General features: G+C 36.4%; 3 protein-coding genes and 1 non-coding gene across 8 annotated transcripts; 3 read left to right on the top strand and 1 right to left on the bottom strand.

Moving 5' to 3' along the window:
- Positions 1–16,886: 16,886 nt before the first annotated feature.
- LOC137827380 (U2 spliceosomal RNA) lies at positions 16,887–17,077 on the bottom strand. Its single transcript, XR_011083749.1, has one exon. It is a non-coding gene; the product is annotated as a U2 spliceosomal RNA (small nuclear RNA).
- A 980-nt stretch (positions 17,078–18,057) lies between these two features.
- LOC137823458 (uncharacterized) lies at positions 18,058–44,030 on the top strand. Of its 5 annotated transcripts, none has more exons than XM_068628602.1 (7): positions 18,058–18,240; positions 27,252–27,431; positions 27,722–27,802; positions 42,369–42,618; positions 42,710–42,806; positions 43,245–43,310; positions 43,589–44,030. In XM_068628602.1, the coding sequence occupies exons 2-7, from the start codon at positions 27,284–27,286 to the stop codon at positions 43,781–43,783; spliced, it is 837 nt and encodes a 278-aa protein (XP_068484703.1). In that variant the 5' UTR covers positions 18,058–18,240; positions 27,252–27,283; the 3' UTR covers positions 43,784–44,030. The 5 variants fall into 5 exon arrangements, with proteins under 5 accessions (XP_068484703.1, XP_068484702.1, XP_068484699.1 ...); XM_068628601.1 differs by having other exon boundaries at positions 27,252–27,440; XM_068628598.1 differs by lacking the exons at positions 42,369–42,618; positions 42,710–42,806; positions 43,245–43,310; positions 43,589–44,030 and adding an exon at positions 33,018–34,149.
- Positions 44,031–50,777: 6,747 nt separating this feature from the next.
- On the top strand, positions 50,778–60,598 carry LOC137823311 (protein ACTIVITY OF BC1 COMPLEX KINASE 3, chloroplastic-like). The gene is made up of 8 exons (XM_068628393.1): positions 50,778–51,401; positions 51,501–51,728; positions 52,603–52,938; positions 53,205–53,760; positions 54,071–54,257; positions 54,364–54,730; positions 59,784–59,930; positions 60,279–60,598. Exons 1-7 carry the CDS (start codon positions 51,099–51,101, stop codon positions 59,898–59,900), a joined length of 2,094 nt encoding a protein of 697 aa, XP_068484494.1. The 5' UTR covers positions 50,778–51,098; the 3' UTR covers positions 59,901–59,930; positions 60,279–60,598.
- A 1,051-nt stretch (positions 60,599–61,649) lies between these two features.
- Positions 61,650–62,475, top strand: LOC137824921 (uncharacterized). Its single transcript, XM_068630597.1, has 2 exons — positions 61,650–62,328; positions 62,384–62,475. Exons 1-2 carry the CDS (start codon positions 61,650–61,652, stop codon positions 62,473–62,475), a joined length of 771 nt encoding a protein of 256 aa, XP_068486698.1.
- The last annotated feature ends 9,614 nt before the right edge of the window (positions 62,476–72,089 follow it).

The following is a 72,089-nucleotide window of genomic DNA, read 5'->3' as shown; positions in this document are numbered from 1 at the left end:
CTGTCACCATTTTCACCATTGAATTGTGTTTTTCCTTTGCCTTGGTTAAGTTAATGTCCAGTGGGAATTTTCCTTAGGTTCTCACCTACAATTGTCTTAAAATCCAAATCTAAGTAAAGTGTCACCATACAAATGAACAATCCTTAAATCAACTCACATCACCAAGGGATCTCTAGCTAGGAAAATTTTGATATTTAAGAGTGTTTGTTAGAACCCGCATCTTTTTTCTCTGGGAGTGAACTAGGAAAAGTTTAACACTTGAGCCTTGTGAGAAGCTTCTCCCTTTAAAACCTTTTGTGAAAACTTTTCTCATTAAATTTTTGTGAAATTTTTTTACTCATAAAAAATTAGTGATCGTACACATCTTTCGAATGTGCATGGGATTCTTAGGGATAAAGAGGGAGAACATATGAGGGACGAAATTCAAAATAGAAAAAAAATATATAAATAAAAGAGCTAAACCTCATGTTTGGTTAGTAACATGCATCAATAAGCTAAATCTAAGAGTAAACATGAAGAATAAGGTAAATCTAAGAGTAAACATGAAGAGGAGTCAAGGAAAACACGTGTGCTCTCTTATTATCAAAGAAATACACTTTAACAAAGAAAGCATGAGTGTGGAAGAATATAGACAATAACCAACATACTTTTTGTGTTCTTCGTGCTTCTAGCTAACCAGCTCCACCAACTTAGATCCCATAAGAGCCTTTATTTCCCTCGATTTAAAATCTTGAATTCTCCCAAGGAAATCCCTTTTTTGATATTGTGAATCCTAACCTAAGCCTTTCACTGTTTTGCATTAGTAGTACAATGTGGTCCAAATAGGTTGTTCATATTCCATGCTTTCAAACCAAAAGTAGCATTGTTAAACCATGTCCATCTAAAGTGTTTATATTATTTTTTATATAAGGTGAACCAAATTAATGTATTGGATCACATTGAAATTCATGAACTAAAATTTGTTAGAAACTTTTATAGATTTTCTGCAAACAATAACAAACTTGGCATAGTTAAGTAGTTTAACAAATAGAGAGCAAGGTCAAATAATAAATAGACAGGTAAACTTTACGATAGTTCTTCTGGCATTCCAAAATTGTTCATAAGTTTTAGTTGTATTTTTTTCGTTTATAATATTATAGGGGTTGCAATGCAAACTATCTAGCTCGCCCTGTGTTTGACTCGCAAAATACAGGTTGGGTTGGTTTGCCCCACGCAATGATGCAGACTCATTTCACTGGCCTGCCCCGCATAAGAGGTAACCCGCGAACCAGCCCACATAAGAAAAATATTTTAAAAAAAATAAAATTTTATTAATTATAAAAAACCTATTCTGCTACTTCAAAATTAAAATTTTATCAATGTTTAAATTCATTCAATTAAAATAAAAATATAAAGGAATTCAAGTATGAGGGTTGTTATAAGGCTTGATTGAAAATAATTAAAGTTTTGTTTTGTATCTATTTCCCTCAAAATATATGTGAATGTATGAAAGTATCTTATCAAAGTTTTTTCATAAAATACTTAATGAAGATGACAGAGTTTTTAACGAGTATCTTATTGAAATCTCTTATTTATATTATTTTTTCTTAACAAATTTTAAATATAAGATTTTACTTAAAACTAAATCCACTAGCACTCTTAATATTAACTTCTTTATATGGTTAAAATAAAACATTCGTTTTTTAGTACATTAAATTTAATTTTTTAAAATAAAATAAAATAAAGATCACATTGCAATGATGTGTGAGTGTGGTATGATTTTATTTTTGCAAATAAATAAATAAATTATTTTTTATTTATGTGGACCAGTGGACCAATCCGCCCCATCTCGTTGTTGGTTTGTGCAAACTACGAGTTAAGCGAGACAGACCTAAACGGATCAACGGGCTAGATTAGTGAGCTCGTCCCACATTTTTTTGTAACGGACCGTAGACCAGCCCGCATGACCCGTCTCACATTGTCATCCCCATATTATTATAATCAGACTAGTGGTCTATAATTCAACCGCATGAACCAATATATTATAAAATAAATATTTATATTAAATATATAATAAAAATACTTTTTCTTGTCTAATACATTAAAGTTGTCTTTTCATATTGCATGCTCCTACAATTCCAAATGACTTGTGTTTGATACTTCCTTTCACAAAAATATTTTCTACTTGTAGTTTTTAAATTCAAATGACGTGAAAAATTAGCATTAGAATTTTTTTAATATAGATATTATCACCAGAGTTATAAGTTCAAAATTTAAATTTTATAAAATAATTTTATTAGATTATATTTGACATAAAGATTAAAATTTAAAATTTTAAATAAAATCTCATATCATAAAATTATAAAGTTGATTTTTAAGTTGTAAAAAGTTAAAGTCTAAGTAAGAAATTAATCAAATATGAGTTTTATGTTATTTAGAATCGAAACAAAAGATATAAATATTCTTTTAAAGTTATATTACACAATTAAATAACGTGAAGTAAAATAATATCTTATAGTATAATGTCTATGATAGTTGGAGCGTCTACGGGGGAGTGTCTACACCAGAGCGAGCGTGTACAACACAGATAACACTTGCAACTTAAACATGTACAAGTGAAAGTTTAGAGGGAGCGTCTACTATATGGAAGAGCGTCTATTATATTTTATTGTATCATGTTTTTAATTATAATTATTATTACTCATTTACGAATTGTGTGTTTAGTTTTATTATAAACTAAAATTTTTCCTATAGTGTTTATTGATAATTTGTTGAGTTACCAAAAATCATATATGCTCACTTTCTTTCAAAATTCCAATATTTGAATTGAAAAAATAGTAAATTCATTTTTAAATACTTTTACATCAATTACCTTTTTACAATATTTAATTGTTTTTTTTATAATGTTTTTTAATTATTATTACTACTCATTTACAAATTATTTGCTTGATTTTATTGGAAATGTGCAGTGTTAAATGATAATTTACCGAATTACCAAAATGTCAACTCTATTCACTCTGTTCCGATATTGAGATGTCGAATTTAAAAAACAATAAATTTGTTTTTAAATAATTTGCATAAATTACCATTTTACACTATTTAATTATTTTTAATTATTACTATTACTCATTTTTTAATTGTGTGTTTTGTTTTATTAGAAAGAGATAATCTTTCTTCCATGTTAGGTGATAATTGGTTGAGTTACCAAGATGTCATGTTTGTTCACTATCTTTCAATCGTGGAGAGATGTTCCAATATTTGATCTTAAAAAATAATAAATTTGTTTTCAAATATTTTCACATCAATTACTTTTTTATAGTTTTTTTATCGGCAATAAAAAATCAATAAATATGAACCAGTTTATGGGTGATCCAACCCTTATACATGAAACTCAACCTTTAACCTTCCCCTCTTATCTAAATTCGGGAAAAAAAACACCCAAGGCTTTCACTCATACACCTCAAAAGGCACATCATGAGATCATCCCAATGCAAACCAAAGGATCAAGACACCAATCAGAGAAGGAAAAATGCACAAAATGTGACTTGGATGTAACCCAAGACCAAGCCTTAAGTTGAACCAAAGCAAACACTTCCAATACATCTACTACCCCCCTTTAAAATTTACATTGTTTCTATGCTTCCAAATCTCGTTGACAACTGCAATCCAAATCGCTGCCCAAACCTCATTTACCGAAACAGACGCATTACACATCCTAAACTGGGAGAAATTTAGCAATGGAACGTTATGGAGCACATTCTGCACGCCTAGCCATACACAACATTGGTTCCACAATACCCAAGCAAATTTGCATTCAAAGAACAAATGGGTACTAGTCTCCTCCACCGCCCCACAAAGACTACACATAGAACTTTCAACTGTGATTCCACGTTTTTCCAAGTTAGCCTGGTGGAAGAGGCCCAAACACAAGCCCCCATGCAAGCCCACCAAAGGGTAGATTTGGGCCAACCCTAGAGTTATGACCAAGAGGATCCAAGAAGACGTTCTTTTACATGTTCAAATGCCATAAACTCTAGTGTAGAGTAGACTTTAATTTCTTGTCAAAATTAGCATAGGAACTTTATTTGTAATTTTGCTTAGAATTAATTTTGGCACCTAAAACACCAACCTAGGTAAACTTAGAGTTTCTAAAAAAACCTCTAAATTTACCAAGGCCGGTCTAGAAAGCCCATGGAGGGGGTGAGCATACAAACTAGACACACCCCTCCCCATGTGCTCATTTAGGCTCCACTTTTGGGAGGGAATTCATTTGAATTTCCCTCCACTTTCTTTTGAATTTCCAGCCCTCTAAACACTATAAATTGAGGTGCTTGGCTCTCATTTTGAAAGATTAAATTGAGTATTGTTATGCTGCCAAACTTGAGCCATACTTTACTCCCTTGCCTAAGATTTAGGTCTTAATCTTCAATCCTTTCACCTATGAAAGGGGGCTGGCCAAACCTCCCTCAATTTCCCTACTCTCATGCACCTCCAAGGCAGCCACACCTCCTAGGAGGGCCTTGATCCATCAACAAACCACTAAGCTTCCGCAAACCACCCAAAAACCACAAAAGAGAAGAGCTCAATGTCATCATAGCCTTAGTGGCTAACTTATTTACCAACACCCTCCAAGCGGTAACTTGTGCAGAAGGTACAACTTTACTCTTCCATAGCTTCTTAAACACCGTATCATTCTCCCCTTCACTGTCCCCCCTCAGACGGAGATACCCAGATTTAACCGTATACCCTGACTCCTCCCCTTCTTTCCACACCCATCTATCCTCATTTTCCAAGTCAGCACTCACACCCTAGACTTCCTAAGAAGTAGACACACTAAATGCTTTTCCCATTCAAAAAGATTCCTTATCCAAACGAAATTCCATCCCAAATTTTGTTGTTCCAAGCCCCAAATTCAACCACCGCAGAAGCTTTTGATAAACTCAAGGAAAACAACCTCGGGAAAACACTCTTCAGCGCCCCACGACCCGCCTAATTATCTTCCCAAAACAAAACTTCCTTCCTAATACCCACCTTCCATTTGATGGCTTCTTCGAAATTCTGGCCCCAACCTTCCAAACTCCAGACCTCCCTCAAATCTTTCCACCATAACAATTCCTTACTATCTTTACTTTCCTCTCTCAAGCTTCTCTAACCCCTGTACTTAGAATCAGTTACCTCCTTCCACAGACCACCTTTATTCGACCCCAGACGCCAAATCTATTTACCGAGTAACGCCAAGTTGAAAGTCCTTAAGTCAATGATTCCAAGACCACCATCCTCACGAGCTTTATACCTCTTTCCAAGAAACCCAAGCAACCTTTCTGCCATCAGAACCCCACCCCCATAAGAAATTCCTTTGAATTCTCACTATCTTGTTTGACACCACAATAGGCATTTTGAATAGAGATAGATAGAATAATGGAATAGAAGAAAGTACCAATTAACCAAGCAAATCCTCCCCGCCAAAGACAAGAATCTACCTTTCCACCTACTTAATCTTCTCTTCAATCTATCTACCACCCCATCCCAAAATGCCCTTCTCTTATGACACCCTCCTACCGACAAACCCAAGTATACAAAAGGAATTACCATCACTTCACAGTTAAGAATTGTCGCAAATCATTGGATCATTATCTGCAAATCGCCTCTCTTGCTCTTCATAAAGTTCACCTTAAGCCCGAAAGAGAGTTCAAAACAATTCAAGCCCACCTTTATATTGAAAACACTTTTAACATTTGCTTCATTAAAGAATCCTTTTATAGTATTTACGTTAAACTAATATTAAAAAAGTAGGGATCAAAATTTGTTGAGTTAAATGATAATTTGCTAAGTTACCAAAATGTCAAATATTTTCAATCTCTTTCAATTATCGTGGTTTGTTCCAATATTTGAATTTTAAAAACAAATATTTTGAAACATTTACATCAATTACCCTTTTTAGAGTATTTAATTATTTTATTGTATTGTGTTTTTTAATTATTATTATTATGATTATTATTATTACTACTCATTTATGGATTTGTGGTTGATTTTATTGGAATCCGAAAAAGTTTTATGGTAATGTTAAATAATAATTTGTTGAGTTACCAAAATTATGTCAAATTTGTTCACTCTCTTTTAATTGTTGAGATCCATTCCAATAACGTTAGACGATATTATAAATTTATGATAGTATTTAATTTTTAATAGGTAAATATTTTGTTCGTACTGTTTCAAACATAAGTCAATAGTAGTCTTCATGTTAAGGTTTGAATATTTTAAACTCATTACATTCCTAATGATATGAATCCTAAATATCAAATTTAATATAATGGTATAAAAAAACACATTAATTAATGAACAAACATTTCCCAAAAAAATAAATTATAATAATACATCTTACTTTGTTTAAAAAATTTATTATAATTATTATTATTATTACTTATATTATTTATTGTACCTGTATAGGCAAAGTAGGCATAGATAGTACCTAGAACCTGTTGTACATTCGTTGACGTGTCGGTTGTCTTCTCGTTCCTTCCTTCAAGTCTTCTCCTTTTATTGATGGTGCTTGGTCGGGCTTGACCTGAAAAAAGTACTCTAACGATCAAGTAAGTACTATGTGTAAAGAGTGTATATTTGTAAAACTGATTAAAGCATACCTTACACCTTCGTACAATGTTTACTTATAGTGTTTATTTATGGGCCCTTGTTGTGATGGGCCAAATCTATCAAATATCAGTTTTTAACTAATGTGTACATGATTCCTAATTTATAGGGAGATATATTAGTATATCTATATATTTTATATTTGGAGAGTATCTTCAATATCTTTCAGTTAATCAGTGTTTAGTTGATTTCTCGGAGATGCCATCCGCATTAAGTGGGACATGATCATGACTCATAAAGAATTTCCATAATTTTCGTTGTTGTCATTTATTAAGTGCCTTAAATATGTTTTGACACGGTTGGTCGATCACCGAGGCCGAGTGACTGGCTCGTTCAGTACCGACCGGTACACTTGCCCCTTAAGATTGAGGAACGTTAGTTTTTGAAGAGTCGAGATGTGACCGTTGGGTGTCCCAAGGTGAGATGTGACTTGGATGCATTCAATGTTGTGTTAGAGATGTGACTTGCCCATTTTGAAGTGTCGTTTCGTATGTATTGTTTGATCCAAGAGATCTAACAGTTATTGACCCATCCTGGTTCATATACCAAGCGTTGTGTGCCCTTAGATGTGAGGTGATCTAACGGTCCGAGAGACAATTGTCTTATTCTCTCTGTACATTGACACTCTATAAATAAAAAGGTTTGTGATACTTTCAAAGTTTGTTGCATCTTGTTTCTGCTTAAGTTGATTAAGTGTGGTTCGAGTGTTGAGTCTTTGTTCAACTTTTCTTCCGTTCGCTTTTGCCTTCATCAAGGTTAGTAATAGTTTCTCTTACTAGGTCTTCTAAAATTAATTTGTGCTCTGAGTCTTTTGAGCATAGTCACTCCGCATCTGGTAGTGTGAGAGACGTAAGTGGTTCAAACCACTAGGTCGACCTTGCGTTTGACGATCCAAATTACGAGTGGGTTGATCCATGCATCTTCGATGTCCCTACTTGTTTTAGGGGTTCTACGACTTTAGATGAATTTTTGTCTAAAGTTTCCATCTTGAAACTCGACGCCCCGTTGAACACGGTTGCAAGTAATAATTGTAGCCACTTCGATGAGGTTTGTCACGGTCGGGAAAACACTCATCAAGATTTTCTTCTTTGTATATATCACATTTTTCAATGACTTGCACGTTACCCTTCCCTTCAATGAGTTTATGATGAGGTCCTTTGGATCCTCAACGTTGCCCCTACCCAACTGCATCCTAATTCATGGGCGGCTCTTCAAGCCTTTAAGACTATTTGTGATGTTTTCAACTCCCGACCAACCACCCCTATGAGCTAGCTATCTTTAACAAGTCGTCAGGGCAGTATCTGTTTTACACCTTATACCTCGTCTTACAAACACTTCAAGGAGATGTTTCTTAAAGTTTGTATTGAGCCGGATGTTAAACCATACTTTTACGATTTGGAAGGGAGACCAAAGTTTCCTTTCCACTGGACTCGGGATCCCATGTGGTATGCTTCCTAGTCGAGGTCCTCCATGACTCCCCAGGATAAAGAAATTTTCTTCATTCTCGACCAACATCCTAACAGACTTTCTATTATGAAACTTGTATCCTTGTTTGAGTCGTCCAAGAGCTAGCGATCTGACTGGTATGTTACATTTTAATGTACATAAAATTTTGTTCAATATTTTGACAGATGCTTAATTCTTTTGTGTTTTGCAGAAATCATGTCTCGACTTAACCTTGAATCAATAAATTATTTGAAACAGTTGAAACACCAAGCGACCAAGCACCAAAAGGTGTCGTTAGAGGTGCTCGGGTCGGGAACATCGACCTCGTCGACGTGGTGCCACCCACGGTGGCCTTGCAACCTTCCACCTTGAAGAAAAGGGGTCGTCCGTCTAAAATGTCCCAACATCGAACAAATACTGGGTCGTCCTCTACTCCTTCGATATTGGGCGGACGTCTTCAGTTCGCCCAAGGTATTCAAGTGGGGATGACACGTGAAGAAAGCATCCTTACCACCATTTCGACTAATGATTTCATGGAGGGAATGACCGAGATGTTAAGCCGCTTATTGGTGGTGACCTAAACGTTGGGTGATGGGATGAAGAGGAACTCAACCGTTGTGGTGGCCAAGCTAAAGGCAGAACTGGGAGAGTCCTTTAGCTCTTTGAAATCCACCCTGGAAGCCATGGGAGCACTGGACGACAAATGTCGCCAGAAAAATGTTGAGGCTGATGAGGCTAAGGGAAGAGTGGCAATGCTAGAAATAGAGTTGCAATCTAAGAGAGTTGACCGAGGAAAGGGCGAGGAGGAGAAGAAAGCGCTAAATGTGAAGTTAGAGGAGACTGAAGCTTTCCTTCTACGCATCAACAAAAGTTTCTTCTTCCAAGGGGTATGCCTAGCCGCGTTCTACCATGGTATTCTGCTGGATGATAACTGGTATGATGTTGATAAAGAAGTAATTGATGGTAAGCTCATATCGCTCGGTGACGACGATGAGGATGAAGTTGAAGGCCAAGGTGAAAAAACCTTAGTGGTCAAGAAGACGAGGGCGAACGCTTTATTGATGAGTTGTTCCGTCCTTTGTAACTTTATAATTCGTTTTGTGAATTTTCTTGGGCTCGGGATGTGGGTGTTAAACAATTGTCACTTGCTTTTATGTAACTTTATTACTTTTCACTAGCCGACGACTTTAGATAACTTGCAATGTTGATCGAGCACTACTAATAATTTTTTAAATCTTTTGAAACCTCTAACTAGCAATGTTGGTAATGCTTGTCGAGTACAAACGAAATAGGTTGTTATAGAGTGTATGTTGAGTTAAATTTGACCGATGCCATAGTGGACAATGCAAAGATTCCATTTGAACAATGGTTCAAACTGTAATAAATTGGTTGAGATGAGTATTTCCCACTGTTTAAGTTTAAGTAAAGTTTCCTTAATATTTATATATAAGTGCGACGTAGGTTGTATAATAACCAATAGGATAAATTCCTTGCGTATGCTTTGCATTTTTGCGAGTACCTGTTTTAAAGGTCATTGGTCGTTAAGCGGTAAGGGTTGCTAGTAGTTAAGTAGCTGCCTGAACTGAATAGGTGAATAGTTTGGCAAGGGTCGTTAGTTGTTAAGCAACTGCCTTGACCGAGTAATTGTTAGTCCGTAAGGGTTGCTAGTTGTTAAGCGGCTGCCTTAACCAAGTCATTGATCGGTCACTAAGGGTCGCTAGTTGTTAAGTGGTTGCCTTGACTGAGTCATTGTCCTTCGGTAAGGTTTGCTAGTAGTTAAGCAGCTGCCTTAACCGAGTAGTTGTTTGGTCGGTAAGGGTCATTAGTTATTAAGCGGCTGGCTTAACTAAGTCGTTGGTCGGTCAGTAAGGGTCACTAGTTGTTAAGAGGCTGCCTTGACCGAGTCGTTGTCCTTTGGTAAGGGTTGTTAGTAGTTAAGCAACTGTCTTAACTGAGTAGTTGTTCGGTTCGTAACGGTCGCTAAACCTTCTTGGTTGAAAACCCTCCTTAGGGTTAAAACAACCGAGTGAGGAAAGAGTACATTATTTTATTTAGAATTTTCAACTGTAATAAAATTTGAGATGCGTGGCAATCTACGTTCTCGGTACAAATTTGCCTGATAAGAATTCTAAGTAATAAGATTTGTCGACCGCTGTGTCTTTAACATAGAAAGGTCCTTCCCAATTACTTAAGAATTTGCCTTTGTTTTTCCAGACGTCGTTCCGCATCCTCTAGACTAAGTCTCCTTTTTGAAAACTTCGTAGCATCACTTTTGAATTGTACCGCCTTATCGCCTGAATATTGCAATCTTATTCTTTTATTCTGCTTTTGTCTCTGAATTCATTGATCAGGTCGAGTCCAACCAATAAGCTTTCTTTATTGAGGTTTAAGTCGAATGTTTGTCGTCGTAGAGAGGGTTCTCTGACTTCAATTGGGATCATAGCCTCTATTTCGTACGTTAAGTTGTACGATGTTTCTTGAGTGGTGGACTGTGGTGTACACCTATAAGCCCATAAATCTTCAAGAAGCTCTTCAGTCCACTTGCTTTTAACTGGGCCGAGTTTCTTTTTTAATTCGTTGAGAATTATTTTGTTAGCGGCTTCAACCTGGTCGTTGGTTTGGGGTTGCTCCACTGAACTCGTGATGTGCTTAATGTTGAGTTTCTCATAGAACTCAGCAGGTCCTTGGTCGATGAACTGCCGACCATTATCTGTGATGATGATGTGCGGTATACCAAAGTGACAAACGATGTTTTTCCATATGAAATTTTGAACGTTCCGTGTTGTTATTGCTGCTAAAGGCTCGGTCTCTATCCATTTAGTGAAATAATCTATCCCAACCAGCAGAAACTTACACTTTCCTTTACCTGGGCTGAAAGGTCTGATGATGTTCATTCCCCATTTTGTAAATGGCCATGGAAAGAGAATATAATGTAAATTCTCAGGCTTTTGGTGTGATAAGGTGTCGTATTCTTTGCACTTTATACATTTTCGGACAAATTTTGTGCAATCACCTTGCACGGTCTGCCAATAGTAACCTTCTCTTAGTATCTTAACCACCATTGTTCTTGCCCCCGAGTGAGTTCCACATACCCCCTTGTGTATTTCTCGCATGACATAGTTTTCTTGTTCGTGAGAAATGCATTTTAAGAGTGGTCTAGTATACCCCTTTCGGTAGAGATCGTGACCGATGAGGACAAACTGGGCGGTTTGCTGTCTCACTGTCTTTTCTTGTTGTGCTCTGCAGTCATGATTGTCTAGAAACTATTTGATGGGTGTCATCCAGGGGGTTTGTATCTCAGTCGTCATACATTCGTTCGTACTAATGTTGGGATTCTTGAGGTTGATGTAGATGATCGACCGATGGAGCCCTTTCTTCTTGACGGTGGCTAACCGTGAAAGCATATCAGCTCTGGTGTTGTGCTCCCGACAGATATGTTCGATCTTCACATTATTGAATTTGGCGATCAAATTTCGGACAAAGTGATAATACCTTTGTAGTAGAGATTCTTTAACTTCAAATTCTCCTTTGAGTTGCTCGAAGACTAGTTGGGAGTCACTTATGCAAACAAGTTGTTTGGCCTCCATGTCCAGTGCTAGATTAAGGCCAACTATGATAGCCTCATATTTGACTTGATTGTTTGATGTTTTAAAATCAAACTTTAATGCTTGCTCAAGGAGGATGTCGCCCGGGCCTTCGAGCAGTACTCCTGCGCCACATAATCTACTGTTAGAGGACCCATCAACATGTAGGTTCCACTCGAGGTCCTCATCCCCAATCTGATGAGGGCTAAGTTCTGCTATAAAATTTGCCAAGGCTTGAAATTTAATTGCCCCCTGGACACTAAACCCTCTACGATGGACTTAGTTTTCTCTGCTAACTTTGGCACAAATCTGAAGAGGGTTGTTAGTCAATCGATTAACCTTTGAATTTCTTTCACATTTTCGTGGCTACGCATTTCAGTGATGGCCCTACATTTTTTTTGGATTTGCTTCTATGCCACGATGAATGAGCATAAAACCCAAAAGCTTTCCTCCTTCTACCCCAAACGCACATTTGTCGGGATTGAGGTGCATGCCATGGTCTCGAAGTGATACAATCCAAGCCAACAAGGATATGACCAAGGACTCAAATTACTATTCATACTATGAGAAGTCATCTCAACTTTCAAGTGAAGACTCTACCATGGATCTAGCATGCATCACCAGAATGAGAAATGAGTAAAGACCAAAACATCAAATGTTTTTCCTTTTGGTCTTCTTAAGAATGAAACAAGATGTAAATAAATTGGGCTCACTTCGGGAGTCCAAAATAAGGGGGTGTGCTTATCACTTTAGCTTGTTTTCAGTAGAATAAGGTACCTTTAGCATAATAAGGGGGTGTGTTTATCACTTTAGCTTGTTTTCAGTAGAATAAGGTGTCTTTAGCATAAGAAGGGGGTGTGTTTATCACTTTAGCTTGTTTTGACCTAGTTTCTATAAGAGTGGGCATATAGGGGCAACATTGACTTGGTCAAAACCTTAGCCGCACTTTATTTTGATATTTCCCATCCTATCCTTGCTTCTTGTTTTCCAAGGCACCATCACTAATAAATAGGATGCCTTCCTCCTTGTATTTTCACGTTGAATTCGAATATAAAAGTTGCGGCACAATTTGTGTGAGGTGTTTGTAAGGCTTGTGTGTTTTTAGCATTAGGTCTTATCTTGAGTGATTTGATAGCTCTCAAGTGGTAGCCCTCTACACTTATCTTGGAGGAAACCACCCTTCAAGTGGCGTGTCCACCCCTCTCATATCATCCATAAGCTTCCTTTTCCTTCATCTTTATTTTACATCTTCCATTCCGCCATTGATTTTTGTGTTATGTTCTTGTTTTTACATCTTTTCCATTCGGTCATAATCACTATGTTGTTCCCTTTATGCTCTTTTAATTTCCGCCTTCCATCATCATTCACCATATAATTACTAAAATCTCAATCATAAGTAAAATGTCACCTCTAAAATGGAACCGACTAAAGTCAACTCACATCACGAAGGGCTTGAAAAACTTCCTTGAGATCCTGAATATGCTGTAAATAGGACTCATATTTGACAACAATATCATTGACATAAACCTAGATATTTCGACCAAGCATCCCTTTGAAGATGCAATCCATCAGTCTTTGATAAGTGACGTCAACATTCTTGAGGTCGAGCGACATGACCTCATTATAGAAGTTGTCACAATCGGTCATGAACGTTGTTTTTTCCTTATCTTTTGGATCCATTTGGATTTGATTGTATCCGGAATATGCAACCAAAAAACTCAAAATATTGTGGCCGACCGCTCCATCCACTAGGTGGTCTATGCTCGACAAAGGATAAGAATCCTTCAGACAGGCTTTGTTGAGGTCAGTGTAGTCAGTGCACATTCTCCATTTGCCATTTGACTTCTTAACCATGACCACATTTGACCAATTTATCAGCCTCTTGTCGCACGACAACACGCTTTTCCTCACCCATTTTTCATTTTTTCTGGGCGGTCGGTTTGGCTTCTTTGTATACGAAGAGACGATGTGTGATGATGTCTGGACTTACTCCGGGCATATCTAAGGTTGTCCAATCAAATAAGTTAGCATTTTTCAATTAATGTTTGACTCACCAGTTTATTGTCGTCTGGCTTCAAGGAAGTCCCTATGTGTGTTGCATGTTCTTCGTCACGCATGGGTAAGGGGCGAAGGTCCTCGCCTGGTTCGATGCGAGCTTCGTCCAGCCGAGGGTCGAGGTCGACTAAGGCAACCATGTGCTTTCTTTTTGGGGATTTTCGCTCTCTAAACTGATTTGTGATTGACCCTCTAGATCTTGGCGAGCATCATCTTCTTCTGGTTGACCGTTTGCACGAAGATGCTTTCTAAAGTCAATTGGTTGGTTTAACTTTCAGGCTTGCGACATAGCATTCACAAGCTATTTTTTTATCAACATGGATGCTAACTATGTCACCTACTGCCGAGAGAAACTTCATTGCAAGGTATGGAGTGGACACAATTGCTTTTAGGTGGTTAATGGACGATCGACCGAGCAATATATTATAGGAAGTATTTTCATTTACCAGAAGGTACCTCATCTTTATAGTTTTGCAAAGATATCTACCTTCTCCAAACGTGGTATATAAGTCAATGAAACTCTAAGTGTCCTTTTGCTCTCTAGAAAGCCCAATAATTTGGTCGTTATAGGGCTGGATTTCTAATTCTAGAATCCTCATTTTTTGAAAGACTTCCAGTACAAAATGTCGATCGAGCTACCTTGATTCACCAAGACCTTGGTGATGGAAAATTTATCGATCTTTACGGTGATGACCATGGGATCGTCTTAGGCCGAATTGATAGCGGTAAAATTGTCATCTGTAAAATGAATTGAGGGGATTCTTGGTCAGTCTCTAGTAGTTACTGAGTGGACCAATTGGATAGCCCGAAGGAGCTTCTTACAAGTGGAACTTGAACATCCTCCCCCTACGAATCCTCCAACGATCATTTGGGACCTCTGCTTTCTAGAGAAGGACTTCGACGTGATCGTCCCTCCCTTCTGCTGCTACCTCCCAGCGGAATCCCGCTGACAATGGTATTTATGACCTCACGAACGTCACATCTTGGGCGATCATTCCGTCGAGGACATTCACTCTGAGGTTGACCCTATCATATAGGACTTTCGCTCCTTCTCTGTTATTTTGTAGGGCATTGGTCATCGTCAAAGTGACGTGATCCTTCTCGACCACGTTGAATGTTTTGCTCTTTCCACTCTTTGGAAGGGTACCTCTCCCTTTGTGGGGATTGATACAAGCTCCTGTCTCTTTGAACAAACTTGCACAAATGACTAGCTTGAATAAGATCCTCTATCTTGTTCTTCAGTGCCTTACAGCCTTCGGTCATTTGTCCGAAGTTGCGATGATACCAACTTTGTTTTGACATGTCGGCATTTCTCGAACTTTGTAACTTTTTCAGTGTCGGGAGTAGATTTGCATGCAAAGCTTCATCCATGATTTTACCCATCACGACATTTAATGGGATATAAGTATGGAACCGAGGGCCTCAGTTTTCTCTGAATCTATCATATCAACTATGTGTAGGTCGGGTACCTCAGTCTTTCTCCTTTCCCTTATCTCCTCCATTTTCAGCCCAAACATTTTTGTGAAAATCGCGTAACTCTTCAATCTGCATGAACTTGGTGGCTCGATTCTGCAGTTCGTCAAGATTCTTGGCTGGTTTCTTTATCAAACTATCAGTGAACTGGCTAGGTCGGAGAGTCGAGTTCAAGTGATGCATGGCTATCTCCGGCATGAGGTTTCTGATTCTTAGAGAGAGTTTGTTAAACCTCTCCATGAATGTACGTAAGGGTTCCCTAATCTCCTGCCCGGTGTTGTGGAGAGGTATGGATGACATATGGTGTGATCGTCTCGTTGCGTACTAGGTGTTGAACTTTACCAAACGAGTTTTAAAACTGTCCTGAGTTTGGTGGGAGTTGGGTAAACTAATTGTGTGCCCCCTCTTGGAGAGAAGTGGGAAAGACCTTACACCATACCGTCTTATTTGTGGTGTAGAGATTCATCTGGGTCTTGTAAACATTCATATGCTCGTTCGGATCTGTAGAACCATCTTAGAGTTTGATACCGAGTCCCTTCCAATTGGAGGGGAGTTGTGCCTCCATGATCTCATCAATAAAAGGATGTCCTTTTGGATCATTATCGTCATCAATCGCACGAGCCTGTTCGGTTTGTTGGGACGCCTGCTGAGTTTGCGTCCTAGCAGTCGCTGGTTTCTCTTGGTTGTGAGTGTGGTTGCCCGATCAAGATTGTTCTCCTTGATCGAATCCGTCGAGTTGTTGTTTCAAATCTTTGTTCTGCTCCTTGAGAAGGATCACTTCTTCTTCATTCCTCCGTTGATCTTCGATGCAGTTTTGGCACATCTCCTCCATTTGTGTTTTGAGTGTTTGAAACATGGCGATATGCTCTTTAGTGATCTGATCGTTGTTGATTGCATTGCTTGTTGACACCATTGTTGCTTGGCTGGTTTTGAATCCTATCTCGGCCTCACGGTGGGCGCCAATTGTATTTGTATATGCAAAGTGGACCTAGATAGTACTTAAAACTGGTTGTACAATTACTGACGTGTCGGTTGCCTCCTCGTTCCTTCCTTTAAGTCTCCTTCTTTTATTGTTGGTGCTTGGTCGGGGTTGACCTGAAAAAGGTACTCTGACGATCAAGTAAGTACTATGTCTAAAGAATGTATATTTGTAAAACTGATTAAAGCGTACCTTACACCTCTGTACAAAGTTTATTTATAGTGTTTAGTCATGAGCCCTTATTGTCATGGGCTGAATCTATCAAATATCAGTTGTTAACTGATGTGTAGCATGGTCTCTGATTTATAATGAGATGTATTGGTATATCTGTATATTTGTGTTTAACTGATTTCTCGGAGATGTCACCGCATTAAGTGAGACATGATCACGACTCATAAATTTTTTTCATAACTGTCATTGTTGCTATTTATTAAGTGCCTTAAATGTGTTTTGACACGGTCAATCAGTCACCGAGACCGAGTGACTGACTCGTTCGATACCAATCAGTACATTTATTATTATTCTAAAATTATATAATAATAAATCTATATATATATATGTTATGCATGTTATTTATTATTATTTTAAATCCTTATATTTTGATCAAACCAAATTCTATAATAAATATAGTATATTTTAAAAATAAATTTCGTGCGTTTCAAGGGGTAAAAAAAAAATGCTCCTATTCCTACAATTCCAAATGACTTTTTTTTTCTTTCTTAATGGGATGCACCAGGCTCTTGCAGTAGTCTAAGACAAGAGCGATGCCTAAGAGTCCCAATAGCAAGCTAATGTAATGAACACTTTCCCTCAAAAGATAAATTTAATATTGTGTGAATTAATGATTCATATATCGGATATTAAACTGAGATACTACACTTGATATACTACACTTAAAGGCCCAAAAAAATATGATTAAATTCCAAATGACTTTATATATATATATATATATATATATATTACGCATGTTATTTATTATTATTTTAAATAAAAAAGTGCTCCTATTCCTACAATTCTAAGTTTTCAAATGACTTGTGTTTGATATTTCCTTTCACATAATTAGCATTATTTACAGGAGAAGATGGAGAGATAATATACCTGTAAACCGTCAATATTCTTTTCCTTCGATGTAGAGAAAAATTACGTGAACATGTGTTATCTCTAAATTTATCCTCATTTATTCTACTATTATAGTATCTCTTATTTTTCATTATTGTAAGATCTTTTAATGTTAAAATATAGTATTTATTTATTTATATAAGATGTGATTTATCAATTTTACAATATATGTTTAATGTTTTAAGAAATTACTTGAAGTTCTGTTTTTATTTAATTTGTTATTGTGTTTATATTAATATATTTTTATATATAATTATTATGTTTATGAGTTATAATTTATTTAATTATAATTTTTTATGAAATTATTTTCCATTGTTAATTATGTTATATTTTATTGTTTTAATATTTTTTATTTTTCATTATTACAGGGTTTTTAATATTAAATTTTTTTTATAAGATCTGATTTATTTTTGAATTTTATAATAGATGTTTACACTATTTTTATTTAATTTATTCAATACATATTTATTTAATTATAATTTTTAAATTATACCTATTTACATTTAATATATATTTATTTTTTTAATTATATTTTTTAAATTTATAAATATGTTTTAACAAAAAAAATTTATATTTTATTATTATTAATTTTAATAGATAAAAATAAATTTATAAAATTACATTTTACCCTTTAAAAAAAATTTAAAATTCTTCTCATCATTCACCATCTTTCATAAACTTTACTAATATATGTAGTATCTCAATCCAAATAGTATCACTTTTTTACACTTTACTCTGTAATTCAAAGTTCACTTCCTTAAAAAACAAAACCCTTCCCTGATCCAAAGACAACCTTAAAGTTAAAAGCAAAACATAGTCCAAAGCTCACAGAGACTTTGAGAAAGATAACAACACTGGAACCCTTCTCGGTCTCTTATTTGTTTCCCCTCTCTTTTCCATCATAAACCTGATGACAGTGGCGCACGTGATCGGTTCACCACAACGCTAAATTTTGAGGTAACCCTTTTCTCCCTTCCAATGCTTCTTCATGTTTTAAATTTTGTTGGATATAAATTAAATGAATATAACATAGCCCTGCTCCAAACTGCAGAACCAACATAGGCATATTCTTCATAACTCAGATAATTATCTTAATCAACAATTGATCTAACTGATGCTTTGTAGCTGAAAATTCACAGTAATGCAATTTTCGCACGCTCTGCAGTTTTCGTTCGCCGTTCAATAAGCTGTGTTTGTTTTAGATTAAACAATTATTAGGAACCAATTTCCCATTTGTTATTATCATTTCTTCAATATCTCGTTTCTGTTTGTTTATAGACAAAATTAGCATTGTTATGCTTACTTTTGATTAAAATTTGCTTAGTTTATGTATCGGGCAATGGGCTTTCATCGTGATACTTGTTTCTACTTTAATTTGGCTTCACTATGGCCAAAAATTACATAAGCTGCAAGCTCCAATATTTAAAGCACAGGACAGATCCTCGAACTAGTCAGTGACCTTGGTAGCTCTTTTTAACAGTGCTCCATAGCGACATCAGTTAAAACTTGATTTTTGTAATGTTAGTTTTCTTCCTTTTTTCTTTGTCTACTTGTACATTTATAGATGACAGCACACATGTATATATTTTATTTTTGGTGAATTCTGAAATAATGTGATAAACATTTGCTTCAGTTTTCTTTTTCAATGCATTGAATATTTTAGGTGTCCTTTTGCTTTTGTGATTGAGATTTTTCCTTTGTTTGATTTCTTGTGTAGTTTGAGCTTGATAACATATCTAGCATGATTCTGCTTTTTCTGATGATGAAACTCGTGTTTATTTTGGTTAATTCGGTGATTTCTTGAAACTAATTTTAGGTTTCTAATTTCTTTCAATATGAGGTGACATAAAGCAATTTTGATTATTGACAGATTTTGAAAGTGGATCATGAAAAGGGGGATATCTTAGAGGATATTTCCTTCTAATATGTTAAATTATATTCCATGTGTTTTCTTTCTTGGTCTTCTGATCTTGTGATTCATGATAATCTTTTGCATTAGCACACTAATATGTTCTCCTCATCTGATTTTCAACTTTTGTATGTTAGTTTGTTGGGAAAATGTGAAAAATCTGCGAAGGGAATATTTCTTAAGTCTTACAGTTAGTCTTTTTTCCTGTAAGTGCAATCACTTGTGAGCTAAGACGGACTTTAGCTACTCTGTTCACTTTTTTCCAATGCGTAAAGTTTAGTGCTTGAGAGATAGATGATTTCAGTCACTTGTGATAATGTAAAATTATGAGCTGATGCATTTGTTTTTGTTGTCAATAGAGAATTGTTAGGATAAAAATATCATAATATCTCCATAGTAATTAGAATAAAATATCCTTAGAATCTTCACATTCATTCCAATAGAATTTATTTCGTTAAGAAAATGTGATCGTTACAAATACAGGAGTTGAAATTGCAATTAGCATGATTGAAATTAATAATATATTTCTTTATTCCCTCATTATTGAAGTTGTTATCAGGGCTCCTGATCTCGGGGCTCTGTTTCTATGATCACACCACTAATAATCGCATCACCTACAAAAACACCATGTGTCACCACCACACCCTATCAACAACGTTAGCATATGTAGTCCATGCGCCTTGTTTTGGTGACACAAACCCGTCGCCGCCACCGTAGACAAGGTTGTAGAGATCCCCTGAGTTCATCCAAAGGGTGGTGACATTGTGTTTGTACCCGACTTGAGTATATATAATTTTTCTGCTCTCTTAACAAAAAAGTCCTTCTTTTTGTTTGTAGTTTATTGTTTTTTCTTCAATGGCTAAGGTGAAAATTTACTCCTATGGGTTCTAGTGATCTTCCAAATGTGGTAGGTCCTTACTGGTTAGATGGTGAAAATTATTTGTAGAGGAGTCAGTACATTTGGAGGATTCTTAAAGGACGATGAAGATCATACCACATAATGAAGATGTACTGATCCTGACCTGGATGTGACATTCCATGATTTATGAGATAAGTCGGATTTATACGTTTTATCCTATACTAAAGAAATTTGGAATGACTTAAATAACATTCTCTTTCAAAAAAGATTTTGTTGCCTATTAGAACATTGAAAGCAGGGTGTTTAATACCAATCATAGTTTTTTTATCAAAATATCACGAAATTTTGAATGGGTCGTGGATCAAACTAGATTAGTACCAAAATTTGAAGATGTGTGAAAGAAATGCTGCCACACATGATGAAACCATTGAAAGAGGAAGAATCTGTATTTCTTACAAGGTTTGAACCATGAATATGAGCTAATCAAGGTACAAATCTTAGAAACAGAAAAATTGCCACATCAAATATAGAATCATGGGCACATCAAATATAGATTCATTATAGAAGATTTGGGCACCCCACATTCAGCCATATTAAATCATTGTTCCCTTGTTTGTTTACCAAAAAGTTTGGTGAGTCTTTCAATTGTGATATTTTTCCATTGTCAAAAAACCATTGTGCATGTTATCCAAGTAGCAATAGAAAGAGTAATTTCCCTTTTGATTTAATTCACTTCGATGTTTGGGAATTTGTTTTAGAATCTATCTTTGGTGCAAAATGGTTTGTTACTTTTCTTGACGATTATACTCAGTGTCACTTGGTCATATGTTATAGAAAGTAAATCAAATGCATTTCAAATCTTAATTTTGTTGTCTTATCAGAAATCAATTTTGAAAAAACATCAAAAGAATTAGGTCCATTAATAGTAATGAATATATGAATCATGAATTCTCTAAATTATTGTCCCTTAATAATATTGTCTATGAACTAACACTCCACAACAAAATGATGTTGCAAAAAAGAAGAACCGTCATCTCCTAGAAGTAGCTAAAGCTCTTCTTTTCCATATGTTTGTTCCGAAAACATATTGGAGAGAAGTTGTGTTAATTACCATACATCTCATTCATAGGTTACTTGTGTCATAAATGACATTAGTTCTATTGAGCCGCCTTTGTCTTTTGTTCCTCTTTCTTTCTCAGTGTTAAATCTACATTAGTTCTAATATCTATATATCCTAATCATGGTTTGCTATTAATGAAAATATTACTCTGACTTTGTTAATCTTAGCAACAAAAGCAAAACTCTCCAAGTAATCCACTCCAAAGGTTTGAGTGAATCCTTTGGCCACCAACCTTTTTCTTATACCTTTTAATGGTCTCCTAACAGCTTAATGTTTTATTGTATATAAACCCTATTGATTTTTTTTTTTCAATTAGTAAGGTGACAAGTTCTTAGGTCCTTTTTTCTTCAACGCCTCCATCTCCAAATTCATGGTTTGTTTCCATTTCATATCAGATAAGGCTCCAGATACATAAGACAATATGATTGTAGTGTTTAGGTTTGTGATAAATTTTTTTATGGGTAGGAGAAATTTTTTTAAAGATTGAATTTTTTTAAAGGGTAAAGTGGTTGTGGGGTTCATGTTCTAGTTCCTTTTCTTAGAGCAATAGTCTCAAATTTAGAAACAATAATATACTTCTTCTATATTTCAATAATGAGGTCATTGGACCTATAAATACATGAGCCTACTAGTTACTCTAGGAAATATAGTGAGCTAATTCTAAGGAAATAAATCCCTGTAATTGTGGGATTGTTTTTTAAATGCATAATCCTAGTATTAATAGCAAGATACACCCGTAATAAAAAAAAATTATAGCAAGAATAAAATAAGAAACTTCCTAAAATGCATAATGAGCAGTATGGTTTTGACAAATAGGAACGTCTAGGCTAAGGTCCACATGTGTATCGAATTATTAGAAACATGGTAGTCAAAATTGAGATCTTACTCAAGATCGAAAAAAGAAATGAGTCCTACATCGAGAGATCGTAGCACAGATTGTAAGATCCTACAAATTTTATGAAAATTTATATTCATATACAAAATCATTAAATCTCACTCAAAATTCATAATTGAACTTCATAATATATAAAAGAGTACATAATTAGGTGTAAACACCACATCCTAGTTACATTGGAGTAACTCCTTCCTAGTTATAAACAATAACAAAATAATAATTTATCTAAACTATTAAGATTAAAGAAAATAAATACAGGATTGATATCCCTTGTGTAAAATACACATAAGGGTGTTTATTTATAGATGGAAATAATAACATAATAACAAAATAATATAAACTATGAGCTAAGCCCATTACATTCAACATAAACCAATACATGAATGTCAAATTTTTGGAGTTTAGGATACCCATCGCCATACAACTCCCACCAATCTGCTGGAGCCTTTAAATTAATTTATCTAGTAGCCAAGGGACAACCAAAATATTTTGCTCGTTTTTTGAAACCATCAATTTGAACATCAATGAGAGTTTGTTCATCCTTATCCTCCACCATCCTAGTTATACATTCCATTACACCTCATTTCACTTCCAAATCTACTTTAAATCCAAGACAATAATGCATTTGAGGGTTAAGAAAATAGCCTGCAGCATTGAGAGTTTGTTCATCCTTATCCTCCACCATCCTAGTTATACATTCCATTACACCTCATTTCACTTCCAAATCTACTTTAAATCCAAGACAATAATGCATTTGAGGGTTAAGAAAATAGCCTGCAGCATGCAAAGGCCCATAGAATTACTTGTCCCACCTTTCATCAATGATGTTTGACAAAGGTAAATAACTAAACAAAATATATTACACCTTTCTTAAACATGTTGTTGACGGTAGCTTCCAACAACTGAGATACAATGCTTCCAAGCTATATCACTCATACTTCTTGGAGGGTTTTTAGGAGCCACGGGTATAAAGGAGTTTGAAGTTGGATTTGAAGTCATTTTAATGATTGGGAGTGCAGATTGGGTGTGAGCAGTGATAAAGCAGAGGGAGAAATGGATTGGACTGCACTTTGGGCAGTACAGTTTGGTTTACAAACAAAGTGTTGTGGTGCGGTGCAGTAGAAAAAAGCAGAGGGACAAACTGCAATTGGACTGCACATTGGTTGTATTATAGTGCAACTTGGTTTATTATAAACTGAAGAACAGAGTGGTGCGGTGCAATGGAAAAAGACAAAGGGAGAAAGATTTATTGGAATTAGAGTGAGTGGAGTTTTGAAGTGAAATTAAATAGTTGAAGAAAAAGAGGAATTTTTTGTGTTTTAGAAAGAGTAGAGGGGTAGTCATTCGTGGGAGCATGGCGTGGGGTTTCTTGATATTTCTAAGCAATGGCAGTCCACTTATGGAAGAGAGGGAGTCACATCTTCTGCCTCCCAAACTTTATGGAAGATAGAGCACCGTTGTTATGCAGTTGAACTTCGAAAGTAAAATAATTAGGCTTTCGGGATACAACTCGGGTCATGCATCCTAACCTAAGAGCTGCCACAAGGAAGTGCCACATGCATGGTGCGATGAGGAGCATCATGAAGTCCATGAGAGGAGCTACCACCACAAGGTACGGCGAGGATGTGAGAGGCACCACCATGAGTAACATCGACTTCATGAGAAGCGTCACCGGCGAGAAGCGTCGCAACAAGGTATGTCGAGTCTATGAAAAGCACTGCTGCTGTGAGGAACGTCAGGGGCGAAGTGTCAAGCTTGAGAGAGGTGTTAATGCGAGTGGGACTGCATCGCGAGACTTGTCGCTCCCATGCGAGTTGCGATTTACAGCGTAGATCTGACACGATCCACTGATATTGCAACTTCCAGGTGATGCAAGATCGAAGAGGGAGAAGAAGATCGTAGACTCGTACGATCTTATGGTTTGAATTGCATATTTGACTACCATGATTAGAAACAACCACATACATACTTTATTTCCCGAAGATCAAGTTTTCTCCTTTCAAACCCAATTCTTTTGATATTAATTCCAAATTGATTTTTAATTTTTGAGACAAATTAAAAAAATGGAGCTAACATCAAATTTTTGTTTCAACAAGAAAACTTGTCACCTAGGTACAATCTTCTATGAGGGTTACAAGCCATTTAGCACCAAAGATATTAGGAACATTAGAAGGACCTCATACATTAGTATGACAAGCTCTTTTTAATGCTAATTGAGAAAGGTACAAAATTTGTGTTTCACAATGAAGGGAAAAGAGCTTTCATAACTAGAAAGGAAGGGTATCCCAAGCCACAATGAAAATTTTGAGCTTTCCTTTTGCTCGTCATGGCAAACTCAGACATGAGGGAGTGACTCTTGGTTGGAATTTTTTGATTCCCCATACAATAAAGGTCATTGCATTCCCTAGCATGTCCAATCGTCCTCTCCATGTTCTTGTCTTGGAATATACAAGAGTTGTTATGAAAAACAGCATTATGAGAGATTCTCTGAGTTTTTGTATACAAAATTAAATTGGTTGACCGTTTAGGGATATGAAGGACATTTTTTAGTATTATGGATGGACTTATTCAAATCTCTCCTTGTTCTGCTACAATTACAAGGGTTCCATTTGATGTGGAAATTTTCTTATTGCTAGAACATGGCAAATATGTGAAAAAGTATTGGGGGAGGGGTGTCATATGGTCAGTGGTTGTAGAGTCTAGTATCCAATAATGGGTAAAAGGCATATCTGAAACATTAAACCCAAGAGAACATGAAAACCCACTAGAGTATGTTATGAAGTACGTAGCTGTGGGTTTTTCCAATTTACTAAGAAGGGAGCTTACCCTTTCTTTATCCTCATAACTTAGCTAGACAAATTCTTTACCTTGTCCATTAGCAACGTATACTTGCCCTCCTTTTCTTGGAGGATCTCCCTTTTGCCCCCATTCTTGCTCTCCTTTCTGCCTCCATTCTTAGCTAGGGGTTTTCCATGTAATTTCCAGCACTTCTCCCTTATGTGGCGTGGTGTGTTAGAGTAGGTACATCAGACCCCTTCATCCTTTTTTTCCATGTTGGGAAATTCACCTTACCTCTGATTAGCAAGCATGGTTGTTCCTCCTTCAACCACCATTCCTGAACTCTTGATATTTGGAGTCTCCAACATCAACTCTCTTGCTTTCTTCACTTTGAACAATGGCTACCACTTAATTAAGTCTTGGGACTTTCTCCTTTCCCACAATTTGGATTCGGATCTAGTCATATTTAGAATTTAGACCAACCAAGAAATCATACTATCTTGCTCGGTATACTCCTTAATAATTACTAAGTCTTCTGGCCATTTAACTCTTATAGGCTTGATTGGTATATTTTGTAATTTATATTGTTTGGCTGCCAAGGCCTTAGAATAGGTTTGTTCTATAGCTTCCTAGATCCCCTTTGCAGAAGTAAGGAACATGCAGGTATCATTGATTATTGTGACCATTGAATTCCGTGGCCATGCCATGATCATTGAGTTTTTTTTCATCCCATGATTGAAATTTGTCACCCTTCATAAAGAGCATTATCAATCAAGTGACCGACTTTCCCTTTTCCTTTTAAGATGGTTTTAATGCATTGAGACGGTTAGATATTATGAGATATTATTAGATATTGTCAAATATTTCTATGTAACGGGCTTAGCCCATATTTTCTGTATGTTTTTTTATCTATATATAAACATAACCCTATGTGTTCAATATACACAAAGGATTTATCCTATTTCTCTTTTCCTTTATTTTAATAGAGACCATTTGAGATCATTCTTTCCATTACGCATGATTAACATTCTACAATTCTCCAACATTCTGGGACTTGTTGTCTCCAATTTCTAGAGTAGGTTTCACAATTTCAACCATCACAAGTAGATCAAGGCACAAGGGTGTATAGGAGAATTGTGTAGAAATAAGGACTGCAATGATAATCTAAGTCGTGCAGCAGTGAAGGCTGCACATTAGATTTAGGTTGTCATGCAGCAGTAACGGTCGTGCCTTAGGGTTAGGTCGCATGGTCAGAGGCTTCTAAAGATTAGGAGCTTTGATACTATCTCAACTTTTGGAATAATCTGTGATATTTTAATTTAGGAGATACATCAGATTGATATATTTATAGGAACCTGCTGACAATTAAGGAAATAGTGAAAACTTGGGGACAAATCCCTGTTGTGATTATGGGATTGTTTCTACATATACAATCCTAGTATTCATAGCAAGATACTGAAACAATTCAGAATAAAATACAGCAAGCTAATTAATAAAACTTCCTAAAATGTATCAGCAACAATCATAGATTTGACAATTACATTAAATAGGGAGATATGATACAATTTCATGGGAAATTTCTTACCAAATTTTTCCCAATATTAGATATTGATTTTGTCTCTTATTATTGTATTTCTTCTTCATTATACACAAGAATACCCATTTATGTACACAATATGTTGAATTCAATATATTCTTTCCCATATTCTCTCTTCTCAACATGGTGACATCCTCCATGATCTGTTTTACTTGAAAAAGAAAGAATTATTTAAAACTAATCCTTTCAAAATTTTATTTTATTTTTATTTCGGGAGGGCATAGGTTACTAATTCTCAACTTTACTAACAGTTCTGTAATCTCTTTCTAGTGCTTAATCAAACTTTGATTTGTCTCGTTCTATTTTTTTTTTTTAATTTTTGTTTTGAATGTGTCAATGGTTGGATTTATGGATTGCATGGCATTTGTACAAAAAACTGCTTGTAGCCTGTATATTTTGTATGTACAGCTTTTAGAATCTTATGTGATACTGTTGTTTTATGACCTTATGGAAATGGGTTATGGTGAAACTTGCTTAGTGTTTTGTTCCATTACAAACAGCGTGTCTTGCTTAATGGTTATCACTTGAGCATTACCAGTAGAAAGCAATGAAATCCCATTCCAAGTCCTGAATGGAAATCCGTAAAAAAATTATTTTCCAATCTCATTTAGCATCTAACTACAGTAGATTTATCATTGCAAATTTCAAAGAGTAAGTACAAATTAAATGGGAGAGAAGTCTATTTTTGCTTCTTATAAATGAACTATATAATTGCATAAACACAAGGGATTGGTTTTTGAGGGTTTTGATCATTCTTTGATTATTTTATTTGTTTTATGAGGTACCATAAATGTTGAGTTTCATGTGCAGATCTTCGTATGTTATAAAGTGTTGACTGAAAAATGGAGGCACTGAAATCATGTTATGGGGATGGATCTTCTGATTCGGATTCTGAATCTGTACCTTCAGCTCCAACCTCTGCTCCCTCAGCAGTATTCACACCCTTGCCACCACCTCCTATCTCTCTCCTTGAACCGTCAACATTTATTGGTATTCCAGGTTTTAAACTTGTTTTTATTTACTCATTACTACAAGGAGAAAAGAGAATGAAGCTTTTATCTTGTTTGATAGGTTTAGGTGATCCATTAGGAAATAATAAGAATCGCAAATTTTACCACCTCAAAATCTTAGTTGATGTTACAATTCTTTTCTGAATTCAAAAACTCATTTCTTACATTGGAAGTTTCATTGTAACTAATTTCATTTCTTATTATGTGCTGGTATGCTATGTTCTTGTCGACAACTATTTATTCATGGTTTTTATTGTAAATGGCCTTTAGATCTGCAGATAGGTCAGTCAACAAGAGTTAGGAGCTTCCCTCATGTCGATGGTAACTATGCCTTGCACGTTTACATACCAAGTAAGTTAATTATGATTTTTAAAAGAACTTGTCTTTGTAAACATACCATTATATGTTTTGATGTGATGGTTTTGCTGTTGCAGTGGTTTTTATTGAATTTACTATGTACTTATTTGTCTAGCACATTAGAATGCCTCACATTTAGATTTACCTTGGACTTAGGCCTATTACTTACTTTCTAAGAGTAAAATCTAACTCAAACCATGGACAAATTAGGTCTCTGGGATCCTCATCTTTTTAAACATCTTTCTAAGAGGATATCTACTGAACTTCCTTGGTTGACAAGGGTTTTCATGATTGAGGAATTGTCAACATCCACGGTGATGACCATAGGGTCATTCTGAGTGGGGTCAATGGCCTTGAAGTCTTCATCCATGAAGAGGATCGGAGTCATCCTTGATCGAGGAGTAACCGAGACCGAGTTCACAAACTGCACGACCCGAAGATATTTTTTTCCGGGCCAAGCCACCCCTCTTCCCTTTTCAAATACTCTTCCTTGCGATTCGTGTTGCGGTTGTGACTTTGCACAAATCTTCGTAAGTGTTCGGCTTGGATAAACTCTTCTATCTTATCTTTCAGTGCTTGGCATTCTTCTGTAGTATGTTCGAAGTTTCGATGGTACCAACACTTCCTGGAAATATCTGCACCTTAGGACTCTGCACTTCCGAGAATGGGTATCAAGTCGACATTCAAGGCTTCGTCCAAAATTTCCCCCCTGTCGTTCAGTATGCTTTAAGTATGGAAACAAGGTCCCCAACTCTCCCTATACTTGTCATTTTGGCTGAAAGCGAGTTGGCTACTCTTCTATTTTTTTTTCCCTTGTCCACTCCAATCTCGGCCCGTACTTGATATCAATACTCCCGAAGTTCCTTCAACTGCATTAACATAACCGCTTTTTTCCGTAGCTTGTCCAAGTTAGTTGTTGGCTTCTTGCATAGGCTATCCACGAATGACCCTGGCTTCAAAGTTGTAACCATGTGATGCACAACTATCTCCGGACTCAGATTTTGGATGTTCAGAGATACTTTATTGTACCTTTTCATGAAGACTCACAGTGATTTGCCCTTTTCTTGCCTGTCGTATGTTTCCGAGCGCTATGGAGGTCAGATGATGCGGTCGACTGCTTGCGAACTGTGTCCTGAATTTGGAAATCAGTGTCTCAAAGCAGTCCACAGACTCGTATCTTCTCATTTTTCTGGTGTATCTCGACCATTTTTCTTTGTAGCGAAAGAAGCAAGGTCATCTGCTCAGATTTTGTCATCCTCTTGCATGCCATGTTCCTCATTGATACCATTTGCTTCTGTGATCTTCTGTACTCTCTCGGCCACACGGTGGGTGTCAATTGTTTTTGTATGAGGGGCTGAGACATCAATGGTTACTGTTGCATAATTAGGAATAATTATTTTATAATTAGTACAAATTTTGTTTTCTATTTATTAGGACAAATTTGATATCTTTTGGTGATTTCATTTGATTTGTATAGCTTTAATTACCTATTATTTCTTGCTTTAATTACCTTTTTTTTTCGTAATTAGGTTGTAAACCGTCTATAAAGTTAGACTGTATCACATTTGTAACCACATTTTCAGAAATATATTCAATCTTCTTTCAATTTGGTATCAAAGCCATTTAGAGCTTATCCTAATAAAAGTTAATTGGGTTTATCAGACCACCCATAATATATAGTCCCACACACGAGTTGGCAGTCTCGACGTGAGGGATTTGTATTGGAGATCTCGCATCGACTAGAGATAAGGACATTTCATAGTATATAAGTGTGTGCAAACCTTACCTTATAAGTCGGTTTTATAAGTTTGAGTTAGGCTTAAAGTATCAGAGCTCTTGATTTTGGGAGACTTTGTTTCTTCATTTCTTTTGGGCAACCTTCATTGTTGCACCGTTTTTTCTGAGCAGCTTTCATTGTTGCAACCTTTTTTTCGTTGATTGTCACCTTATACCGTTGATTGTCAACCACTGTTATTGACCGCTGCATGACCGTCGCGTTGACTGCCACGTTGACCGTCACCACTAGAAAAAAATTTCAGTTAATTTTGTGAACAGATTTTGCCAATCTGCAAAGCTCAGTCGGTTTTGAGCACTCATGGACTCCCTTAGTATATCTAGCTATTGTTCCTTAACCATGAGTGGTAAGAGTTCTAGTTTCTTATCTGGATTATAGACTTTGGTGCTACTGACCATATGACACCTCATTCCTCTTATTTTTCATCCTACACTGCTTTATTTGGTAACCAACATATTATTGTTGTTAATGGTTCTTGTTCTTGTACAGAAAGGGTGATGGCAAATTCATGAAGCTCTTCTTAGAATCATGTGAAAGATGGTGCGGAAGCCATGGATGTGTATGTGCAAGATCCTCCTAGGAGCTATGGTGATCTTGAAGGTGCATGATATGTATGGGATTAGGGAGGTTCGGCCAGCCCTATGGTAAGTGAGGAAGATGAAGATTAGAGCCTAGAAACTAGGTAGAAGCAAAGCATGACACAATGTTGGCAGCATAACTTTACTCACAATAATCTTGGAAAATACAAGAGATGGCCTTCCTTTTTATAGGCTATAGGGCCGTGAAAGCTAAGCTAATTCCAAATGAAATGAGAGCCAAATGAAATGCAAAATGACAAGGCACATGGCACATGTGCTCATGACCGGCCAAGTAAACAAGTTTCTAGAATGTTCACTCATTTATGCTTTCTAGCACTACTCTAATTACTAAGCACCCCTAATGGGCCTCCATGTAACATGTACAAGGCTTTCTTCATCCAATTGGGCGTGAATGTGCTTAGCCATTGACCTTGTAATAGGGCCTAGACGGTCTAGGTCTCCTCCTAGACGCTCCATGTGTAGCCTTCCCTCATCACGTCCTAGACGCTCCTTTCTTGAGTCTAGACGCTCATCACGGTCTAGCCTTGGGTCTTGGCTTCCATGATGAGGTGTGCTTGGCCCTCCTCCATCAAAGGGACTGAGAAAACTATTACCTCCTTCCTCGGTCAGTCAACTTTCTTTCTCCCTTCCTTTCCTCACTAAGCAATTGCCTCTCCTTGACTGGCCTCCACTCCTTCGTTCACTCTCGGTCTGGATGGTACTTACAAAAGGTATTCTGATGCTCAAGTAAGATCTCGGTATTCGGTGCTTGGTGTAATTAATGCGCGATGATAGCATACCCTTTTCTCGAAATTTGTGACTATTTATATGATTATTATCGGCCCATTGTTATTGGATCGGATTAAAGTTTGGATCATAATTAAAAATACATTATGTAATGCTTAATCACTGATTAGACCTTCTAATCCTTGGCTGAGGCTAATGGTTTTGATCATGTTGGTTGGCACAAACTGGGTACTGAATCCTCTAGTATCCGTTTGACTCCGACCGCTATACTTGCTCTCCAGGCTTGAGAGGTGTCAACCCGAAGAGTCTACATGTTGTTAGAATTAGTGGCCTAAACAAGGGGGGTGAATTGTTTTCACGAGATTTTTGCAAAGTTTGAAGGTAGAGTGAAAAGTTCTGAAAAATCAACCAATTGATTTTTTGAAAAGGCCAAAACGGTGTGTTTCATTAAGATTAGGTTAGATTTTAGGGTTTTTTTTTACCTGATTCCATATTGTCATCTCATCTTCCTCACCGTGCCGCTCGTCGCACCGCGTCCTCTCCACCACGTCGCTCGTCGCACCACGCCTTCATCGTCGCGTAGCTTGTCGCTCACGAAGCACTGCAGAGGAATGCGCGGCTGCTGTGGGGTTTTTATGACTCATGGGACTTATTAGGGTTGGGAAATAGGACAAATTAGGTTTAGGGTTACGAATTATAAAATTAGGTTGAGGCTTTTTAAATTGGGTTGGATTTTTTCCCTTATTGGGTTTAAGGTTATTTTTAGGTTTAGGGTTTGGGAATTTTTGGACAGATTGGGGATTTTTGGGCAGATTGGGGATTTTAGTTATTTTGTTGGAGTATGAACTTGTTTATTTCAATATTATGGAATTGGTATCATGAATTATTATTTTTTTGTTAAATTTTTTATTTGAAGTAGACTCTTACAAGTCTACGAGTCGGGTTTACCGGACTCCCACGAGTCTAAGTAGACTCTCGAGTCTGATAACCTTGATAATAATAATGGAATTGTGCCGAGAACATACTACCTATCTTTGGTTGGTCACATTTACTTGGATATTTTGATCTTTTAGCCTCGGGAGGGATTGTCGTTTAAGGCAAAGCTTCCTTAGCCAAGCTGGGTCTTTAGGCATCGGGATGGATTACCGGTTAAGGTAAGCGTCCTTGGCCGAGCCAAATCTTTAGGTCTTGGGAGGGATTACCGGTTACAGTAGCGTCCTTAGTCGAGCCAAATCTTTAGGTCTCTAGAGGGATTACCGGTTAGGGTAAGCGTCTTTGGTCGAGCTGAATATTTAGGTCTCAGGAGGGATTATTGGTTAGGGTAAGCGTCCTTAGTCGAGCCGAGTCTCTAGGTTTTTAATATTGTGTGGTTCAACGTTAACTTGTACTTAACTGAAAAAGAATAATATCAATCAAAATGCCTCGTTAAAACCTTCTCAACCGAAAATTCTCCTTATGGATAAAACAGCCGATTGAGGAAATAGTGCATAAATTTATTAACAATAATCAAATTTGAGATGCGTGGCATTCCATGTCCTCGGTACAATTTTTCCTGACTGCAATTCTAAATAGTATGCCCCCGGGTCGCTACATCTTGAATTTGTAAGGGGCCTTCCCAGTTGGACGAGAATTTGCCTTCGGTCTTCCTTGCTTCGGTCACCCCGCCCAAAAGGCCTATTGGCATTCGTTGGTCGGTCGGTCGGGGAGCGTGTTGTTTGATTCTTTTGTCGTCTCATAAGAGATTTAAAGAGAGGTTTGTGAAGGTCGTCGTTTAGCCAGAGGCGACGACCCTCTTTTTTTATGAGGGCGGTCGATCGAGGTTTCCCCTCTATTGGACTCACAAGCCTTGTTATTTCAAGATGTGGCCGAGACTGACAGAGGGTACCGATGAGGTGGAGGTCCTCTCTCCCTCTTTGATGCCATCCCGATGAAGCTTCCATGTCGGAGGCTGATCGGTGCCTATACTGAGACGGCGCAATGGGCGGTCGTTAGGGGTATGGGTTTTTATTTTAGCTTTGTCGGTCAGTCATTCTTGTGATTCGGTCAGTCTTACAGTGCTTCTAACTTGTTTGTTTTTGTTGTTTTGCAGAAAGCATGGTGCAAGAACGATCGGCCGCTGTCAGCGCTCTCGAAATTGAGGTGTTGCCGCTGACAAGGATTGACAAGGGCTCGGCCGGTCCTTCCCAAAAGTCCAAGAAACGCCCGAGGGACGATGGGAACACCGCCACTACCACTCGTTCTCCCAGGTCCTTGCCAACACCTCCACCTCACCGAGAGGTTGTCGAGGTGGCACTGCCCTCGTCCAGGCACGTAGAGCGTGCGGCCGGGCCATCCGAGGCCGGTGCTGGAGCCTCGCCCTCGCCCTTTGACTTTCTGGGGGGTGGCCTCCAATTTACGCAAAGAGTTCACGTAGCCCTCCCAAATGAGACTCGGGAGTCCATCCGAGGCGTCTCCCCCTCGGACCTGCTGAGGAGCGGCTTGGAGCTGATGTGCCGCTCCATTGTCCTTTTCCAGAATGGAATTCAAGGGCGAGATCGTCAGGCCGATGACGTCTCTCAACTTGAGCATCAGCTGGCCGAGGCCACTGAAGATTTGAAGCAGTCTTTGGCTGCTAATAATGAGCTGTTGGCCAGGATTGCTCGGGAGGCGGCCAAGAGGGAGTTGGCGCAGAAGGACGCTGCCGAGGCGAGGCAGCGTTTGGCGGCGAGGGAGGCCGAGACATTGAGGGCGGCAATAGAGATTGCCGAGTTGAAGAAGATGGTTGAGGAGACAGATGAGAAGCTCTCGTCCTCCGCCACTGAGTTGGCCGCCCTCCAAGCTGCAAAGGATCAGGTCGAAGCTGAGCTTGACCAAAACTACGAGGAGTCGGAGGAATTGCTGAAGCAATGCTTCGACCGAGCCGTGCGCCAAGCCCATGTGCTTTATGGGGGGCCGCCGGCCACTGGTGAGTTCAACATTGATTGTGAAGTTCACCAGGGTCGGTTGGTCCCAAGTGCCGAGATGGGTGCTTTGGCGGCAGAAGAGGTTGGGCCGATCGAGGTTGAGGAGGGCGAGTGCATTGAAGTTCAAGATTAGGTTTGCCTTTGGCCGGGCTGTGGCCTTTTCTTGTTTTTTTGTTTCCTTCGAGGTCGGGGTGTGACTTCCTCCCTTTGCAGCTTTTGATATATCGCCCAACTTCTTTTTAATCGGTCTATTTGATTTTATAGAAACAATTTGCACAAGTTAAAAGTGTCGGTCTTTATTTGTTTGGGCGGTCGGCCATTATTGCGATTGCTTTAATTGAACAAGTTAATGGGCGGTCGGCCATTAATTGTGATTGTTTAATCAAACAAGTCAAATGGGTGGTCGACCACTAATTGTGAATGCTTAATCGAACAATTTAAATGGGCGGTCGACCATTAATTGTGAATGCTTAATCAAACAATTTAAATGGTCGGCCATTAATTGTGATTGTTTAATCGAACAAGTTAAATGGGCAGTCGACCATTAATTGTGAATGTTTAATCGAACAAGTTCAATGGGCGGTCGGCCATTAATTGTGAATGTGTTAATCGAACAAGTTAAATGGGCGGTCGGTCATTAACGTGTGAGTTTGTTTATGCCAAGTTACAACGTTAACTTGGGTGTGTATCAATCGGTCTCGACAAAGGTGTGCCGGTTGAGGCTTCATCCAGACCAAGCCGAGAGAGAGGTGTTAGCAGGGTATGCCGGTTAAGGCTTCATCTAGACCAAACCTGGTTGATCGATCTCGGTAGGGTATGCCGGTTAGGACTTCATCCAGACCGGGCCGAGAGAGGTGTTGGCAGGGTATGCCGGTTAAGGCTTCATCCAGACCAAACCTGGTTGATCGGTCTCAGCAGGGTATGCTAGTTAGGGCTTTATCCAGATCGAGCTGAAAGAGGTGTTGGCAGGGTATGCCAGTTAGGGCTTCATCCAGACTAAGTCGAGGGGTTGCAGGGGAACAGTGCTAGTACTTTGATGAAAACGCCTCGTCAAAACTTCCCTGGTAGGGTAAGGAAATAGTGCATGAATTTATTAAATTCAGCTGTAATAAAACTTGAGGTGCATGACATTCCACGTCCTCGGTACAATTTTGCCCGAAAGCCACTTTAAGTGATAAGCTCCCCCCTTTGCGACTTCTCGGACTCGGAAAGGTCCCTCCCAGTTGGACGAGAACTTCCCTTCGTTTTTTCTCGCATCGCTGCCCATTCTCCAAACAAGGTCTCCCTTCTGGAAGCTCCTCGGTCGAACTTTTGTGTTGTATTGTATCGCCTTGACGCCCGGATCTTGCAGGCGGCTTTTCGAATCCTGCTCTTGTCACGAAATTCACTTACCAAATCGAGGTTAACCGCTAGGCTTTCCTCGTTTAGAGTGAGGTCGACCATCTGCCTTCGTATGGTGGGCTCGGCCACTTCGACCGGGATCATGGCCTTGACCCCATATGTCAGGCTGTAGGGTGTCTCTTGCGTGGTAGTCTGAGGGTGCATCTGTACGCCCAGAGTACTTCTATCAGCTACTCGGTCCATCGGCTTTTTGCCTTGCCCAGACGCTTTCTCAGGTCATTGAGTATGACCTTGTTGGCGGCCTCGGCCTGCCCGTTGGTTTGCGGGTGTTCTACCGAGGCCATAACAGACTTGATGCCAGGTCATCATAAAAGGACTCCAGACCTCGGTCAATAAACTGTCGGCCATTATCAGTTATTATTGTGTGCGGGACACCGAATCGGCAAACAATGCTCCTCCATACGGTGAGCATGAAGCCCAGAAACTTCCCTCCCTCAACCCCGAATGTACACTTCTCGGGGTTGAGCTTCATATTAACCCCTCTGAGGGCTTTGAACACCTCATCGAGGTCCTTCAGATCCTGTTCGAAATAGTTGGACTTCACGACTATGTCGTCCACATATACCTCTACCGCTCGGCCGATTAGGCCTTTAAAGATTTTGTCCATGAGGCGCTGGTAGGTCGCCCTCGCGTTCTTGAGCTCGAACGACATGACCTCGTAGTAGTAGTTGGCTTTGGCCCTCATGAAGGTCGTCTTCTCCTTATCCCTTGGGTGCATGCTTATCTAGTTATAGCCAAAGTAAGCGTCCAGGAAGCTCAGAATTTTATGGTCGGTCGCCCCATTCACCAGGCGGTCAATGTTTAGGAGGGAATAGGTATCCTTCGAACATGTGCTGTTGAGATTTTTGTAGTCGACGCACATCTTCCAGTTGCTGTTCGGCTTGGTGACCATGACGACATTGGCTAGCCAAGTCGTGTATCGGGCCTCCGGTATGAATCCGGCCGACAGAAGCTTCTCGGCCTCTGCCTTTGTTGCTAGGCGTTTTCATCGCCCAAATCCCTCTTCTTCTAGGAGATCGATCGAGCTTCTTTAAATATCGACAGTCGGTGGGTGTGACGTTCGAGCTCACCCCTGGCATGTCGGCCGGTGTCCATGCGAACATGTCCATATTCTTCTTTCGCGTGGCGTGCATGATCTCAGCCTCGACAGCTGCCATGGTCGTCCCTACAGCGGTGTTGTGCTCTGCGTCCAGTCTATCCTCGGTCGCCTGGGGGTCAAGGTCTACCAACACGACGGTTGGCTCGACTAACATCAGTCGGGCCTCCCTGGGTGAGTGGTCCTTTCGGGAGGACTTTCTCTTGGGAGAGATGTCGTTCCTTAAGGGCTCCACTTGGAGGCTTTCGGCATAGCACTCTCGTGCTTCATTCTGGTCCACGTGGACCGTAAGAATATCTCCCGTCTTCGAAAGGAACTTCATTGCCAGGTGAGGGGTCGATACGATGGCCATCAACTGATTGATGGACAGTCGATTGAGGAGGATGTTGTAGGAGGTATTGGCATCGATGACCAGATACCGGATCCTTATAGTCCTGGTATTCTTTCCCTGGCCGAAGGTGGTATAGAGCTCAATGTAGCCTTTGGTACCCACCCTCTCACCCGAGAACCCTACTACATGGTCGTCGTAGGGCATCATCTCAGTCTCGGCTATCCTCATGGCCTTGAACGTTTTCCAGTAGAAGATGTCTACTGAACTTCCTTGGTCCACGAGGGTCTTCCAGATGGTGAATCGGTCTATATCGGCCGATATTACCATCGAGTCGTCCTGTTGGCGATAATCCACGCCCTTAAAGTCCTCGTCCGTGAAGGTGATGGGTGGCATCCTTGATCGAAATGCCACCGTGTTCACCTGGTGCACCGCCCGCAGGTGTTTCTTCCGGGCGCTGTTGGTGCTCCCTCCCCCGGCGAAGCCGCCGGCTATGGTGTTGATAACCTCTCGGTTACCTCTTCTGTCGGCCTCCCTACGAGGGGGATCGTCCCTCCTAGGATGTCGGTCGTCTCTGTGATCTCGGTCATTTCGACCGCGTTGGGGTGACCTCGTCCGCCTAAGTGGTTCTGCCCGGCAGGGTGGGTCTCGGCCGTTCTTGACGAATCGGCAGAGGTGCCCAGCTTGGATAAGTTCCTCGATCTTATCCTTCAAAGCCTGACACTCCTCGGTCGAGTGCTCGCTGTTTTGGTGGTACTGACACTGCTTCCTTCGGTCGGCATTATTTGGGCTGGCCACTTTCCTTGGAGGACGGATCAACTCGGCGTTGAGAGCCTCGTCCAGAATCCTTCCCCTCTCGGCTGTCAGGGGTGTGTATCTCGAGAATCGGATTGGTCGCTCCCGGTTGTCTCTACGTCAGTCGTTCCTTTGACTCGGCCGGCCCTGGCAGTCTTTCTCCTCTTTGTTCTTCTCTCCGTTGGCCTCGGCACGGGCCTGGTTACGGAACTCTCTGAGTTCTTCCAGCTGCATATACTTAGCAACTCTCTTCCTCAGCTTGTCCAGGCTATCGATTGGTTGCATGCACAGGTTGTCAGCAAAGGGCCCTGGTCGTAGGGTTGTCAGCATGTGATGCATGGCAACGTCCGGGCACAGATTCTGGATGCTCATTGCCACCTTGCTGAACCTATCAACAAAGGTTCTCAAGGACTCTCCCTTCTCCAAGCGGATGCCCACCAGGGCGATGGAAGTCAGGTGGTGCGGCCGGCAGGTCGCGAACTGGGTCTCAAACTTTGCCACGAGTGTGGCAAAACTGTCAATGGAGTTGGATGAGAGTTTGGTGAACCAGCTGAGGGTTGCTCCCTTCAGCGATGTAGGGAACACTCAACACAACACTGTGTCGTCCAAGGTGTAAAGGCTCATATTGGTGGTGTAAGCGTCCATATGTTCATCGGGATCGGTCGATCTGTCATATCGGTCTCGGTTGAAACCCTTCCACTTGTCAGGCAGTGGAACTTCAATAATGGTGTTGGTAAAAGGATGTCGGTGGGTCAAGTCAGCCGTCACAGTCGTCTGGGCGGACCTGACTAGGCATGACTCATCGTCCATCTCGGTCTCCCGGGGTGGGACCTTGTCTCTCGTCCCCTCGGCCGGTCTTGGGCTGGGGGGAGAGGTGTAGGACCTGCCGACAACATTGGTCGGTACAACGGAGGGTCCTCCCTCCCCCAGCTTCTTTTTCATCTCTTTGTTCTCCCTACGGAGAACCTGCAACTCCTGCTCGTTCTTCTGACCAGTCTCCTCGGTCTTTCTCTTCATCTTGGTCATCTCTCTCTAGAGAGACAACAACAACATCGTCTGGTTGGCTTGTCATTTTCTCCATACTTCTGGTTGAAACCATCTACTTTATTTCTTCAGCTAGTTTCTCTCGGCCCCACGGTGGGCGTCAATTGTTCCTGCCAGGGAGATGGGACCTAGAGAACTATTGAAGTCTTTGTCTTCCTCTTTGGATTGGGCAGGTTATTGGGTGCTTGACTGGGGTCCTTCTCGCCTTCGTGCTTCTCCTTCGGCTCTCGGTCTTGGGTGAACACCGAATGGGGGGGGGGTATTCAGGTAGGTGCACAATAATAAATGACGTACCTTTCTCCTTGGAATGTGTGTTATTTATATTATTTTAATGGGCTTACCTTATTGGGCCTGATTAGTGAGATAAATCACATTTATGGATGCATTACCTAATTCTTAATGGCATATTAGCTCCACTGACCTTGGCTTGAGCGTTAATGGTTTTTATGTATCGGTCGGTCGGCCAGATTTCCATTGTCTCGGCCAGATTCCTATGGTTTCGGTCCGGAAGACCATATCTCGGTCAGGGAGACCGAATCTCGGTCTCGCTCATACCCGTACACTTTTAATCTTATTCATTCTGATGTATGTAGACTTTCACCTATTTCTAATATATCGGGTGCAAAATGGTTTATTTCATTTATTGGTGATTGTACTTGGATTACCTGGATATTCCTTATGACATATAAGTATGAAGTTTTTCACTTGTTTGTCAATTTTTACCGAATGGTTCAAACACAATTTGGAAGTCCAATTAAGAGATTGCGTTCTAGTAATGGAAGAGAATATGTGAACCAAAACTTTTCCAAGTTCCCTTAAGGAAAATGCAGTCGTTCATGAATTAACTTGTGTGAACACCCTTCAATAAAAAATGATTGCAAAAAGGAAAATTGTTCATCTGCTTGAGGTTACTAGAACTCTACTCTTCCAAACATTTGTTTCTAGATCTTACTGGAAGGAAGCGGTCTTGATTGCCACTAATTTCATTAATATATTACCCTCGGGTTCTAGAGGGTATTACTCTTGTTCAGCTTATGACCATATTCTATCATTTCATAGTCGTGTCTTTGGTTGTCCTACTTTTGTCTATGTTCATAGTCCTTATCAGGGCAAGTTAGATCCTCATGCCATGAAATGTGTCTTCATCAGTTATGCCCCCAACAAAAAATGGTACAAATGTTATCACTCTCAAAGTCGTAAAGTCTATGTTTCCAAGGATGTCACCTTTCATGAAACAAAGTCCTTCTTTCCTAGTTCTCAGCTTCAGGGGAAAGTATTCAAGAAGCTGAGGTCCTTGAGTTGTCACCTTTTCCTTTGTTGCAAGATTTCACTCTTAGGGAGGATGACAAAGATCTTGCACTAGCATCATTACCATAGAAGAATAATGAGAACAAATATTTTGGTAAACAATATTAGCAAAGGCAACAAGAACCATCCTAGTCGAACAACAATTTCAATTGTCTGAACCAAAAGTAAGAATTCATACCCGTGAAACTCTTGAGGACACATTAAATAATGCTTTTGAACCTAATTTAGATGATTTACCTATTATCTTGAGAGAAAAAAAATCTTGTGCCAAATATCCTATCCCAATTTGTGTCTACAAAAAAACTTTCTATGCAACACCAAAGTTTTCTTTCAACTATTGATTTTATTAGAATCCTTACATCAATACAAGAAGCCTTAAAAGATGAGAATTGGGTTCGAGCCATGAATGAAGAAATGGGTGCATTAGAAAAGAATGAGACTCGGGAGATTGTAAAGAGATCAAAGGATAAAAAGGCAATGGGTTTTAGGTGGATACATAGTTAAGTATCAGTCTGATGGCACACTGGACCAGTATAAGGCAAAGTTGCTTGCAAAAGGTACACCCAAACCTATGGAATCGATTATGAGGAAACCTTTTACCCAGTGGCAAAAATGAATACAATCAGGATTATTCTCCCCTTAGCAGCGCACTTTGGTTGGGATGCATCAATTTGATGTTAAAAATGCCTTCTTGCATGGAAGCTTAGACAAAGAAGTATACATGGAGATTCCACTTGGTTATGGTGCCAATAATGAAAGGAATAAGGTGTGCAGACTTAAGAATGCCATGTATGGTCATAAACAATCACCTCATGCTTGGTTTTGAAGGTTTACTCAAGCTATGGTATCTTCGGGGTACCGACAAAGCCAAGGTGACCATACTCGGTTGATAAAACATTCTTAGGATGGTAAATTCACTCTATTTTTGGTCTATGTAGATGATATGATTATTGCAGGTAATGATGAGAATGAAAAACAAACTTTGAAGGAGAGACTGACTACTCAATTTGAGATGAAGGATCTTGGGAAGCTGAAGTACTTCCTTGGGATAGAGGTTGCTTACTCTAGACAGGGCATCTTTATTTCTCAAAGAAAATACATCTTTGATCTTCTCAAAGAGACTGGTAAGTTGGGATGTAAGAACACTGGAGTGCCAATAGAGCAAAATCATAGGAATGGGAATGATGAGGAAAGCCCAAAGGTGGAGAAGACACAATATCAAAGACTTAGTGGAAAACTCATCTATCTATCACACTAGGCCAGGCATAGCCTATGCAGTTAGTGTTGTTAGCCAATTCATGCATGATCCAAGAGAAAGACACTTGCATGTAGTAAATAGAATTATTCAGTAGTTAAAAGCCTCTCTTAAGAAAGGATTGCTATTCAAAAAAGGGGAAAACTTATCCATGAAAGTATATATTGATGTTAACTATGTAGGATTAGTTGTTGATAGGAGATCCACCACAGTCTATTGCATGTTCTTGGGTGGAAATCTGGTGACATGGAGGAGCAAGAAACAAAATGTAGTTGCAAGATCGAGTGCAGAGACAGAATTTAGAGTCATGGCTCAAGGGGTTTGTGAACTATTATGGATGAAGATCATACTCGATGACCTCAAAATAAAATATGAAACTCCTATGAGTTTGGCGTGTGATAGTAAGTCTGTCATCAGTATTGCAGAAATTCAGTTCAACATAACCAAACAAAACACATAGAGATAGACTGACATTTCATTAAGGAGAAGTTGGATAATGGTCTTATAATGTTTACCAAAGAACTTCCCACAAAACATTTCAAAGATCTTACTTGCAAGCTGTGAATGATGGATAATTAGGAGATAATTATTCAATAATTAGGAGATAATTATTCAATAATTAGGAGATAATTATTCCATAATTAGTGCAAATTCTATTTTCTATTTATTAGAACAAATTTGATATCTTTTAGTGATTTGATTTGATTTGTATAATTTTAATTACTTATTATTTCTTTCCTTAATTAGGTTGTAAATAATTTGTAAATTTAGACTGTAATCACATCTCTAAGCACATTTTCAGAAATATATTCAATCTTCTTTCAATTGTCAGTGGTTGAATAATTGATTCCTTCTCTTCGGTCGTGCTTCGCTTCTTCCCTCCTTTTCTCCTAACTTCCTGACTTTGACTCTCGGTCGGGAGTACACCTGCAAAAGGTACTACGACGCTCAAGTAAGTGTTTGGTATTCGAATGTAATAATTGTTGTAATAATGACGTACCTTTGTCTTGGTTGTAGTGCCTATTTATAGTATTTGATGGGCTCTTTTACGGTTGGGCCTATAAAGTGTGTGTGCCATAATTAGCCCTTGTATAACCTAATTGTTAAGTTATTTTAGCTAATTATGATACATTGCGTGATTCAGTCGTTACCGAATACTGACAGGTCCTAGGCCATTTGGCACCTGGCGGTACATTTCATATTTTCAGTCTTCAATGATGTGTTCAAAAGTTTTGAATGGTAAATTTAGAAGGTGCAGTTTTTCTTTACAGTTAACATCTCATCTCCATCGAAGAAAGAAATATCTGCTTTCTTGAAAAAAGTTTCATCTCAGGAACCAAGTCTTAATGTTGTTGATGTTGATGTCCCATTAAACATCCTCTGCCAAAATGATGAGAAGCTCGAACAGGTTGCCTTAGGAAGAGAATTTCACATAAGTTTGGGAAGAACTGTTCCAATACGAGTGCACCAAATTGACTCAGTGATCTCAATGCTCAAACAGAAGCTTCAAATTCAACGCCAGTCAGTTTTATTTCTTCTATTTTTCACTTATGAAAATGGAACAGTACTTTTGTTTCCACCTGTTTTTCTTATTGTTTCCTGTTTGAAGTAGGTTTTGGATAGACTTTAACAAGTGGGAGGTTTTCCTTAATGATGATCACACGCGCACCTTTCTCTCAGTAGAAGTTGTTCAAGGAGGTTTAATAGAGGTGTGATTTGTGGCTTTATTTTCTTTTTTGCATGCCCTGTTGCCTGTGTTACTTATAAATCATATCCCTGAAATGTGTGTTGATAGTGTTTGTATCTTAGTTTGCTGCCTATAAAGCTGCTGATTTAAAACATATTAATAGAACTTTAGGAAGTTTGGAAAATTGCATTTGAAACTGAATTAAACCATTAGAGTGACATGAAAACTGAAATAAATAAAGATTGAATTGTAAATTTTCAAAAGCCTCGTACATTCTTTTGGTCTTGCATGGAAACTCAAAGAATTGGGAAAAGGCTAGAGATAAGAGAACATCTGCAAAATAGAGTTAATATCTGAAAAGATTACTAATTGCTCACTGTCTAATCTCATGCCAATTCATTCTCTCCATCTAGTTTATCCATTAATGTGAAATATGTTCTTTCTTTCCAATTAATTGCAGATTACAAAGCAAATTGAAGCAGTGAATACAATTTACAGACTTCATAATCTTCCTGAGTTTTACAAGGTCGGTAATTTTATTGAGTAATGCTGCCACCGGAACAACTTGCATCATAACTGTTGCATAATATAATTAGTGTAGATTCCCTTTTCTATTCAGTATCTTTTGGAGTTTTGATTTGCATAGCTTTAATTACCTATTATATCTTCCCTTAATTAGGTTATAAATAGTCTATAAATTCAGATTGTAATCAGATTTGTAAGTACATCCATAAATGCATTCAACCTTTTGCTTTGAACTCAGTATTGTCTTAGCATTATTTGAACTTGAGGTACTGTTTACAGGATCCACGTCCCCACATATCGTTAGCATGGGCACCGGGTGACATTGGCCATTCATTGAAGAAAGTTGTGGACGAGGAAATGAAGTGCAGTGTGGGGAAATCTTTCAAAAAGAGTATTTTTAGCTGTAAATTCAAAGGTATTGAATGTAAGGTTGGCAAGAAAGCATATGCAATATGCAATATGCAAAATTTCTGATGGACAGTAATTTATAGCATGCGATTTATCTAAAATGTTGGGTTTTCTTGGTTTGGTGGCTACTTGATCATAAAGAGTTTACGAGGGTAATGTGAATATGTGACTTTGTTATTTATTCCTTACGAGTTTTAGTCTTAAACCAAATGCTTGTACGAGTTCATCAAAGCTTTGTAGAGATTACTTCGTGAAATATTATTATGACCAATATAAACACACATAGACGTGATATATGTTCACATTTCTTCTATTGCATTGTTGTATATTTTTTACTAAATTAAATTAAAATAAAGTAATATTTGCATTGTTTGAAAGAAAAAAAAAGACCATAAAAAATAGAGAGTAATTGTTTAAGGGTGTTCCTTACATGCTGGAAATTTGGATTCACTAATTTGGAATTCAAAAAATAAGCTCCAGATGGACCATTACTGGAAAAGTTTGCTTACGGAATACTCTCACTTCTAACACTGTCCTTTTAAATAAAACTCACAAGATTAATTTCGATATTTGGTGCAGAAACAAAAATGTAGAGGTATAGAACGAAACATCCAATTTTTTAAACAACCGTTCAAGAAAGGCACTTATGTGGGCTGCGTTTAGCTATTCAAATTAATAAATAATAAGTATTTGTATGTGAGAAAAATGTAACATGATTAGGGTAATTTTTTTAAAAAACGAATGCGTGGGGTAGTTTCCTTATTATTGTTATAAATTATAAATTATTATTTTCATTATTATTTGTGAAAAACACGTGTTTTCGTCTCCACTTTTTTTATGATAAAAGGTATATATAGGCAAAAAATTAATTATTATATAATCATTATTAGAATAAAAAATTATATGAAAATGAATCCTTTTATTAATATTTATAATGTTACAATTATATAATAAAAAAACTTACATTTTTTCATCGCAATAACTATATTATTTGTCGTGGGTAGTTTTTACATTATTCTTATATATAAAAGAATTATTTATTATAACTTTTTTTTTATTTCCACAAATTTGTTTTTATTTTATTTTTATTAATATTTTATTTTATTAATTTATTTTGATTATTTTGTAATTTCATTAGTTAAAAAAATATTTTTTTAGTTTTAAAAAATTATTTTATTTATTGTCACTTGCTAGTTGTGGACCATGTTATTCGGAGAGAGTGAAAAAATTTGGTACGCTACTGTTTTAGACTTTCTTTTTTCAATTGTTATTATACAATTATGAATTTCCTTTTTTTTTTTTATCAGCAAAGAATGAAATTAAAGCAAACAGAGAACAAGACCTCCAAACTTCTCCAGCAGCCAAGAGACCTCCATGGTCCACTTACTGTGCATCATCTTCATCCGGATGCTCCATGTTAAGCTCAATACAACCTGTGTAAGTACTTATAGCCATTCTTTACAACCTGGTAAACCTGATGGCCTCAATCTAGCGCACAAACAACTAGACATAACCTCAGAGCCTATACATACACCTCAAATGCTGCATAAACCAGAACAACAAGGGAGACAACACCAACTTTTGCAGCTTTGAATCATCAATCTGCTTTCTGCCAATTCCTTATTTAATCCTTATTAATATTTTATTTCATTAATTTATTTTGGTTATTTTTGTAATTTAACAAAACAGTTTTTTTAGTTTTAAAAATTTATTTTATTTATTGTCATTTAATAGTTGCTAGATGTGAACCATGTTATTTAGACGAGTGAATAATCTGGTACGTTGTTGTTTTAGCCTATTTTTTTCAATTGTTATTATACCGTTATGAATTTATGAACTTTGTGATTGATTTTACGTTGATTGTTTTCAATCAGATTGATTATCACATAAAGTTTCTTATTACTTTTTTAATTTTCAATTTGATTCAAATTAATCACGAAATAGTTTGATTTTGAGTTTTGATCCATTTGTTTTGGAAACTGCTTTTTTATTTTAAACTGATTTTCTTCTCTATTTTTAAAATTAAAAATATTTGTAAATTTATCATATATATATATATATATATATATATATATATATATATAACTACTATGTTAATTATGTTTCCTTCACAATATACCAATGACTACACTTAGATAATTTATGTGTCTTCTCTGTTGGGTATGAAGCCATGACCAATTGGGTTGGGCTGACTAGCCACCATGTTTAGTGGGTTGGCTTAATCATTGTGTCCCTTTTATAATCTCTATTTAAACATATCATTGTACTTGTAATTGGTATGCAACATGATATAATGAAAACCTAATAGTTGTCCGTGTGGATGTAGGTTGCAGTTGGCGACCGAACCACATTAAATCCTGTGTTGTTTATTTTCTGCAGTTGATTCCTGATTATGTGTGTTGCTTCCGAGTTCGTTTTTCCCATTATTCTCAAGTGTATTTATATTTATTAAAATATACTATAAATTTATATTGTTAATATAAGTGTTTGAATAATAATATTATTTATTTAAATTTTAATATTAGTAACTTTGTTTATAAAGGAACAACAAGGGACAAATACAATTTTATAAAGGAAAACTAGCATGAAGAGATAATGGAGTCCGACAGGGGTTATTCTAAAAAAGTTAAAGATATTGTTAATGATAGGAACTCAGTTTTGGATGAGATTAGGTCTTAGGGTATATATATATATATATTTTTTTTCTTTTTATCAGCAGGTCTTAGGGTATATACTACGGCATAAGGTTAGATATGTGTATCCTTTGTAAACATTATTTTATTCTTTATTAAATAACCTTGCATAAGCTTAAAATCGTGAAAAAGTGATATGAATCCAAATAGACATGACAATAAAATTGGGAATTTAGGGTTACGGAACGGAATAAATTCAAAACAGTAACAATAGAAACCTGGATAAAGGAAGGCGCCACAAACAAAGTTTGATAAGCCTAAGGATGATCGCCACAAGAATTGTTGGATTCTTGATAAGATCGCAAGATACAGGGAAAAACCCTAGCAGAGAAACACTCTCTAAAATTATCAAAATATTCGTCCCCCTAATCTGAGTTTCAACAGTGTATAAATTACAAAGGTCTTTTCTTGTTTGTAAGAAAATAAGACGATACTACAATCCTTATATTTCAAGAATGATCATTTGTCCCAGTGGTTAGGTTGATACTCTGTACTTGGTCCTGAGTTCAAATCTTAACTCCAAATAAAATAATTATTCCAATCTTGTTGTGCGTGGCCCTTGGGCTTGGATGTCCGCATCATTCCCTCCCTCTTGAGAAAGACCCTGGAGGATGTCCGCATCAAAAAGGAAATTCTTTTTTATGGAGTATTTTTTTTGTTGATAACTACGTCTATTGATGACTCTTTTTTCTATCAATACGTTTTCTTCCATCTTTTTTATTTGTCGGGTAGGTGTGTTATGTGAAGATATTTTATTTAAGTTGTAATATAAATAGTTCATGGTAGAGACAGGTTAAATTTTTGAACTCGACAACCTGTATTGGCCCGCCTAACCCGCCAACCCGACAGGTCACAAGCGGGGCAACTCGCTTGTCGTTATTTTTTACACTTTTAAAGAGGAATCTTGTGTTTTTGCAATTAAAATTGGTGGTGGTCAATGCTTTATATAGAACTTTATTTAAATTACTACAACCAAGTAAATAGATCCAAAACAAAATAATTTTAAAAAAATAAAAATTAAAAGGTGGTGGGCCAGCTCACCAACCCACCCTCTAATAGGGAGTGTTACTAATTTCGGCCCGTGTAATCTTGGTGGACTAGTGGAGGATCGGAGCAAAACGGATCGGACTTACCCGTTTTGTCATCCTTAATCGAAATTGATGCAAGGTGGGACCATGGAATTAGAGAAAAAAAAACCAAAGTTGTCCAAGTTGAGGAGCTCAATGAAGAAAGCTTTGGAGACTAACTCTTCTATTGGCAACCAAGTGAAAGATCTCCAAACTAAAAGTGATAACCTTCTTATTGAGTCGCCATCATTAAAGAGTTGGTGCTTACAACCGAAAGAGAAAGGAAATCAATATAAAGAGGAATTTAAGTGATTTATAATAAAGCCTGGTCGACATGACATTGGTGAATCTTGAGGAATTGCATGCTCACTAAGACTGAGAAGAACTAGAATGAGTTTAAGTGGTTCCTTCTCAATTAAAAAAATAGACTTTAATATGGTCATTCAATTGATGGCTTCTCTATATCAAAATCCTTTGGATACAAGAAAATTTGATATCAAATGAGTCAGCTTTGTAAGGGCATTGGTTCCATTTTAAGACATCCCATATGAGGACGAAGAGACATTAGGGAATGAGAAAGGGTTTGTCATTCCACTAATGTCCAATAGTGACAACAATGTCAAACTAAATGTTTAGTTATATATTTTTTTGTCATGTTATGACTCTTTTTGTATGTTGGTTGTTAGCGTTATTGTGAATGTTTATGGTATCATACTTTTAATGGTGTAAGTTGGTCAATAATGACTTTTTTTAATATATCTTGTTTGCAAAAGTTCTTATCTTGTTTCATTTTTGTTTAAGTTTTTAATGATGTCATAATGATTTAGACTTTTTCTTTTGCATGTTTCTTTATTTTATATCAAATCAATGTTCTTCGCGTTTGTAAATGCACCACTCAAGAGAGATAATGTGGAGTGAAGCTTTTTAGATTGAGTGTACATTGTACTTTTATCATTGGTTGAGATATGCATGTTTTACTAGCTTCTTAAATAATATCTGGAATATGAATGTGGCTCGGATAAGAGACTCTATTAAAAATGACTAATTATTTTTTTTAAACTAAATTAATCATCAACAAAATTTTGCACATTTCATACTAATAATATGATTATAACAATATTAAAACATAAAATAGTATATTTTTCTTTTAATCTTTGAATTGTGAATATAGTTAAAAGGAAATACTCCATTACAAACAATTAATCAAATTTTTAAGATGACGATTACAATTATTAGATATTAGATATGACTATAAAAAAATTATGTAAACTTTACATGATTTTATTTTTTATTTTCATTTTCACAATAATAATGTGAAAATTAATCTTATTAAATAGTTTTCCAAAATATTGTCGACATTCAAACAACAAAATTAAGAATAAAGAAATTAATTCCTATTCATCATACTAAATCTTCATATAAAATCACTCTTAGTTAAAAGAATAGAGAAACATAAATTTTAATATTTTTTTTTATGTTATAAAATAAAATTGATTTTCATACGCGGAGTTGGTGATAGAGAGAAACGAAGAATGTTTGGTAGGTTTTCAAGTCAATAGGAGAAATCTTGAACATTTTTTTCAATCCAATTTGATCCTGAGATGGCTTTTTCACACTCTCTTTGTAACATGCTCTTAAAGGAAGGTTTGCTTGAAGCCATTGATGTTTTTGGCAAAAGCTATAATTTTTTTTTACTGAATTATTCTCTAATATCCCATTTACATACTAATTGTTCTTTATTTTATTTTGGTGTTGGTTTGGTGATACATGCTTGGGCAGTGAAAAATCAATATTTGCATGGAAGCCAGAGAAGGTATAAATCTACTTCATAGGCTTTTCAAAAACAGAAAAACAAACAATACCATTTGACATAAATCTTTCATACCCAACATTTAACCAATCTTTAAATATTTAATTAATATTAGATATTATAATTAATATTAAAACTGGATCTTATAATTATAATTAATATAATTATTATAATTTATGTCAAAGCTTCATTTGACATATCAAACAAAATTAACATAATTTATTATTAAAGATATATTTTAATTATTTTCACACTACAAATTTAGAATTTAAATTAAGAATAAAAATCAGTATCACATTGACAAACTTTGTTTTGTATGCATATATGTGGGTGAAGAGTGCGAAATAGATATTACCATAAATATTGGTTTTTGATTAAGAATTTGAGAGAAACAAGTCAGGATCAGCGTTTGTAGAAACTTGAGGGAATAAAATTGTAGATATCAATGACCTTGTTTTGTAGTACTAATACATATCAAAATATAAGTGGTTCTGGATCATGCCATTCGCATCACCACAAGTCTACGCCACTCTAATTCACAAAAAATATTTAGACCCATAAAGCTGAAAAAAAATCTAGAGTTTCTTTTCTTCTTTAATTATAAGCTTTTGCAATCATTTATGCTACCAAATTTCAAGGTTCAATATGTACTAAATTATATCAAATTAATAGTAAAATTTAAAATTTAAATTTTTTAAATAACAGATAGAATAAAACACAACTATGCTCTTTTTAAACTATTTTTTAACTTATGAAATGAATATGAAAAATGTTTACTTTACATAACAATAAATTTATTAAGTGAATCTTTTTGAAATACTTAAGTTATAATGTAATTAAATTTTTGATATAGTTAGCGAATATTTTTATAATATAATATTAAATAGAAACAGACTAAACTGAAACGGATAAGTTAATAACTCTTCCGTCGAAAATATTGTAAAAAATGCTTTCATTGAAACTAACTCTTAATAATATTCTCAAACAATTTCTTTTAAAATTTCTATATAGGAAGAATATATTGAAGCCAAACTACCAATCCTATTTTGGTTACTATATCAAAGAAGCAATGTGTATAGTAGTTTAAATCTACATTTTCATCTCAATAATTTTATTAATATGTAGTTTGGATCTTTTTAAAAAAGTTTAATAACATATTAGTTATTTAATTTTAAAAAATCAAACAATTTTGATCTAATACTTCTATATTATTAAATTATTACAGAAAAAATAATGTGTTTTTGATTAATAACATATATTAATTTTTTATAGGGACTAAATTTTATATTCAAAGAATTATGAGGAATAAAAAGAAATTTAAACCTATAAATAATGTTACTTTGTAAAATAATTGATTTAGGAGAAAAATGAATGAGTTTTTTTTAAAGATAAATAGAGAACGTTACTCACACTCAATTTAGACATGTACGGATTATCTTTAAGTACGTAACTATGAGAATACAAATAAAGGATCATACGGCATTACAAAAGAATAACTTGAAACCAGTTTTATCTATTTGATGTTTAAACGAATTACTATTTTATTATAATATAATATTTTTAATATTGTAAAATGGTTGGTTTTTTAGTGTGAAATAAATTTCATTATATAAAATATTTTGTTTTCATATGAGTATTAATGACGTGCACAAAAAATTTTGTGTCATGAAAATCAAATGGTCCAAATGCAATTTCGTGTATGCTTTCCCCATTACTTGTTTGACTCATTTTCAGTTCATCCAAAAAAATAACTGCCATTTAACTTCCGAGTGTCCACGGCATAATCAGAATTGACAAACCCGACACCAACCATGGCAACGGTGGGGCAGCCGTGTTCTTCATGGACGCGCGGTTCCATTCCTCTCTCCAAGCGCCTCCCACGACGTCGTTTCAGCAGCAGAACCACCACACTCACGCGCCTCACCCCACAAGCTGCTCTGGTCCAAGCACCGCCTTCACCTTCCGCGCCCAGAGACAATAGCTCCATTCAGGTACTCACCCTGTCACGTGCCAATGACTTGCAAGCCGAGGCCCGAGCCATGACACGTGCGGTCAATGCGACCGTCTACAACCCGCAACTGATAGCGTCCATGTATGGCTCCCAACCCGTTAAGGTCTTCTCTCTCTCACACCCTTTTTGGATACCCTTTTGGAAGTTCTTTCGTGGGTACGAATCGGATTTTGAGGATTGGTTGATCCCTTTTTTGTGGTAGGTGGTGCGGAGGACCCTTCAGATTCTGGTTGCGTTGGGTTCGTTTGGGCTGAAGCTGTTGCTGGACCAGAGGAGTGGAGTGCTTGATCAGAATAGAAGAGTTCGTGCGTCTGAGCTTAAGGACATATTCACGAAGCTGGGTCCCACTTTTGTGAAATTGGGTCAGGGATTGTCCACAAGGCCTGACATATGCCCACCGGAATATTTGGAAGAGCTTTCTGAGCTTCAAGTGTTGTGTTCTCTTCTTCCCTTTTACTCGTTTTCATTCAAATTCAGCGTTTCTTTTGTTTGTTAATTAGTTAATGATTGTAACTTTACAAAATTAAAAATTTTTAGAGCATGTTTTAGAGGTTGACTACCTTTAAGGGCCTTGTTTGGAGAAACTACTTGAGTTAATATTGATTTAGATAAAAATATGCATGAAAACTTGAAGAAGAAAATCGAAAGTAAAATGTATCAAGTTTCTTCCACAAGTTAAAATGAATTAATGCATATAGGATTTTGAAGAAGTTAAATGAGAACTTGTGAGTATGAAAAGTTTAATCCAGTTTACTTTCCCATTTCTCTTCATTAAGTGCAATAGAGAATATTTTCAAAATAGAATCTTGGTATTTGTTTTAGTAGACCTTATATTACAGTAAAAGAAGATAAATCTTATTTGGATAAACATTTCAACTAGGGTAAAGAATGGAAGTTTGATGATTTATTGAAGATAATTGTTTGAAAATAAGAAAGAGTTAATTTTGCGAAGGCTTGTTTTCATAAGCTTCAGCTTGTAGCTTATGGAAGTAAGACCAGACAACTTATGTGGATTTTAAAAACTGTTTCAACTAGCTTTATACAAAGGGATGAAAATATGTCCATCCAAATGGTGCCTAAGAAGTTTGGTTGTGTGACTCATCAATATGTAGCGTAAATAGCATGCTCTTTTGTGTATAATGTCTTGGTTCTTATAGGACTTGATCAAAGTTAATGCATTGTGGAAATTTATTCACTGATGTAGTGTAGGATGGTATATGCCCGTTATTATAATTTTTGCTATGAAGTTTTGTATTAAAGAATTAAAAGTAAGGGTAATTTTGATCCTGGATGTACTTTACCAGGATGGTTTGCCTACATTTCCTGATGAGGAGGCCTTTGCATGCATTGAGAGGGAATTAGGTCTATCTCTTGACTCCGTCTTCTCTTCTATATCACCATCACCCATAGCAGCAGCCAGTTTGGGACAAGTTTATAAAGCTCAGTTGAAGTATTCTGGAAGACTTGTGGCTGTGAAGGTGCAACGCCCTGGTATCGAGGAAGCAATAGGCTTGGACTTCTACCTGATAAGAGGTCTTGGGTTTTTTATTAATAAATATGTCGACATAATCACTAGTGATGTTGTTGCGCTTATTGATGAATTTGCACGTAGAGTATTTCAGGAGCTCAACTATGTGCAGGTTAGTTCTTCAATCATTTCCATATGTATTTTTGAATTTTCTTTTCATTTCCAAATCTTGTTTTTAAAACATCAAAAGGATCAAACATCAAATCTTTAGCCTATTGACTTGTGTCTAGTGAAAAGCTTGAATCTAGTTGTTGTAGCTTTCTTCATTTGTAGTTATGGGATGTTTGTTCCCTATATGTTAATAGTAAAACTACTTATTTGTAAATTACGTAAGATTCTTTTTCAGGATTGAATGTAAATTTTGACAGGTTCCTGCAGGAGGGACAAAATGCAAGGAGGTTCAAAAAATTGTATGCTGACAAGGAAGATATCTGTGTCCCAGATGTTTTCTGGGATTATACAAGTGCCAAAGTACTGACGATGGAGTGGGTTGATGGAGTCAAATTAAATGAGCAAGAGGCTATTGAGAGACAAGGACTAAAAGTGTTGGATCTGGTTAATACAGGCATTCAGTGCAGCCTCAGACAGCTACTTGAGTATGGATATTTCCATGCAGATCCACATCCTGGGAATCTCTTAGCAACACCGGAGGGAAAGCTTGCTTTTCTTGATTTTGGGATGATGAGTGAGACTCCAGAAGAAGCAAGATCTGCCATAATTGGCCATGTTGTTCACTTAGTTAACCGGGACTATGAAGCTATGGCTCGTGACTACTACGCTCTTGAGTTCCTAGCGCCTGATGTTGATGTGTCACCAATTGTACCAGCACTACGAGACTTTTTTGATGATGCACTTAATTATACTGTGAGTGAACTTAACTTCAAGACACTAGTGGATGGTCTGGGAAACGTTTTGTATCAATTTCCATTTAATGGTGAGATAACAGTATGCTTTTTATTGATTTCTCATTTTCATCTTGTACTTCTTTTTATAGTGATTCTTGAGTCATTTCAGCCTGGGATAGATACACACTTTCTAAAAACACATAGATGACAACATTAATTATATTCTACCTGTGACAGACAAAATAAAACATTTAGTTATTTTTCTTAGAACTTTCAATTTCAATGGTTGAGTAATGTAATTGTCTATTTCAATACATATTTTTTGTTACTTGTATCTACCATTTGTTGCAGAATCTGATGGTTTGGATTTGGGTTCTTTTTTTCATTTTCTTTTGGCAGTACCAGCCTACTATGCTTTAATATTGAGGTCTCTCACTGTTTTAGAAGGTTTAGCACTTTATGCTGATCCCAATTTTAAGGTTCTTGCGGCATCATACCCTTATTTTGCCAAGCGGCTGTTGACAGACCCAAACCCATACCTCAGAGATGCTCTTATAGAGTTGCTTTTCCAGGATGGGAGATTCAGGTATACATACAGCTATCTAAAGTCTATATTTCATTGATCGAACATGATGATAGAATACTTTTTTGAGTAAATTTGCTAGAATATAGATTGATCTAGTCAAGTGCAGGTGGGGTAGACTGGAAAACCTGCTAGTGCAGGGGAGAATGGACAGAGATTTCACTGCAAAAGAGGCTTTACAACCTGTCCTGAAGGTATTATTGAGTCCAGATGGTGAAGAACTCAGGAACCTTGTTATTAAAGAAGCTGTTCGTGTGACTGAAGCTTTTACACTTAGCACAATTTCTGATACATACAAGTCAGTTCCTGATTTTATGAAGGCTCTTGTTTTCAATGGCAATGCCAATGGACCCATTATAATGTCGGAAGGTGAAACACAAAACATGATAGAGCTTAGAGATCAAGTATTCAGGATATGGGGACTTCTGCAATCATCTGATGATTTTGATCCAGATCTTTTGCTACCTATACTACAGGTAAGATCCAGTGTTTTCTGCATTATTGTATTTCTATAGACCATGGACCATTTACAGACCATAGAGACATTCTGCAGGTGTTAATTTAATTATTGAACTGATATCTCATGTAACAAAAATTAGCACAACTATAGCACTTGATCAACAACTTTGTGTAGCAGACACAAGACAAGTACCATACAACTCTGATACAAATATTACTGCATATGATTTCAGCTACACTGATTGCATACAAAATAAAAAATTATTATAAGATTACATTAAAGATTTATTTGAGACTGAAACACATGCTAATTTGAGATTCCTGTAAGCACAAATCCAAAACCAAAATTAAAACAAATATCCGTGTTTCAAAGTCAGTATTAATCATTGTGGATGCAATAAAAGTGATACAGGGATATCGCTAGGAGCCTTCACAAAGAAGGTAAAACGCAGAAGAGAAATTGTAGGGAAAGTCCCTCAAAACTGTATTAGTTCTCGGTAAACTTCCTAACATAGGTTTACAAAGGAAAATGCTTCCTTTCACACAGAGCATTCCCTGTCACAAAACTACTATCCTTCCTTCTCATCTTCCATATAAGAAAAGAATATATAGACTTCCTAAAAGAAAGTCTCAGCCCCCTTCCTGCAACAGTTGTTAACAGCTAACTGCTAACTAATTTTTAAATTTCCTTCTATAATAAAATTTCCACACCCTCTCATTATTCCCCTTTCTATCATTACTCGTCCCTGCTGGAACAACCTTGTCCTCAAGGTTGAATTATGGAAATTGGTCGCAGGCTAAAAGTAAGGTTGAGTATATCTCTTGACCAAATGATCGATACCATCTAGCACCCTCTCCCACAGGATCAATTCTGAAATAGTATTTCCCTAGCACAGTTAACCTTATGCTATGGATGCAAATTGTTTCATTCAGTGCCTCTCCAACTCCTCAGGAATCATCCTCAAGTAACCTCCTATGAATCATTAGTTCCAATTGTCTATTTATGATGCTAGAGCCCCCCACAACTCTATCTACCAAAATAAAAAACTCTTTGCTTTTTGTCTGGTATGCTTTCTTTTACCAGAGTCCTGTCTTTTCTCAAGTCTGTAATATTCTTCCTCTGTTTGCTGGCCCATTTCTCCATAGCACTCACTCTGCTTCCCATTATGCCCCTCAAAGATCTGACAGTTCAGACCAAAATTGTTAGGAGCCTTCCCAAAGAAGGTAGAAGAGAAATTGTAATGACAGTCCCTTAAAACTGCATTAATTCTCAGTAAACTTCGTAACACAGGTTCATAAAGGAAAATACTTCCTTTCACACAGGGCATTCCCTGTCACAAAACTACTATCCTTCCTTCTTAAGAAAAGGATATATAGACTTCCTAAAAGAAAGGTTCATCCCTCTTCCCGCAACAACTGTTAGCAGTTAGCAACTAACAAGTAACTAATTTTTAAATTTTCTTTTATAATAAAATTTCCACACCCTCTCATTATTCCCCTTTCTATCAAATGTGTATAGGGATTATCACTGGTGTTTGAGTATCTAGCATTCATGTGTAACACCATACTGCACTTTATAAAACATCTATAGTCACTTAATTTAGATACTGAATTGGAAGCAATATGGATGGGTTCTTGACTATCACAATACATCCTTATTTGCTGGATTTCATAAAGTTTTAGTTCTTTGAGGGATTGTTTTATTGCACTGAAGTTCACAAGTGATGCCATCACTTTATACTTAGCTTCAACATTTGATGGAGGAACCACATTTTGTTTCTTACTCTTACATGATGAAACAATATTCCCTCCAATGAAAACATAATATTCAGTATTGAAATGTTTGTATACGAGAGATCCTACGGGTTAGCACCACAATACCTAGAGATTTGGATATTTCCCTTATCTTTATATAGTAAATTTTGTCTTGGAGCATTTTTGAGGTATCTTGAGGATGTGAATAACATTCCACTGATTAATGCAAGGTGTGTACTTAAACTGACTAACTACATCAACAATATAAGACAAGTCAGGTCTAGTAATAGAGAAATAAATGAGTTTTTCGACAAGTCTTCTATATCACTGTAGGTTAGAAACATTCATTTTATTTGGTAATTAGTTTCAGGTTTGGATCCATAGGACTGCCTATGAGTCTACTCAATCATGCCTCTTTCTTTTAAGATATCTAATGTATATTTTCTTTTTAAAATTACGATATCATTCTTTGATTGAGTCTCCAATGCCTAGAAAATACTTAAGGCATCCAAGATCTTTGGTTTGAAAGTGGGTGCACAAAAATGCTTCTTTAGCCGAGTGATTTTAGTGACATCATTCCCTATTATGAAAATCTCATTTACATACACAATTAAGTAAACACATTTTCCAAGAGATGCATGACATTAAAAACCCAATGATCCACTTCAGTGCATTTTAGCCCAAAGATTTGAACACTATGACTAATATTTCCAAATCGAATGCAAGGAGATTGCTTGAGACTATAGAGAAACCGACCCAATTTACAAACCAACCCACAGTCCCTCTAAGCAACAAATCTAGGAGGTTGTTCCATGTAGATTTCTTCTTCCAGATCACCATGAAGGAAAATATTATTGATATTTAATTGATGGAGAGGCCAATGGCAAACAACTGCCATGGAAAAAAATAGTTGGACAATAGTAATTTTTGCCATAAGAGAAAAGTATTACCGTAATCAAGGCCATATATTTGAGTGTATCATTTTCCCACCAATTTAGTTTTAAGGTGATCAACTTCACTATTTGGTCCAACTTTAATGGCTCAACTTAACCATGTAACATTTGGCCAATCACTCATAGCCTGCATTGGTAGGTATCAGTAGGTGGCGATGATAGTTTCAGTGTACTAGAACTACGAGAAAAACCTAGAGTATTGCTTGATCGAGGGCGTAATGAGCTAGGAAGACCAAGGGTTCAAGTAATGGAATAGGGAAGACTTGTTGGACAGAGTCAACTTCTTGTGTGGAAGAGTGAAATGAAGGAGTCTCTTCAAAAGATTTGACACTCACAGACATAATTTTGTTTAAGGAGAACAACAACGATATACTTTTTGGAGATGAGAGTATCCTACAAGACACATTTGATGACTCTTGTTAGCAGTTTGTCCAAATTTGGAGATATGTCATGAACAAAACAAAACACAATCCAACCAAAACACGTCACAAAGATCTCTCATTAAATACAGAAAATGCATTTTGAATGTTCACCAATTAATCTAAACAAATATTTAAGTCGGATAGGATTTGGTCCTCAAATGTCATAACAAAATGAATGACAAAGAAAAATAAACAGTGTCATCTTGATTCATGTTGCTTGGGAGAAGAGGACGTAACATGTTTCCCTTATTGACACGACTCAGTCTAGGTCTTGAAGTTTGGTAAGTTTAGGAATCATTTGTTTTAATTTTGATAAGTGTGTATGACCCAAGTGATCGGGCCAGAAGTTTGAGAGATTGAGACGGAAAACAAAACACAGGTGAATTGGTTCTAAAATTGTATAATCCTCTATATTCTTGTTCTGTGCCAATCAATGGACCTGTACCTAAACCCTAAACCCGTGTAATAAATGAATTCCATAAAAAGTTACTGAATAGTTTAATGACTTGGTTAATTGACTTGAAGAAATAAAGTTAAAGGGCTAGGTAGGAACAAATAAAATAAATTTAAAGTTTATAGAGGGAAAAAGAAAAACTTGACCAACTTCTTGAGAAACAACCTTAGATCCATTGACTAAGGTTATAAGGTGAGAAAATTTTTGGAGAAGAAATAGAAGAGAACAAAGAAGTGTATGATTAGAGAAGTACGTGAATTAGTTATCCATAAAGTTTGACTTTCCACCGGTTATGAAATGCAAATTGTTGACTAACTAGGATTTGTGGAAGATTGGGCTAGGTTGCTGGTTTTTAAGCTCACATATTCTTGATATTCTTCATTAAAAAACTTTGGTTCAATTGTTTCAAATTTGGAGATATTAGGAAAATCATGTAGAGAGTAGAAATTCTCTTTAAATGTGACACGTCCTTTTACATACCACCACATCGTTCTCTATTGCCATGACCTCCCCTTCCACTAGTAGATATCATGGTAGAAGATTCAGCAGATTCTTGAAGATTTCAACTTTTTAAGGGTTGAACTTTCTATTGAAGAGACTCCTTATTAAGATCAAAATATGGCTTTATGTTTAGAAAACCTCATAAAATTAGTTTATAAGATAAGGTTTATATATGGTATAAAATGTTTTAATTTCTAATTATGTGAGATCTCCAACAAATGTCTTAGAACATCTTTAATTCCTTAATAGGAGATTAACTTTTAGCAATGAAAGATGCCATTTTGTAATCAGTTTGTTTAAGAGATGCTAGCTTATGGGCATAAACATAAAACTGCTGAATGTCATTTGCAAAAGTGTTTTGAGCATTGTTCCAAAAGGGTTTACACGTTATGAGTCATTTGATGGTTCCCAATATATTGGGTTCCACAGATTTGCACAATAGAACACAAAGTTAAAAATCTAGCTTATTCCAATGTTGAACACTTTCTTATGATATTTTACTATTATCATTTAATGTTAACTTTTATCAATAAGATTTTCTTTTAAGAGGCGACATTTAACTTAAATTTACAAAATCTCATCTAACTTAACTTTACAAAACCAAAGATTTGCGTTCTTATTTGGCATCCATCCAATATTTAACTTAATTTTACAAAATCGATATGTAACTTAACTTTACAAAACCGAGAGATTTGCGCTATTATTTGGTCATTTGGATGTGGATTTTATACTTTTTAAAATATGAGAAAGGAGGTCGCAACAAGGACAATGGAGGTCGGTGAAACCAACCAAATTAGTTTGATGTCACTCTGGTGATCGAAGGGCCCAGCTGTGCAAATATTGAATTTAATGTTAAATGAAATAATTTTAAATATTTTGTTGAAGTGAATATAAGGCATTTTATATTTGACCCTCGGTTTCATTTTTCTTAATAAAATTTGTTACTAGTTTAATTTTATATAAATTTATGTTTTCACATGAACAGGTTCTTCAGCAACCTGAGGCACGCAGACTTGGGGAACGTGTTATGGGGGGAATCACTCAACGTCTTGCAGCACGCTTTCTGCAACAAGTACTTCGAGTTCCAACACCTTCCACATAGATTTTGTGTTCTGTCCAAAGTCTAGATAAGGTGTATATTATTTATATTTTCTTTGTGCTTGTTAGAAGGCAATTTTATTTTATGAAGATTGTGAAGAAGTTATCCTCAAATACCATGTTTACAAATTTGTTTTACTTGGTTGCTGCAAGGAAAAAGAAAATACTCTGGTAGGAATATATTTGGAAGAGTGATAATAGGTATATAGGATTCTAGATGTGACAAAAGTTGAACTCCTGAGAGCAGTGTTGATGGTGTAAATCTTTGAGTTTCATGCAGTATAATTTGCAATGCTAGTTTAGTTCGTTTTATATTGAATTGAATCTCTTGCCATACTATGGTAGCTTATATTATTTTGTTTCCTTTATCGTGTCTTAACAGGGAATAGAGGAATTACATTCTTTCAAGGCAAGAAAAGAAATTGATTCTTCCAAAAAATTGTTGGATTAGCTTGTTTGTTTTGGATCCTCTTATTTGCCAAAAAAAAGCCTGTACATATTATATACTCAGTATTATTGATCTGCAAGCAGCAGCAGCATCATCATCATCATCAGATAACAATAATGTAATAGTGTCAATTGAAAAGGCATTGCTCTTCTGCATCTTGTGTTTATATTTGGTTCATAATAGCATATATTTATTGCTGTTCACAGTGACAAGCAACAATAATAATAAGTCAGCACATATTTTTATCCATGGTTTATCCTGCCTTTCAAAATTATATTTCCTCCATGTAGTTGCAGATATATTTAACAGTTTTGAATAGGTTGTATATTTTAAAAAAAAATTACTTTGACACCCTTCTATTGAAAATCTATTATAATAATATAATAATATTTTAAATAAAAAATAAATTAAATATAATTAAAATATTAATTTATTGAGTTGATGAGTGAGAGTTGAAATGCTAGTTTGGAGACGCTTTGTACCCCATGAATAAAACACCAAATTATATGTAGTCATATCTCATCATATCGTTTGATGAACTGGTTCAAATATCAGACTAATTAAGGTTTATTGGTTAAATCTATGATTATCTCCCTATGATTAGCTCAAATCAAATCGATATTGAACTAGTTAAGATACCAATTCAAGGTTTATGGGATAAACCAATGAGTAAACTATGATTTCAATTTATAATAATAAAATAATATAATTGAACTATTTAAATTAATTTTAAAAAATATAATATTATAATTTAATAATGATAAAAACGAAAAATAACACATCTGCATAAAAGTAAAACATTTAAGTCTAAGATTCAATAATACATAATAATATTGTTTAAAAATAATTTTCATGAAATGAAAATTGATAATACTTTGCTTTCTTTAGAAAAAAAAAACAACAATTAAATCGTAGTTATTATTACTCTTTTTGTATAATTATCTTATTCATCTCTACATTTAAGGTTAAAATTCATTTTAGTACAGTAGTTTTTTAAAAAATAAATTTGGTCCTTATATTTTTAAAAATGTATCCAAATTGGTCTTTTTTATTAAGTCTCATCTTACGGTGTCAAGTGTTGTTTATGTGGCAAAGAGAAGTGGAATTAGGTGTTGTGTGAGGTGTGAGGTGTCAACATGGTCATGTTATTCTGATAGTTGGAGTTACCTTGAAATACTTGGCATACTTGGCATTGTAAAGGAGATGAGGTTTTTAACAGTACAGGAGATGCGGTATTCACGTGGAGGTTATGAAGGGTTGTAAAATATACTGCAACTTCTGGTTGATGGTGGTGGTGCAATAGAAATGCTGAAAATTGCAAATACATATGTTGAAGTTCATTTATTTTTACTGCACATTGTTTCAGAGACAAAAGTGATGTTGGTTTTAGGTGATGCTGGTGGTGTGGAAGATGATATTGGTGAGCATGATGGTGTGGAAAGTGTGGTTGTTGAAGGTGATGTTGAGGATGGTGTGCAACGTCATGATGATGAAGAGGAAGGTTGTGCTGGTGTGGAACCCGAAGGTGATGTTGAGGATCGTGGTGTGGAAGGTGTGGTTCAGGGTGATGAGGAGGAGGAGGAAGGTCGTGCTGGTGTGGAACTTGAAGGTGTTGAAAGTCATGTTGAGGATGATGGTGGTGAGGACATTGGTGAGCATCATGGTGTGGAAGGTGTGGTTGAGGGAGATGATGAGGAGGAGGAAGGTTGTGCTGGTGTGGAACCTGAAGGTGTTGAAGGTCATGTTGAGGATCATGGTGGTGAGGTTGAGGAGGATGAGGAGGAGAAGGAAGGTCATGGTGGTCAGGGTATTGGTGTGGCTATTCATGAAGACATGGAATGTGATCAGGATGGTGGGGATAATGATGGTGGGCATGTGTCAGAAGATCCTTCTTGGTTAAGGGAAGTTGAATTTATTGAAGGTGAAATTGAAGTTCAGAGTGAGGGTACTAGAGATAAGGGTGAGGGTGAGGGTGAGAGTCAGGGTAAGTAAAAAGCAGGCCAGTAATCCCATAGAAGGTTTAAAACCAAATTCTACAGATGATTTGCAGAATTTAGGTGTTGATGATGATGAAAGTGAAGGAACATTTGTGCATGATAGAGGGTTGTTAGATACAGAGTGGGAATCATAAAAGTTAGACAGCATGGACGAAGTTGAAGATGGTGAGGAGGATATGAGTACTGGTGGTAAATTTCCATCCTTTGAAATGCCAAAAAACATGGCATATTTTTCCTGGGATTTGGGTACCTATTTTACAGACAAGGAAGCATTTAAAGATTCCATTAGAACTTATGTTGTCCATTTTAGGGAGGAACTTTAAATTAGTAAAAAAAAAAATAATACGAGAGTTCGTGTGTGTTGTATTGGAGCACAAGGACACTGTTAATGGTATGCATATTGTGGGTTCTTACCCTCAACAAGATGTTGGCAGTTAAGAAAAATAAATGATGTACATATTTGTACTAGGTAGTTTAAGGTTGATTTGTTGAGTACTAAATGGTTGAGTGGGAGGTTGGAGTCTTCTTTAAGTCAGTATCCAAAAATGAGAAGTAATGATGTAAGTCCATTTGCACACCAAGCTCCAATGGAGGCAAGTCCATCTGCACCAGGGCTATATCAGCAAGCTCCAAGTCAGGCAACTCTAAATGCATCAGGCCCATCTTAGCAAACTCCAACTCAGGCAGCTCTAAGTGCATCATGCCCATCTTAGAAAGCTCCATGTCAGGCAGCTCCAACCGCACCCCTCCACCATCTCCCCCTACTCAACCAACAGTTTCACTACAATCTCAGCCAGCTCGAAGGACAACAAGATCATGTGCAAAATTTTCAAGACCCAACATGAGGCTTCACTTACACTCCATGAAAGGCCGGTTTTGGAAGCCATGACTGCTTTTGGAACCCACTGATTTCACCATAGTTGTGTATTTAGAAAACCAATTATTGCAGGCTCCTGCTAATGTATTTTGGAATGACATTTACATTCATGTAGTCAATGTATTTGGTAATTTTTGCAGTACATTAATGTTATCAGGTTCTATGATAATTAAGTTTGCTTCATTCCAAATGCCTCTGATTATTTCATTTCCTTTAAGGTTAAATTTTATATTATATAGCACATTACTTGATACTAAAATAGAAATTAAAATTTTATGTTGGTTTAAAATTTCATTTTGCTTTATCTGATTCTGGAGCATTATACAACACATCAAATATTTGGTTCATTCAAATTCATTTTGCATTGATATAGATTTGGGGATAACCTGGACAGATTAAACTTAAGACACTAATACATATTAAATTAACTCATTCAATCATAATCCCAAAATAAACATTGATACGTCAGTCATGGAAATTTTAAGCAAATAGTCAACATGACAATGTTTATTACAACAACAACAGACAACCCTATTAATAACATCTTAATCCACTTTCTTGACATCTTCAGAGGTTTTTCCAAACTACAGATCTTGTTTCTTTGTCTAGCAATAGTTTCATCTTTGTCATCCCCAGTGTCTTGAATGCACCATCTGAAGAAATTGCATCCCATGCTTACGCCACTTCTACTTTGTATTAGATAAAATGATAACCAAAACAATCAATACCAATGCATATTTCTTCATAAAACACAATTCAATACATCTCACGTTGTACTTTGGACACCTCCAAAATTGCCTCCCACCATTTTTGACAATTGTTGTTGTTCTCAAAACTGCAAATTCCCCACAATTGCAAATGGGAGCAGCCAATGTGGTCTTGCTCCCACCACCATGGCTTCAATTAGATCAGTTGTGCACTTCCATCTGATTATAATTGCATGATGATACAGATGCAGACCTATAGGTAGACATTCCCACTTAACGAAACAACAAACAATAAGGAATCAAGGAACAAATCTAGGAAGGAATCACAAAAGCTATTTAGTCCTCCCCCACCAACAAATCCACAACACCGAACTCCACCACAAACAACCCTCATATCTGTGAAGACCCTCGTATATGTGAAGAAACCACCATCCAAAAATGTTCACAACAAAAAGAAACCCTACCCCTCACACTTTAATCTCTGCCAAACCCAATCTCATGACACCTCACACAACACTCAATCTGATATGTCTTTAAATTGACGGTCCACATGAGCACTTCTCTCTATCACATAAGCAACACTTGACACCATAAGGTCAGACTTAACAGAAAGGACCAATTTGGATATATTTTAAAAAACATAGAAACTAAATTGATTTTTTTAAAAACCACTGTACTAAATTGAATATTGACCCTAAATGCAGGGATGAATAAGGTAATTATACCTACTTTTTTTATTAACTAATTTAACTATTTTTTACATTTTTTGATCATGTTATTGGTTTTTTTAACGATTTAATTATTACAATTTCTTGCGAGGATATTCATTATCCAATACTATATAATGTAAGTTATCTATATGAAAATGCATCCTTCTTTCCTCTTTTTGATATTCCTTTATCCTTTATGAGATAAGTTAAGATGTATGTGCATAATTGAGACATTGGTGCCTTGACTAGATTTTCCTTTGTTGACTTTATCTCCATTCCAACACTCTTGTCATGAGAACGTTTTCTTGTTGTTACTAACAGAATTATGAGAACCTTTGCTCCACTTCATGAGGTCTACATGAGTGACAATATCTCTTTTAGGTTTTTGTTTGTTTATTCTCTATTCACATAACCTCACCATTGTATCATAATCACCTCACCTTGTGATATAAGCTTTTTATGAGTCATAGTGCATTTATTAAGGTTTTATGTAATTCTCTCTACACACTTCCATTTTACCTCGTCAACGAAGGTTATAATAGCCCTTTCATAGAAACATCTTAAGGGATCACTTCACAATAGTGAATAATTTACAATATATATATTTTTTTCTGGAGAAGAATTACAACTTAAGTATTAAAAGATTTTCAACTCTTTTCTCATGCATGTGAGACTTGTTAGTTATGTCTCATAACCTTATTCTTTTATGCATGGTAGTGCTTCCTTACATAGGTTTTCAAATAGGACTATTGTAGATTGTGCATTTTACGACATCATGGCCAAAGCTTTATTATAGGTTCATGACTTTTTGTTAACATCCTTTGTTATGTATTATCATGATATGAGTAAACCACTCTTTCTTTATTTCTAAGATGTATATGTATCATTGGTAATACCAAATGGAGCTTTTGAATGTTGATGAATGCTACTTTGTATCAGAACCTTCTTTGAAAAACATTCTTAATCGACTCGTAGAGATTAAACTATGAGACATTAATAAAGTATAAGAAGTTATTGTGAGAATACTGATAGTTGTCGTTTAGTAGTCAAATCACTAGTGCAGAAACATAAAACAAATGCGGTTGTTTTGAATTTATAAATGCGGCTTTATAACCGCATTTGATCAACACGCACTTGTAAATCAAAAAATATAAATGCGGCTATATAGCCGCATTTATAAATACCATTTACAAGTGCGGTTATTTGCTTTAACCGCACTTGTATATGCCGAATCATTAAAAAAAATTAAAAATTTTAAAACATCGTCAATCTTGTGTGAAGCCAAGATTGATGAAGAGTCACGGGAGCGAACAACGGTGGCGGCAGCAGAAGCGACAGCAACGGAGCAAACCAAAAAATCCACAAGAAACCACGAAGACAATGAAAGAGTGCTTCGAGACCACTAATGCAAGGAAAAAAATATATATAAGAAAAACGAAAAACATTTATGCATATATTTGTGAAGATGAAGAGGAAAAAAGAGAGTTCAAGAAACTTACATTGCACAAATGGAATGCAGATGCGGTAGAAGGAGACGAACTCAGAGTGCGAACGCGAAACGAAGGCAAAGACGAGAAATAAAGTTTGAAATTGTGTGTGGCGCGCTTCAAAATTTAAGGCAAAAAAGGATTTACGAATGCGGTTAAAGGTATAACCGCATTCGTAAATCAAATTCAAATAACCGCATTCGTAAATCAAGCGCTTTGATTTACAAGTGCGGTTATTCAAATAACCGCATTCGTAAATCAAGCGCTTTGATTTACGAATGCGGTTATTCAAATAACCGCATTCGTAAATCAAAATAATTTCAAAAATGCCACCGCGTTTTTTTCGAAAGCGGTTAGCGCAAAAGCCGCACTAAATAAAGCGTATCCTTTTCTTCTTTTTGCACTAGTGAATTAAAAAGATTTCGACGTAGTCCGTCTAACGCAATGATAGACTACCTAACGCTAGCAACATGATAGTATAGAAGTGGTCAGATGACCCCAAGTCGTCTCTTAACGAATCAATTAATGACTCCAGTGAACAGAATTCAAAACCTATATGCAAGCAATGAAAATTAGCAATAACTGTCAAGCAAAAGGGGTTGTGATTGTTAAGCAAGAAAATATAAATGATGATTTGAAATAGTACAGAATGCAGGTTGACTCCCAAGTTCTTCCACCCAATGAATTCCTCACAGGTTCTCTAAAGATTATTCCTTTCTCAATCCTCAAACAAAGCTAAACCAGATTGAACATGCGTTAATTTGATTCAACTTGAAACTCACCAATAAAGCATGTGTCTACTGGTTTACTCAATACCCACTTTGTTCCATGCGTATACTCTATGGGAATGCTTATCTACTCTCTCTTGAATCATGCGTCCAAGAAATTAATTAGAACAATATGAACTAACTAAGAAACCAAAGTTTAAGATAAGGAAGACTTTCAATCATGCCTTCAAGTGCAATCTCTCACAAAAACCAATTTTCCGGGAGATTAGAAGATAAAAACATCTGTTATAGAGAATTGAAAATTAAAATTTTATTGATCAAAACCTCATAATTCAATGGGGGATTACGAAGGAATAAAAAAAAGGTTTAGCATTCCTTGCGGAGAAAAAAATAAAACAATTACAAAGAAGAAAAGAAACTAAAAAAACCCAATGAAGCTTCTCCCCTTCTTGTTGAAGTTTGTGTCTTTTTAAAGGTTCTTATGCTCCCAAAATCTTGGGAAAATATTATGGTTTAGATTTTGTTACCAGTTTCTGTTGAATAAGATGTTTTGATAATTTCCAAATCCAGCTTGAATCTGCTATTGTGTGTAGTTAGGTAGATTTGGAGTTTTTAATTTGTACTTAGTTATGATCCAAGTTCGTATGATTTGAATTTTTTTTTTCAAATATGTGTTAATTTTAGTTAGTTGTTTCGTGTTTTAAATCAGTTGAAAAAAACTTGTGTTCAACTCTAGTGACTACAATAAGTTTTTCAACAGGTTGATTTATCGCAACAACCGATTGAATTACACTTAAGGTTTTTAAAATGATTTATTTTCTTTTACCTTTTCTATAAAGCAAAATCAGTTAGTTATTTCGATAAATGAATTGACTTTTTATGTTCAATTTTTAATAGAAATTGAAAATAATCAGTTTGTTTTAAAAATCAATTAAGTCATTTTAACAGAATTCTGTTATGATTTTCAAACTATTTTTAAATGTTTTTAACATATTTTATTTTATGATCAAATTGTTTAAACCATCTTTTAAATTTTATATAAAGACTATTTTTTTATCATTTCAAAAGAAGAAGAGAGTTTATTAAAAATGTTTTTCAAGAGAGAAGATCAAAGGGCTTTTAATCATTCTTGGAGTCTTGAATCATTACTTATGTGTGAAATAAGATTATGGGTTTTCTATTCTATTGTTCTTCAACTGTATACAACCTAGGTGTATTTTAATTCATTATTTTAATTTTGTATTGTGTGTAAAACAGTTTCATATAGTGTTTATGGAAACTATTTTTCGTTGAAAGTGTTGTGTGTTCTGTAGGGGTTCAAGATCCACACTTTTGGTTGTGTTGTAATCTGATTTTTATTACTTAATGAATTCTTAGTGGTTTGTTGGAGACTAGATGTAGCTCTTGGTTAAGATTGGACTAGTATGAATTTCTCTATGTGAATCTCTCTGCCCTACTATGATAAACTGTTTTAAATAGTGTTTTGCATTAAATAATTAGTTGATTCATAAAAACAACAGGTTTATATTTTTTACGAAACTATTAATCTATTAAATAACTAGTTGAACAAATAAATCAATTGATTGATTTAACTAATCTTTTCATTCTACTCCAGTCTTGCGAAAATCTTGCGAAAACAATTCACCCTCCTCTTGTTTCAGCCATACATTCTAATAATTGACATCAAGAGCTAACTTCTTGAAAGATACTCAACTTTTGATCCTAAACCTTTTTGGAAAATGGATGAAAAACTACCCTTTGGGGAATGTGCGTCTACAAACAGACCACCTTTGTGGGCTGAACTATCAATTATGAAAGGTTAGAATGAAAAGTTTTGTTGAGTCAATTGATAGAGGAATTTGAGATGCTATAACTAATGTTCCTTTTATTCCTAAGCTTGAAAAAATATAATGTTTTTATTGAAAAACCTTGGTCTCAATGGAATGAGAGTGAAGGAAAAAAGGTTCAATATGATTGTATTTCCAAAAACATCATAACCTCTGCTTTGAATTCGGATGAATTTTTAAGGGTTTCTCAGTGTGCATCAGCGAAGGAGATGTGAGACATCCTTTAGGTGACCCATGAAGGAACAACAAACGTAAAAAGGGAAATGAAGCATGCCTTGATCAAAGAATACGAGTTGTTTAAGATGTGTAGAAGAGATTTACTCGCATAGTAAATCATCTTATTGGTCTAGGAAAAGTCTTTGAAAGAGAATAGTTAAACATTAAAATCCTAAAATGCTTGGACAAATCATGGCAGCCAAAGGTTACTACCATTTCTGAATCAAGGAGCTGACTACATTCACCACTACATCCTTGTTTGGAAAGCTCTGGGAGCATGAGCTTATGATTAATCGACTGAATGATCAAGAGAGTGAAGAAAATCATCTGAAAAGCATTGCTCTAAAAACTGCAACACAAAAGATTGATCAAGATTTAAGTGACTGCAATGACAGTCTCAACCATCTCACAAGGAAATTTAACAAGTTCTTGAAAAAGAATAGCAGGGACAAAGCACAACCATCAAACGGGTATAATACCAAGAAAATAATTGAGTTTAATTATGCAAATTATACTTGTTTTGAATGTGGCAAACAGAGACATATCAAGGTTGAATGTCCAAACATTGTGAGCAAAGAGAAAGGTGTTGAAGATGAAGCTTTGATGATTCCAAATCCAAGAAGGATGCTTAAAGCTGGGTTGCTGCTTGTGGGGCTTTTGTCCTGTGTATTTAGAATTTGTTAAATCACTCTTAGTCCAATCCAAAGCTAAAACAATCAAGATCTTTTAAAGAAAACTGTTTTTCAAAGTAAGTGAAAAACAACCTGTTGTTTCTATGTTTCAATCAGTTGTTTTAAACTTAGAGTTTTGTAAAGATTTTGAAAAGCTAAAATTGGCTGAATTTACAAGTCAAAGACAAATCAATCGATTGAATCGAGGTTTCAATCGATTGTTTTTTTTAAAAACATAACACATTCGGTTTTAACTATCAAAATTGTTTTGGCTTGATATGCATCTGTTTTGGGCTTTGTATAACTAAAAGAAACAACTATTTTTGTGGGTTTATAAATGGGTTTTGAATCTCTATTTGAGACACACCAATCAGATTATAGAAAATAGCTTCAGAATTTTTCAAAACGATTGCAAGATTGCTATATGCTTTGCCTTGGTTAAAAGAGTGAAATAAGAGCTGTGTTTTTCTTCTTGTATTAGGTGTAATCTTTCCTATTCATTCTTGTATTTCTGATTACGTTTGAAAATTGTATGTAAAGTGTTTTGTATTTTAATTCAGAGGGTCTTCTGACTGTGTGTGGTGGTGGTGCATCAAAGAGGGTGTGTAGTCTTAAAGGCATCAAGATAGACTCTTTGATGTGTTTGTTTTTGTAATCTGTTGTTGATTACATAATGGATTATCCAGAGGATGTTCTGGGTCTGGATGTAGCTCAGGTTATGAGTGAACCAGTATAAACACATTGTGTGTAATTCTCTCTCTCCCTCTCTGCTTTTAAATCTGTTTAAATATGTTTTTGTTAAAGTGTTGGTAAGAACAATCGATTAATTCACAGAAACAACCGATTGTTTTTCTGGAATCAATTTAAATACATTATGTTTCTTGGCTGATCTGATTGCTTTATCTACAATTCTGCATTTACTTTCATTCTTATCAAGTATTTGCGAAAATCTTTCAAAAACAATTCACCCCCCTCTTGTTTAGCCCTACATTTCTTACAAAAGGTGCTGATAGGAAATATGAGAAAAAAGGCAAAGCCAGAAGAGCGTACATAGCTTCGCAGAACAATGATGATTCATCTTCAAGTTCTTTATTAAAGAATGACAAGGAAGCCAACCTATGTTTGATGAAAAATAAAGACTCAGAAACAAGCAGTGCAAGTTCAAATACTTTTATTAATTTTGAGAATTATAACCAACTGCTTGACCCTTGAATGAATTTAAGTGCTCTATCATACTTTGATCATCCTTGTAGTCAAGTTTCACCAGTTTTCTAACAAGAGATGTTTTATATTTTGGAGTTTTCTTTTGAACCATAGATTCAAGTTTTGACCATAACTCATAAGCATTTGTGTATGAGGACACATGCTCAAACAAACTTCTATCAATATACTTTTGAATCATTCCAACAACTTTTCAATTCAAAAGTTCCCAATCTTTATCACTCTTACCTTCTGGCTTGTATTTGCAATAAATTGACTCATGAATATTCTTATAGTAGAAGTGACCCTCCATCATGGGCTTTCAATATGAATAGTTTTCCACTATCAACTTGATCATATCTCCATTATTAACTCATTCCATCTTGTACAAAACCAAGATCTAATACCACTGTTGTGAAAACCTTCTTAACTAATTCTCACTCCTTGGTGTAGATACGAAATGGGCACTTGTAGAAGTTGCTAGAATTAGAGGCCTTAAACAAGAGGGGGGTGAATTGTTTTTGAAAGATTTTCACAATGATTGAAGGAAGAATGAAAAGCTATGAAGAATCAATTGATAGAGAAATTTGGGATGCTATTGTAAATAGCCCTTTTGTACCTACGTTTGAACAAGATGATGTTTTCATTGAAAAACCTTGGTCCCAATGGACCGAGTGAAACTAAAAGATCTCAATATGATTGCATTGCTAAGAACATCATCACTTCTGCCTTGAATTCTGATGAGTTTTTCAAGATCTCACAATGTGCTTCTGCAAAGTAGATGCGGGACATCCTTGAGGTTACCCATGAAGGCACCACTGATGTGAAAAGAGCAAGGAAGCATGCTCTGATTCAAGAATATGAAATGTTCAAAATGCTTAAAGGGGAAACCATCTCAGATATGCAAAAAAGATTCACCCACATAGTGAATCATCTCATCAGCCTTGGCAAGATTTTTGAAAGGGATAAGTTGAACATTAGGATCCTCAAATGCTTGGATAGATCTTGGAAACCAATGGTCACTGCAATTTGTGAATCCAAGAATTTGACAACATTGACCATAGCCTCCTTGTTTGGTAAGCTAAGGGAGCATGAACTTGAGATGAACAGGCTAAATGACCAAGAACATGAAGAAAATTATGTGAGGAGCATCACTTTAAGAGTTGTTGGTCATAGGGATGGTCAAGACTCAAGTGAGTGCAGTGATGGTGAAATTATCAACTTACTCACAAGGAAGTTTAGAAAGTTCTTGAAAAAGAACAACCGGGACAAGAATCAATCTTCAAACAGATATAGAAAAAAGTG

The sequence above is a fragment of the Phaseolus vulgaris genome, chromosome 8 (assembly GCF_000499845.2).
Source record: "Phaseolus vulgaris cultivar G19833 chromosome 8, P. vulgaris v2.0, whole genome shotgun sequence".
In the NCBI taxonomy this organism is placed as follows: domain Eukaryota; kingdom Viridiplantae; phylum Streptophyta; class Magnoliopsida; order Fabales; family Fabaceae; genus Phaseolus; species Phaseolus vulgaris.
Note: the sequence above shows the minus strand (reverse complement) of the source record. Positions and strands in the feature narration are given on the sequence as shown.

Bases quoted from the DNA above. Each gene is read 5' to 3' on its own strand.
- LOC137824921 (XM_068630597.1), top strand. From the start codon at position 61,650: ATGCTGAAAATTGCAAATACATATGTTGAAGTTCATTTATTTTTACTG. The intron at 62,329-62,383 runs GTAAGTAAAAAG...CAAATTCTACAG, and splicing joins GGGTGAGGGTGAGAGTCAGG to ATGATTTGCAGAATTTAGGT.
- LOC137823311 (XM_068628393.1), top strand. From the start codon at position 51,099: ATGGCAACGGTGGGGCAGCCGTGTTCTTCATGGACGCGCGGTTCCATT. The intron at 51,729-52,602 runs GTGTTGTGTTCT...GTACTTTACCAG, and splicing joins AAGAGCTTTCTGAGCTTCAA to GATGGTTTGCCTACATTTCC. The intron at 54,258-54,363 runs GTATACATACAG...AGTCAAGTGCAG, and splicing joins TTCCAGGATGGGAGATTCAG to GTGGGGTAGACTGGAAAACC.
- LOC137823458 (XM_068628597.1), top strand. From the start codon at position 27,284: ATGGAGGCACTGAAATCATGTTATGGGGATGGATCTTCTGATTCGGAT. The intron at 27,441-27,721 runs GTTTTAAACTTG...AATGGCCTTTAG, and splicing joins AACATTTATTGGTATTCCAG to ATCTGCAGATAGGTCAGTCA. The intron at 27,803-33,017 runs GTAAGTTAATTA...GTTGTTTTGCAG, and splicing joins CTTGCACGTTTACATACCAA to AAAGCATGGTGCAAGAACGA.